The sequence below is a fragment of the Parasteatoda tepidariorum genome, chromosome 6 (genome assembly GCF_982258835.1).
Source record: "Parasteatoda tepidariorum strain Cologne lab strain chromosome 6, Ptep-v5.0, whole genome shotgun sequence".
NCBI lineage: Eukaryota > Metazoa > Arthropoda > Arachnida > Araneae > Theridiidae > Parasteatoda > Parasteatoda tepidariorum.
In genome coordinates this window covers 17809890-17869104 of record NC_141760.1, presented here as the reverse complement: position 1 = coordinate 17869104, position 59215 = coordinate 17809890, and the positions used below count along the sequence as shown (strand labels likewise).

Sequence of the window (59215 nt, the reverse complement as noted above, 5' to 3'; positions counted from 1 at the left end):
GAAGGATTCGAACACAAAGTGCCAGTGGAGGAGGATATTGGGTCTCTGGGAAAATCCATGGACCTGGTGATGGGCGAGAGAGACGTGAACGAGCTCATCGAGGAGTACTCTCAGGAACTGACGACAGAGGAATTACAAGAGTTACCGTCGCAGCAGCATTCGGGGGTTCTGCAAGAAATTGGTTTTGAGGAAGAGCCAGAGGTGGAGGAGGTTATCTCTACAAGTGAGATAAAAGTGTTCTTGGGAATGTGGGCAAGAATTTCACAGTTCGTGCAAGGAAACATCCCGAAAAAGTTGCATCTGGTCGTGCATCGGAACTATTTCATGACACTCGCCTAACTCATTTCTGCAGCATTCTGAGAAGGAGGAAGAAACAAACCTCCTTGGACAGTTTTTTTTTAATCCAGCTAAAGAAGCAAAGACCGGTGAAGAGAAAAGCAGTGACTAAAATTAAGCATACAGTAGCATTTAAGATGTGTGCAACTTGCATTTAAGTGATCAAAATACAAATATGTATGCACGCTTTATAAAACCAGTTTTTTTTTTTGCTTTACATTTTCTTTTATTATGTTTTTATACAATATTTGTCATTTATAAATACATTTTTCTTATTCAAAAACACGTAACAAAAACAATTGGGGTAGCATTTTTGGGGCTGGAACGGATTAATGGCATTTCAATTAATTTCAATGGGGAAAATTGCTTTGATATACGAGCAAATTGACATACGAGCAAGGTTACGGAACGAATTAAACTCGTATCTCGAGGTATCACTGTAATTGGAAAAAAACGGGTGCATAAGGAATCGGAGAGGCTTGAAGTTAGGAAAAATTTTTCCAACTGATTGTGCTTAGGAAATTTCTGATGTTATTGGTACTTAGAAAATTTAAGTTGTTTGTACTTTGAATAACTTTCAAATTGCTTTGAGTTTAAAAACTTATCAATTTTTTTGTACTTAGAAATACTCTAAAGTAGTGTGAACATAAATTTTTCTTCTTTTTTTTTTAGTTTGAAAACACGGATATATGATAGTTAAATATATTTTCAACTTGCTTGGAAGTTAAGGAATTTTCAAACTTAGAAAAATGCTGATGTGTTGTTGGTAGAAAATTTCAGCAGTTGTTTGTACATTGAATTATTTTCAAATTATTTTGACTTTGAAAAATCTTCAAAATTTTTGGACGTAGAAGTATTTTTTTTAGTTTGAAAACACGGATATATGATAGTTAAATATATTTTCAACTTGCTTGGAAGTTCAGGAATTTTCAAACTTAGAAAGATGCTGATGTGTTGTTGGCAGAAAATTTCAGCAGTTGTTTGTACATTGAATTATTTTCAAATTATTTCGACTTTGAAAAATCTTCAAAATTTTTGGACGTAGAAGTATTTTGAAGTTTAGTAAACTTGAAAATTTTTGAAGTTGTAGAAAAAGATATTTAAGGAGTAGCAGATGTTTGTACCTTGAACATTTTCAACTTGTTTCGAATTTAAAAAATTTTCCAATTATTTGTACTTCGAAAAATTCTGAATCTGTAAGTTTTAGAAAAATTATGAAATTGTGTAATTTCAAATTGTTTTGGTTAGAATAACTTTCAAATATTTTGTGTTTGGAAATATTCTGAAGTTATTTAAACACAAATTTCTTTAGACGGAAAAACTTGAACATAAGCAATCGCAGAAGTTCAATGTACAAAGTGAAAACTTTTCAAACTGTTTTTACTTAGAAAATTTCGCGAGTTGTTTTTGCATTGAATAACTTTCAAAGAGTTTTGACATTAAGAAAATTTTTACATTTTTCCAAAACTAATTTTTAAAAATTCAAATTATCCGAAATTCCTAGTTTTTCAAGGTTAGAAATCTCTTGAAGTCTTGTAAATTTGAAAATTCTCGAAGTTGGAAACAAAGGTGTTTAAAGAGTTGCAGAAGTTTGATGTTAGAAAAATTTTCAATTTGCTTCGACTTTGAAAAACTTTCACATTATTCTAACTTTGAGAAATTCTGTAATTATTTGAACCTAGAAAAATATTTTAATTAGAAAAAAATTAATATATAAAAATTAGCAGATTTTTTTTCTTTTTCAGATTGTTTTTACTTCTTAAAAATTGTCAAAGTATTCGTACTTTGAAAAGTTCTGAATCTCCTGGTTTCAAAAATATTCTGAAATTGTTTGTGCATATAAAATATTTTTAGTTGGAAAAAACGTGTATATAAAAAGAGAAGCAGATGGTTTGTAGTGGAGAAATTATCAAACTGGTTTAGACTTCGAAAAATTTTCAAATTTTTTGTACTTTGAAAAATTCCGAAAATTCTTAGAACTAGAAAAATTCAGAAGTCGTTGGTGTTTTTAAAAATTAAGAAGTTCTTGAGAAGCAAAGGTGTAAAAATAAAGAATTATCACAGACCCTGTAAGTTACAAAAGCTTTCAAACTGTTTGCACTTTGAAAAATTCCGATGTTGTTGGTTCTTAGAAAATTTCAAGTTGTTTATTGGTTTGCCTGAGAAATTTTTTTTTAAAGTTTTCATTCTTTGAAAAATTCTTAATCTGATGGTTTTAGAAATATTCTGAAGTTATTTGAAATAGAAAATTTTACTGCAATATAACAAATAGCAGAAGTTTGTTCTTTGAAAAATTTTCAAACTGTTAGTACTTAGAAAGAATTCTGACGTTGTTTGAACTTCAAAATATTTAAAACTGTTCGTACTCGGAAATAATCTGCAAATGTTTAAACATGGAAATTTTTTGAAGTAAAAAAAAAAAAACATGGCTATTTAATGAGTAGCAGAAGTTTGGTTTTAGAAATCTGTTTTTCACCTTAAAAAAGTTTGACTTAGAAAAATTCTGAGGTTGTTGGTACTTAAAAAAGTTTTCAAATTATTTTGACTAAGAAATTTTACGTTAAGAAATGATTATGAAGTTGTTTGAACTTGGAAGTTTTTGAAGTCAGCAAAAAAGGTATATAAGTTGCCTCAGAAGTTTGGAGTTAAAAATTGTTCAATATATTTGGACTTGTTTTGTACTTAGAATTATTCTAAAATACTTTGAACATTGTAAATTATTTTAATTGTTGAAAAACGGACATATAAAAAGTCGCAGTCGCTTTCAAATTGTTTTGTGTTCGAAAATTTTAATATTATTTGTACTCTCAAAAATTTTTTAATATGTCTGTTTTCGAAATATTCTGAAATTGTTTGAACATAAAAAAAACTCTTTTTTAGTTGAAATAAGGGAATTTAGTTGAATATGAGGAGTTGCAAAAGTTTGAAGTCAGAAAAATTTTCAACTTGTCTGGAGAGGGAAAAATTTTCAAATTGTCTAATTTAAAGTTGAGTGAAATTAGGAAGAAAAAAAACTGGTATATATGTTGTAGCAGGTGCTTGATCATGGAAAAGTTTTCGAACTGTTTCTTCTAAGAAAATTTTCAAATTTTTCGTACTTTGAGGAATTCAGAATCTGTTGGTTTTTGAAAAAATCTAAAAATGTTTAGAATTAGAAAATTGTTGGCACTTAGAAAAATTCTGATATTCTTAAGAAACTGGTCTATAAGGAGTCACAGAAGTTGGAAGTTAGAAAAATTTTCAAGCTGTTGGCAATTAGAAAAATTCTGTTGTTAGTAATTGGAAAATTTCTGAAGTTGTTGGTACTTAGAATAATTTTTTTTTTATTTCAATTAATTATTTCTTTTTTTTTGGTACTTAAAAATATTTTGAAGATGTGTGAACTTGAGAGTTTTTAAAGTTGGAAAAAAAAGGTATTTATCGAGTAGCAGAAGTTTAACATTGGAAAAATTTACAACTTGTTTCGACTTTGAATAATTTTCAAATTCTTTGTACAAAGAATAATTTTTAATCTATAGGTTTTAGAAAAGTTCTGAAGTTGTTTGAATATAGAAAATTTTTTAAAGTTGGAAAAAACTATTATCTAACACACAGCAGAAGTTTGCTCTTGGAATAATTTTAAAATGTTTTGTATTTACAAAAACTCGGATAAGTTTATTACTTAGAAAAATTCTGAAGTTGTTTTAACTTTGAATAATTTTCAAATTCTTTTGACTTTGAACAATTTTCAAACTGTTTGTACTTAGAAATATTCTGCAAATGTTTAAACATAGAAATTAATTGAAGATGGAGAAAACAGCTATATAACGAGTAGCAGAATTTTTCTCATAGAAACTTTTTTAATTTGTTTCGACTTTGAAATTTGTTAAATTATTTAGACTAGAATTTTGGAATTTTGACGATGTTGATACTTAAAAATTTTTCAAATTCTCATGAATTAAAAAATTTTATAATTTTCTTTACCTTAAGCGATTATGAAGTTGTTTGAACATGAAAATTTTTGAAGTTAGAAAAAAAAAAGGTCTATAAGGTGTCACAGAAGTTTGGATTTCAAAAATTTTCAACTTATTTGAACTTGCTTCATACTTAGAATTATTTTGAAATTCTTCGCATATTAAGAATTATTTTTGATGGGGGAAAATGGATATATAAAAAGTCACAGAAATATTTTTCAAATTGTTTCGACTTCGAAAAATTTTCAAAGTGTTAGTATTTTTTTCAAAAAAAAAAAAAAATCTGATGTTGTTGGTACTTAGAAAATTTCTGTACTTTGAATAATTTCAAACTGTTTCGACGTAAAAAAAGTTTTTAGTTTTCAAAAATTAAGAGCTTTTGGAAACTGTTTGAACGTAACAAAGCTTTTGAAGCTGGAAAAAATGGATATATAACGAGTCATAGATGTTTGGTCTAGGAGAAATTTTAAAATTGTTTCAATTTTTGAAAAAATTTCAAGTTGAATGCTTTTTTTAAAAAAATATTAAGCTGCAGGTACTTTGAAAAATTCTAAATTTGTTTAGGCTTAAGTAATTTCTCAAGTTGTTTGTATCTAGAAAATGTTCTAATTTGCTTTGGTTAAATTTTTGAAACTTAAAGTGATTTTTAAGTTGCTTGTATTCAGAGCATTATTGAAGTTCTTTTAAAATAACAGCCATATAAGGATTCACTAAAGTCTGGAATTTTCCATTTTTTAAGACTGAAAAATATTAAAATTGTTTGTTCTTAGAAAAACTATGTTGTAGGTACTTTTAAAAATTTTCAAGCTCTTAGCACTTAAAAATTCTGAAGTTGTTTGTACTTTGAATAAGTTTAAAATTGCTTTTATTTTCGAAAATTTTTCTGTCCACTTAACTTCAGAATTTTTAAGTGCTTAGAGCTTAAAAATTTTTAAAAGTACCTACAACATAGTTTTTCTAAGAACAAACAATTTTAATATTTTTCAGTCTTAAAAAATGGAAAATTCCAGACTTTAGTGAATCCTTATATAGCTGTTATTTTAAAAGAACTTCAATAATGCTCTGAATACAAGCAACTTAAAAATCACTTTAAGTTTCAAAAATTTAACCAAAGCAAATTAGAACATTTTCTAGATACAAACAACTTGAGAAATTACTTAAGCCTAAACAAATTTAGAATTTTTCAAAGTACCTGCAGCTTCATATTTTTTTAAAAAAAGCATTCAACTTGAAATTTTCAAAAATTGAAACAATTTTAAAATTTCTACTAGACCAAACATCTATGACTCGTTATATATCCATTTTTTCCAGCTTCAAAAGCTTTGTTACGTTCAAACAGTTTCCAAAAGTTCTTAATTTTTGAAAACTAAAAACTTTTTTTACGTCGAAACAGTTTGAAATTATTCAAAGTACAGAAATTTTCTAAGTACCAACAACATCAGATTTTTTTTTTTTTTTTGAAAAAAATACTAACACTTTGAAAATTTTTCGAAGTCGAAACAATTTGAAAAATATTTCTGTGACTTTTTATATATCCATTTTCCCCCATCAAAAATAATTCTTAATATGCGAAGAATTTCAAAATAATTCTAAGTATGAAGCAAGTTCAAATAAGTTGAAAATTTTTGAAATCCAAACTTCTGTGACACCTTATAGACCTTTTTTTTTCTAACTTCAAAAATTTTCATGTTCAAACAACTTCATAATCGCTTAAGGTAAAGAAAATTATAAAATTTTTTAATTCATGAGAATTTGAAAAATTTTTAAGTATCAACATCGTCAAAATTCCAAAATTCTAGTCTAAATAATTTAACAAATTTCAAAGTCGAAACAAATTAAAAAAGTTTCTATGAGAAAAATTCTGCTACTTGTTATATAGCTGTTTTCTCCATCTTCAATTAATTTCTATGTTTAAACATTTGCAGAATATTTCTAAGTACAAACAGTTTGAAAATTGTTCAAAGTCAAAAGAATTTGAAAATTATTCAAAGTTAAAACAACTTCAGAATTTTTCTAAGTAATAAACTTATCCGAGTTTTTGTAAATACAAAACATTTTAAAATTATTCCAAGAGCAAACTTCTGCTGTGTGTTAGATAATAGTTTTTTCCAACTTTAAAAAATTTTCTATGTTCAAACAACTTCAGAACTTTTCTAAAACCTATAGATTAAAAAATATTCTTTGTACAAAGAATTTGAAAATTATTCAAAGTCGAAACAAGTTGTAAATTTTTCCAATGTTAAACTTCTGCTACTCGATAAATACCTTTTTTTTCCAACTTTAAAAACTCTCAAGTTCACACATCTTCAAAATATTTTTAAGTACCAAAAAAAAAGAAATAATTAATTGAAATAAAAAAAAATTATTCTAAGTACCAACAACTTCAGAAATTTTCCAATTACTAACAACAGAATTTTTCTAATTGCCAACAGCTTGAAAATTTTTCTAACTTCCAACTTCTGTGACTCCTTATAGACCAGTTTCTTAAGAATATCAGAATTTTTCTAAGTTCCAACAATTTTCTAATTCTAAACATTTTTAGATTTTTTCAAAAACCAACAGATTCTGAATTCCTCCAAGTACGAAAAATTTGAAAATTTTCTTAGAAGAAACAGTTCGAAAACTTTTCCATGATCAAGCACCTGCTACAACATATATACCAGTTTTTTTTCTTCCTAATTTCACTCAACTTTAAATTAGACAATTTGAAAATTTTTCCCTCTCCAGACAAGTTGAAAATTTTTCTGACTTCAAACTTTTGCAACTCCTCATATTCAACTAAATTCCCTTATTTCAACTAAAAAAGAGTTTTTTTTATGTTCAAACAATTTCAGAATATTTCGAAAACAGACATATTAAAAAATTTTTGAGAGTACAAATAATATTAAAATTTTCGAACTCAAAACAATTTGAAAGCAACATTCTGCGACTTTTTATATGTCCGTTTTTCAACAATTAAAATAATTTACAATGTTCAAAGTATTTTAGAATAATTCTAAGTACAAAACAAGTCCAAATATATTGAACAATTTTTAACTCCAAACTTCTGAGGCAACTTATATACCTTTTTTGCTGACTTCAAAAACTTCCAAGTTCAAACAACTTCATAATCATTTCTTTACGTAAAATTTCTTAGTCAAAATAATTTGAAAACTTTTTTAAGTACCAACAACCTCAGAATTTTTCTAAGTCAAACTTTTTTAAGGTGAAAAACAGATTTCTAAAACCAAACTTCTGCTACTCATTAAATAGCCATGTTTTTTTTTTTTTACTTCAAAAAATTTCCATGTTTAAACATTTGCAGATTATTTCCGAGTACGAACAGTTTTAAATATTTTGAAGTTCAAACAACGTCAGAATTCTTTCTAAGTACTAACAGTTTGAAAATTTTTCAAAGAACAAACTTCTGCTATTTGTTATATTGCAGTAAAATTTTCTATTTCAAATAACTTCAGAATATTTCTAAAACCATCAGATTAAGAATTTTTCAAAGAATGAAAACTTTAAAAAAAAATTTCTCAGGCAAACCAATAAACAACTTGAAATTTTCTAAGAACCAACAACATCGGAATTTTTCAAAGTGCAAACAGTTTGAAAGCTTTTGTAACTTACAGGGTCTGTGATAATTCTTTATTTTTACACCTTTGCTTCTCAAGAACTTCTTAATTTTTAAAAACACCAACGACTTCTGAATTTTTCTAGTTCTAAGAATTTTCGGAATTTTTCAAAGTACAAAAAATTTGAAAATTTTTCGAAGTCTAAACCAGTTTGATAATTTCTCCACTACAAACCATCTGCTTCTCTTTTTATATACACGTTTTTTCCAACTAAAAATATTTTATATGCACAAACAATTTCAGAATATTTTTGAAACCAGGAGATTCAGAACTTTTCAAAGTACGAATACTTTGACAATTTTTAAGAAGTAAAAACAATCTGAAAAAGAAAAAAAATCTGCTAATTTTTATATATTAATTTTTTTCTAATTAAAATATTTTTCTAGGTTCAAATAATTACAGAATTTCTCAAAGTTAGAATAATGTGAAAGTTTTTCAAAGTCGAAGCAAATTGAAAATTTTTCTAACATCAAACTTCTGCAACTCTTTAAACACCTTTGTTTCCAACTTCGAGAATTTTCAAATTTACAAGACTTCAAAAGATTTCTAACCTTGAAAAACTAGGAATTTCGGATAATTTGAATTTTTAAAAATTAGTTTTGGAAAAATGTAAAAATTTTCTTAATGTCAAAACTCTTTGAAAGTTATTCAATGCAAAAACAACTCGCGAAATTTTCTAAGTAAAAACAGTTTGAAAAGTTTTCACTTTGTACATTGAACTTCTGCGATTGCTTATGTTCAAGTTTTTCCGTCTAAAGAAATTTGTGTTTAAATAACTTCAGAATATTTCCAAACACAAAATATTTGAAAGTTATTCTAACCAAAACAATTTGAAATTACACAATTTCATAATTTTTCTAAAACTTACAGATTCAGAATTTTTCGAAGTACAAATAATTGGAAAATTTTTTAAATTCGAAACAAGTTGAAAATGTTCAAGGTACAAACATCTGCTACTCCTTAAATATCTTTTTCTACAACTTCAAAAATTTTCAAGTTTACTAAACTTCAAAATACTTCTACGTCCAAAAATTTTGAAGATTTTTCAAAGTCGAAATAATTTGAAAATAATTCAATGTACAAACAACTGCTGAAATTTTCTGCCAACAACACATTAGCATCTTTCTAAGTTTGAAAATTCCTGAACTTCCAAGCAAGTTGAAAATATATTTAACTATCATATATCCGTGTTTTCAAACTAAAAAAAAATACTTCTACGTCCAAAAATTTTGAAGATTTTTCAGCATATCATAGACGATCTCAATTGCTACGAATTGTGGGTAATCTGAACAGCAACGGTACATCAGTGAAGTTCTACAGCCCCAAGCTGTTCCCTTCCTTCAAGCCTTGCCAGGTGCTGCATTTCAACAGGACAATGCCCGCCCTCATATTGCTAGGACTGTTCAATCCTTCCTTGCATCGCGACAGGTACAACTTCTTCCTTGGCCGGCGTATTCCCCGGATATGTCGCCGATTGAACATGTGTGAGATTTCTTAGGTCGGTGTCTCGCTCGTAATCCTCGTCCTGTTGCTTCTACAGACGAACTTTCGGTACGCATACAAACAGTATGGAATTCTCTTTCTCAGACAGACATTCAAAGTTTGCTTGACTCCATGCCACGTCGCGTAGCAGCACTTATTGCGGAGCGTGGTGGTTTGACAAAATACTGATTTCGATCTCTTGTTATTGTTTGTTTGCTTTGAAAGTTTAATCATTTATTTGTACCACTACCACTCAACTGTGTATTAAATTTCATTCAATTATGACGATTCCTTCATGGTGTTGCAATTTTCACAAACAGGAGTTTAGTTACACCGAACGCTCCGTTCTTGAAGTTAAATATCAACGGGGCCTCCCTGGCCGAGCGGTATCGCCGGTCCAAACGCTCTGTTAAGCGTGGAGGTAGCGGGTTCGAATCCCGCCGTAACCCTGGATGTATTCTTTGTGATGTCTTTCTCTGAATTGTTCTATCTGTATTTTCTACTTGACAATGACTTATAAGCCTATATTGAGCACACAAGTCAGCAAATGTATGTAATTTCAATAAAATAAAATAAATTAAATTTCAAGCTTTGCGCCACCGTGACGTCACAGGCGAAAGTCGGAGGTTTGACGCGGCGAGAGTTTCTTCAAAGGAGTAAACTAGACCTTTTATTCTCTTCAGCCCTGATGACCATTAAAATCTCTGAGTAAAATAAAAGGTGAAGGTAACTAACAAATAATGAATTTAATTCTGTCTGAGAAACGGATGTATTAGGAGGTAGATAAACCGAATCGACTGTCAGAGATATATTACTGTGAATTTGGACAACAGTAACCTGTAATGAAGTTTGCAATGAAAGGTGAGTAGATGGAAAAGTGTTTGAAGTTAAAATTGCATCACCGCCCATAGGATTATTTTCATCATCAAAGTCATGTCGGGAGCAAGAGTAATTTCGTTATTTAAAAGCAGCAGATGACTTTAGATGGGTTTCCTGCAAAGCAACACATGCAGGTTGATATTTCGGAATAATATCTTTTAAGTTAGATAGCTTATTTCGTAACCCACGATAGTTCCATGAAATAAAACAGATGGACATTATGAAGTAGATGATTGCATAGGAACGTCATCAGTAGTTCGACAGTTCAGTATGTATTCTTTATCGGAAGGATGCAAAGTCAACTCCTAGCCAATATCCACCGTCTTCAAAACCTTGCCATCTTGCCTTTTCATATTGATCGGTTTTAGGTGCTTTGGTGGGAGGAGCCAAAGTAGTTCTGTTTGATGTAGATGGAGCATTGAAGTTAAAACTAGGTTTTAGACTGCTAGTCTGAATCTGATGATGACCTACAAAGGGGAAAAGTGGAAAATCGGTTTGAGTACCATAAGACGTTTTAGTAGCAGCAGAATAGGACACACCCGGATGAGGAATACGAGGGGTGATTGATTATTCGATGGGCTTCACTGAAAGTCAAGTTTTGCAAAACTTTGCATCTCCTTGTCTTGGCACCATTTCGGACAACTCCTGGAGTATGCAGCATGAGCTCCCTTACAATTATTGCAAAGGGCTGGCAACTCACAGGAAGTATCACTATGGTCAATGGTGATCACAAATTGGTGTGCTTCGACAAGATGCGTTGGAGTGACTAAACCTTTGGTATTGAAAGCACCTCAATGGGTTTGGCACGTAAGGTCGAAAAGGGCAGTTATGCCAGACAAGCTTTACAGATGTTGGTAATTTTGAAGTGTCAAATGTAAGAATCAGATGATATAGGGATGAGTTTACCATCCCTCCGAATCTTGATCCTTCTGGCAGCAGTAACGCGTTGGTCTTTTAATTCTTCCACTATTGATTCCTCGGTATCATCGATAAACTCAGACACAGATATAACACCACGGGAGGTGTTTAGTGATTTATGGGGGGGGGTTACAGTTACAGAAAATGAACGTACAGTCGCGCATGAGGACAAAATAGTAGCCTAATGTTTGGATGTAATTTGAACCAAGAGATCACCAGAGCGTAATTTTCTAACGGGGCCTACTTCTCCTAAACCCGAAATGAGAGCTTTGTTGATTAAAAAAGGGGACACTTTATAGTAAACGAAGTATTCGGAATAGTAGGATTAGCCAAACTTATCAGGAAGTATTGAGCATAGTCACATGGTGCGAGAGATGTTCTGCTTTTTTTTTACTTTCGTGTGCGAAACTAAACGCCATTCCATTTTCAGTCATAGAAAATTTTAACCATTTTTGCTACCTGCGGCGCCACCCACCACGGAGTCCTACTAAGGGGATTTAAATAACAATAATTCGTCACTTAACACCGATGCTCACCAACAGCTATACGTTCGCGAGTCACCCCTGAAGTAGCCTCCACCGTTAACGAGGTGCCCAGTAAGTGACCCCGGACTTGACCCTATCCAACAGATGACGTTCGCTACTGGCCAATTGATGCATATAGGCCAATATGCACCTCCCGTTTACCTGAAGCACCGGTCATGGCAGTGTATTAGGATATCAGGATGCACCTCAACTGCTAGGATCCCCTTTTCCAGGGACACGGGTCGTCACGCACGGCGAACACGTGGGTGGTCTCTTCCCATCTAGGTCCAATACAACAGGGTGGTAATCGAACACAGACTAAAAGCCCTTACCAGTAAATTCGACAACGACCACAAGGGGGAAGAGAATCGAGAAAATAAGAGAAAAGGGAGAAGAAATTGAAGGGAGGACTGATCACTAGGGTACCCGGAGCGTGACTCCCTGTGTTTACATAAAGGTATAGCACGTGTGTGCTTTAAACAAAGAGTCACATGCTATATTTTAAATTGCATTATTAAAAAATTTATTAATCTAGTTAATTACAGAAAATGAAGAATAAAAGCTTACGTTTAGGGAAAATTTAACGAATAACAAAAACATATAATAAAAGCCTACATTGTAAAGAATTAAGACAATCCAGATACACAAGTGGGCGACCTTTGTGCTAAAATACAAACTAAGGTAAACAGCGTTTAAGAGCATAAAAAATATTTATAAATGCAGACAGCTGTTTCGGATGCTCAAAGGGAAACCTTCATCAGTGCAACAGAAAGACTAGACTAGACTAGATATATAGTTGTTCAAAGTGCCTGCCCGCAAAGCGGGCATCTGACTTTTTCATCGCATTATGTGTGCCCTTGGGCGACTAACCCCCGTATTCACCATTGACTCTGACCTAACGCGTAACTCCCAGTTCCAAAACACCCGGTTTGGAAACTTTGACCGAGAATTCAAAAGCGATTCCACCATTATTTTTTGACCGTTGGTTTCTTAACTGCGGGTTACTTGACCGGCAGTTACAGACGGTAGATTTCATCCCGGCGGTGGATTTATAGCCGTATTAACAGCATTTGTTTTCAATTTTCGTTACTATTTTTTAAAAAAAAATTATTTTAAAAGAAGAAGAAAAAAATATTTCATCGAGTAATTAAATTTGAATCTCTTTTTTACTGGTCAAATAAAAAATATGTTTAGTTTCGTTTTCCTAACTGACTTGTGATGAGCAAAAGGATCCGAGCTTTATTATTATGAATTTAGATATTTTATTATTATGGATATCATAAAGCCGCAAGCAACCATAGAAATGTAACTGAAATTCAATTAAAAATACTTTTATTTCACACAATTATTTAATACTTTTATTTTACACTATGATCAAGGAGATTATGCTAACATCATTATCATTCTTATTTGCGTATTTTTAATCTTTTTTGTCTTCTTCCCCTTCATAACAAATTATCGATAACTTAAACTATTGAGAAGAGTTTTTTTTTTTTTAAATTTTAAATGAAATTCTTGATACTAAACTTCTTATGACTACTATTGTGCTGCCATCTGCTGATGATAAGAGAGAATCGACGTCGGTGATATGGTGAATAAGGTAAAGTACACATGAGGGCGTTAGACGCCGCGTTGAGCGCGCGTTGGCAAATTGTGAAACCGTACACATGAGGGCGTTGGACGCCGAGTCGAGTGCACGTTGGCTGACAGCGCAAGACACGGCATCCGGCAGTTGGATTAGCGTACTCAGTGCGAACACATGGAGTTAGAGGAGTTTACCTGTTTTTGGTTATTGTACCGTAGATACAAGGCTCGGCAAAGAAGACAAAGACGATGGTGGGTTCATCCCCTAATAGATGACCGGTTAACCATGGGTTCATTTGTGACGCTATACCCAAAAATAAGGGAATACCCCAACAAGTTTTTCAACTACTTCCGTATGAGTATGAGTTTCAACTGTTCTTCTGGCAGTGTGTGATGCAAACTATTGCTTTCTTTATGTTAATGTAGGGTCTTATGGCAAAAGTAATGACTCCACAATTTTCCAAGAATCATTGTTTTACAAACACTTATCTGAAGAAACGTTAAACGTCCCAGCACCTAAACCAATAACAGCATTAGATAACACTAGTTTATCTTACGTACTTCTTGGGGATGATGCTTTTGGTCTATCTAAAAACATCATGTGTCCTTACGTAGGAAAGCAGCTTCCCCATGTTAAAAAAATCTTTAACTATAGACTTTCAAGGGCTCGCCGCTACATAGAATGCACTTTTGGAATAAAGGCTAACAAGTGGCGAGTATTCCATGGAGCTCTGAATGTTAACATCGATTTTGCTGAGTCAATTGTATTGGCGTGCTGCGTTCTACACAATTACGTTAGACGCAAAGATGGCTTCAGGGAGGAAGAAACTTATTATCAAGCACCATTTGAAAGTGTTGATGGCACATGGCAAGTTCCTCGGGCATGTAACTACGCAAGAACTGTGAGGGACAAGTTTACGCAGTACTTCGTTACGGACGTGAAACTCCCTTGGCAAGACCGCACGGTGTAAGCGTTTATGTGAAATATACACTGCTGATAACATTAGTGTATAAGATGTTGTGAACACAAAACACTGACTTATTTCATAAGTGCACTCTAGTGCATTTGTACTACAAATATGTGGTACTTGTATAAAGACATACTGCCTTAATTTTATTAATTTAACGTATTACAATTTGAATAAATGTATCATTAATTAATACTAATTATGCTTTGTGTATTTACCTAAAAGTGTCTTCTCTTCCTTTGTCATGTTTTCTTCTGCAAACACATCCACAATCTCCTGCCAAGCAGACTTTTTCAAGACTCTATTTTTATAATCTGGACACTCCATGTCCCAGATGCATCTTCTTTTTTCGACTTCATCAATAAACAATTCTGTGTCAAACGTTTCCGCATCCATTGTACATACACAAACAGATCAAAACAATGGTAAGATCACTCACAAATCACACAATTCACGTCAAAACCGAGCAAAAGCGCGCGCTCGACTGAGCACATGTGTACGTTCTAATGCCCAGTATAGTAACTCGAAGCGCGCTGCAAACGTAGCGGTTGACGTGAAAACTACAAGCGTCGCGTTTTGGCGACGTTGATTCAAAGCGCGCGTTTGCATGTGTACGATCCCATTTGTTTCTATGTATTTGGCTAACGCGCGTTTGACAAACGAGCGCTCAACGCGGCGTCTAACGCCCTCATGTGTACAAGGCCTAAGATGACTATTTTTTCAAAGAAAAATGTCATAATCGAAACAAATATTCCGAAACTTTAAAATTTAAAAAAAAAATTATGCAATTAAAAATTTTATTATTTAGATAATTGTACATGGAAATATATCAGTTGTATAAATGCCCCATAGGTCATAAAGTAGTCAGGCTATATATTAAAAAATATAACTAAAGACAGGCATTTTAATTTCATGTAGTTTTAAGCAATAAATCTCTTCGAAATGATCCTAATTTTTCGAAATATTCAGCAGATTATTTTATGCTTATAAAATTCTAAATTTCCTGATTTGCGAAGTTATTGTGTAGTTAAAATGCTACCTCTGATCAAAATTTGCATTGACTAAGTAATATTTATTTCAGCATAATTTCTAATATATATTTAAAATAATGTATATGTTTTTAAATTTAATTAATAGCTTTATTTTAAGGATTAAAAAAATGTTAAATTTTTTTCGTTATCTTCATATCTAAATATTGCACATTATTTTGGAAGTTCAACTCTAAACTATTTTTATTTTTGGGCAAGATCTATCATCTCGATAGATATTATCGATATCTAAAAACATTTAATGAATTATATTCTTTTTTAAATTTTATATTTCTTTCAAGTATCGATTGTTTTCTTTCTTTTAAAAAAATAAGTAAAAGTTAGTTAAATTATTTACAATCTTCTTACTTCCACTATTCATTTGAATTATTGTGGCCGCAATCTTTATTATCCACGACTTTTTTTTTCGAGTGAAAAATTATTTTAGTGCTGTAACAACCGCTAATAATAATTTGAGAAATATATATAGTATCTTCTGTAAAAGATATTAATTCAAGAAATTTAATTTTCATTTTATTAATAAGCATTTATTTGATATAAATTAATTATAGTTACATCTAGTAAAAAAAATGATCTTATTAAACATAAAAAAAGCAACCGAACATCAAAATAAAATGTTATTTAATTTTCATTTTTTTAATATTATGGTATGCTATATTTTTTTGAAGGCGCGGCAAAGATATAAATTAATTATAGTTGCATCAAGTGAAAAAATTGACCTCATTGAACATAAGCAACCGAACATCAAAAGTGTTATTTTTGAAAACGTAAATAAATAAAAAATTTCCTTCTTCATATCCGCGTTTGCTCAAACCGGGGAAATCTGCAGGTTAAAAATACAAAAAAAGAATCGAAATTCAAAACAGTTAAAATTATCAAACGAAAAAGAGCAGAAATATAAAAAATACCGACGAAGAAAACAAAGTAAATGAACAGACACTCGTTTACTGAGCATGCATGGCTACTCTAACCGGGAATATCTTCAGGTTAAAGTTACTTAACTCTGGGTTAGGGTAACTCGCAGTTACGTACACGGTGAAATGAAATTTTGGACTCTGACCTAGAGTTGCTCTCATAAAACCTGTTTTGAACTCTGACTGAGGGTTAGGGTCAATGGTGAATACGGGCGTAAGACTTTTGGCTTTAGTGAGGAGAGAATGGAGTACGGGGGAAGTCCCCTGAGTCAAGGTAGAATTAAAGATGATGAGAGTTATAATGCACAAAGTTATGTACAGATCTGATAGATTAATAATATATATACAATATAATAATTAGTGAATTAGATATTAAAAAATAGTATAATTACATTAAATTTACATATATTTACATTTAGTATACCTCGGTTAAAACGATGACCGAAAACAGGGTAAATATTGAGAAAGGTGACGTCACAAGCGGGGTTAGAGCAACAGCCAATAGGAGGGAAGGGTGAAAAGATGACGACGAATGGGAAGCAAGGAACAAAATCAAAATTATGATTAGGTGACTTAAACGTTGCTTACCTTAGTTTGTAAGACAATCCAGGTTTGAGAAAAGCGTCCTCCCTCCATGCGAGTCAGTTTGGAAGGGAGAACGAGGGGGTTTTCCTCCCTTCAGTTCGTTTTGGAGTGGACTGGATGGTTGCCGAGGCACACCACAGAAGTAAACCCCCTGAGAGTTTTAGGTAAAGTAAAACAAAGTGAGTTCAAACAAACCTAGGGTAAGCCTTTAAGTAAGAAGAAATATTCAAAATCAACTGATGAAAGGATAACTTAGGATTATGCAATGAGGAAATTCTATTATGTACAATAATTTGTCTGCTTTTAGCTTTTTGATATTTTCATTCCTCCCTTCCCCCAGCAGTTTAAACTTCGTGGCTTACTCCAGGTTTGCCTCAACTCTCTTTTTCTTCAGTCTTTCGAAGCTCTGTCGTCAAGGAAAATAAAAGAGCCATAGTTTAAGAGCCGTACACTTGAAGCAATGCAATGATTTTAAATAATATATATATTATCTTTCCGTGAAGAATTATCTAGGCTTCAGAATAGACAAATACATTAAATATTTTACAAGTTATTAAACTTTTTTAAAAATTGCTAGTTTGGCGACATTTTTCCACCTTGAAGAAAATTATCAAAATCACTGCATTTTTCTCAGTTCAAGTTTTCATGAACCCAGAATACAACATTGGAAATAGTTTTTAAATATCAAAAAATTAGACCCCAAACGCTTTTCATTTCTACAAAACTGTGGCTTTTCTCTCCATACTGGCGTTTTGCACCATTTTCATAATAAGCATAGATAGTGCTAGCTTTAAAAAGGATAAACTTTTCCTAACAGTCAAAAGTAACCAATATTGACACTTTTCGATGACAAAAAATACTAAAATGTTATAAAAATTTAATCTTGTGGATGATTCAAAGAAAAAAGTATTTTTCTCAATAGTACCTATTTACTGAAATATTAGCTAAACACAAATCAATTAGTAAAGAATAAAACAAAATTAAAGCTTTTCTCCTGGTTTAAAAAAACTTCTTTTGAGAATGATAAGAAAGCAAAAAAGAGTACTTAATCAACTGAATGCTTGATACATGCTTTTAGTATTAAAATAAAAAAGTAAAAGAGCACTTGAAAAAATTTTATGTAGGAGAAAAAATCCTTTTTACAAGCTCATAATGCATTTTAGCAATTATCTCAAAACAATTTTCTGTATTCTATAATCATTAATGAGTCAATGCTCAATTATCAGCTCAAAGATTTAATAGACACTTTTAAGGCTAAATGGACTATCGGAGAGGTTAGCTAAAACGATTTAAGAGAAACATATCTGTGAATTTTGGAAATATCAGCAAATGAAAATAGAGCAATATTTTCACAAACACTAATAAACATATATATACGTATTGCTAAAAAACTGTGGTGGTTGTGGGGGGGGGGGACAGTTTAAACAGGAATACACAACATGCTCCAGAATTTTTAGCATTTTTAAAACGTGAATTAATGACATAAACCATATGATTTACTCATAAATGGATTAGTATAACAGCAGATTCTAATTTATTTTTTTTAAATTTTTTTAAATCCTTTGGTTTTGCACAAAGAGCTGCTCAATAGAATCAAATAGGACAAGTTTACTTGATGTGACAACACCTAATAATTTTCATCAAATAAAAGTTAACAAAAAATTTAATGTACAAAATATTTATTTATTCCACAATATTTTTGAAGTAATAAAACCTTTTAAAAATTAAGATACAAATAAGATAATTTCAAAATTTTAATTACTGAAAATAGGCAATTTGCTAATGTTTAATTGCATATTTTACTTTTATGGAAAATGAATAAATTTGCTGATATTTAATTGCATAATACAGTATGCGTAGATAGATTTTTCAACAAAAAATAAGCATCTTTTAAGTGCTCAAAAATTTTTTTAATCACTTTTTAAAAAAAATCATAATTAGGACATATGCAGTACCTAATAAAAAAAATTTCAGATTGCTTAAAGTTCAATTATGTAATTAAAATCAACAAAATGCAAAGACATATCCATTACATTATCATGAAAAAATAACTAGTTTCTTATAAATATTGCAGAGAAAACTATAAAGATCATGTTTTGTTTTATTTTTTTTGTAATGTATGACGATAATCGAAGCAGCGAGGAAAAAATTGAACACTCTTTACAAAACCCGAAGAAAAGTGCACCTTTAAGGGCTTTTAAAAAACTTAAATAAAAAAAAGCACTTTTTAAGAATGCCACGCACCAATCTAATATTTTGGTTAAAAAATACAACTCATAACATAAATTGAATGATATAAGCCTAAATACAAAACGTGGTCATACAACTACATATAAAGAGTCATAAAACTGAAAAATATATTTTATTTACAAAACACAAACTTCATTGATTAAGATGTTTGAAAAAATTGACAACTTGTTCCTTTCCCACATCATTTAGTTTCGGGAAAGCTTTAAGCTTCTGGCCAGAAACCTATAAGATAAAATACTTAATAAATTCATTTGCTTTAAATGTAAATAATCATAAAGTTTTCTTTTAACTCATAATACTGCTGGTCTGAGGATTTTTAAATCTGGACACAGCTCAAAATGTGTGCTTACGAAAACAAACTCAACTTGAAATATGTGTTTACGAAAATGAACATAGCTATATAAGAAAATGGAATAAGCATTTAATTCAATTTTTCAACTCCTTTTAAGAGCATTGTTAGGAATAAAAACTGTACCCAAATAAGTTCATAATACTGTAGCGTCCATTTGTATAACTCACTTGGTACATTTTATTAAATTAGTCTTCTTTTAAAAGACTTTCTTTAAAAGTCAGCAGTTTTTTTTACATGGTTGCCAAAGGTGTTATGAATTTATAATATAGTGATAATAAATTTACATAGGTATTTATTTTAAATTCAATCTATCTTTCAGTGTTTTAAATATGAAAACATAACCTGAAAAGCTACACCTGTAATATACCTTGCTCTTTCGAGCCAGAAGCCCGGGACTTTGCCTCATATTGATTATGCTTCTTAGTGTTTAAATAAATAAGGAAAAGTAAACGCGCAATACAAAAATGAATTTCAATCTAAATTCATCATTGTTTTGTTGATGAATTTAAATTGAAAACTGAAAATTGCTGCTAGTAAACCCAAAGAAGGATTCAAGATGTGTCCAGTTTTGAAAACTCACCGGCTAACTATTGTATTATTCCCTAATACTAAACTATTTAACTATCTATACTTTGTAAAAAACATTAATTTAGCTTTAATTATTAACCCTGGACTACTTTTTGATATTATTCAACAGTTAAATGGTTTATTTCTTCTGTGCAGCTCTTATTACTTTCATGCATAGAAATTGCATATTTCAAGTTTTTCCAAAATTCTTTATATTTTTATTAATGATTCTAGGCTTTTTGGAATATTTTTTTGGGTGAGATGGGTCAACTCAATTTTTGTCTTTGTCCAAAAAATGTCAAATAACATACAAGTAAGCAGAATATATAGTGTCTTTCTGTATAGATTGTGCTATGCATTAAAGAAACAAAACAAAGTGAATAAGACACATATATTCCATTGTTAACACATTATTTGCGCTTTATTCGTGTTGTTTGGCTTCATTCATATGCTATCTTCATTTTTATAAGCCTGAAATTCTATCCTTATATTAAAATTTTAAATAGTTTTCCGTGCAAATTTTTCTTTAAAAATAAACAAATCTTATCTGAAATGTAATCCTCATCAGCATAAGAAGATGATAGCAATGTTCCTACCTTACATTGTAAACCATCAGATGCATAGGGTGCAGAGAGTTATATTTCCAGGATAACAAAAATAGTATAAAGACTTTAATAGCATTATCTCAGTCAAAAAAATAAACATGTTAAAACATATTACAAACATCAAATTTAGCTACACTCTCCAGAAAAACATACATTTCTGGATATTTACAGTATGATATAAGTACAATAAATAAATTATAAGTAGAATTAATCTAAAGCAGTACTAAATGAGTAATCACAGCACCATTTTTAAAAATTTTGTGCACAACAGCACTAAACTATTAGCAAAGCCTCTTGGTAATTTTTTTCAGATCTCTATCAACACAGCAGTTGATCGATTTTTCTTACTTTTCACTTCGTTCATTACTTTAGTTTAGAAAAACCTAGAACGCACCACATGAAGATGATTGCACATTCTGTTTTATCTAACTCAACCCAACTAACCACTCAATTTTTTTGAGGGATATTTACATTATATTTATTTCAATATGCAAAGATTTATTTCGGTGGAGTTGCATTGCTTAGTTAACCGCATTGTTAAATTTCCTCTTTTATATCGACTTGACATCTAAAGTCTAATTTCCTTTTTTTTTTCTTTTTTTGGAGAATTGAGGCATAACTGATCTAGACTTTAAAGTAGCATGGATGTATCCATCTCTAACTTTACGCTCACAAATTTTATTCGAATCATCTCTAGCAACAATTTTACCTTGGGCCCAGCTGAGCTTAAAATTGGCTCAATATGGGACCTATATGAACATCCACTGAGGGACCAATATTGGAATGTGTAGATTTTTTAATACTGGTCCTAGATAGGGCAAATATCAACCTACATACGGCCAAGCTTACATTGGCTGAATAATGAATATAAAACATCAGGTAAATCTGACAACTCTATATAGAGCCGATACTGGTTGTAAAATATCGGGTGAATCGGACAACTCTATATAGGACCAATATCGGAAATTAATGGGCCTTTGCATCCTTATTGAGCCAAGGTTCGTGAATATTGGTCCAATAAGGGCTAAAGTTATTTTGCTGGAAGTTTGACGCTCCTTTTGACAGCCTGGGAGTGGTAGGGAGATTTAGTTGTCTGATGCTAGAGTTAGAACTAATACATGGTTTAATATCTTCACATAAGTCGTGCAGCATTATGGGACCACACAAGAATTCCAATTAGGTAATGATTTCAAAGTCTTCTGATGGTTGAAAAATAATAGTACAAAATTTCTAAAAAAAAATTTCGGCGGGTTTTGCTTTTAAGATCCTTCTTATATACAGCCTAAGAACTTAATTGACACCAGTTAGCTCTCCGGAATGGCACAAAAGTAATTAAAAATTGATGGCAGATATTGTTGGTTAACAGAAATTTAGCAAAGACCAAATTTTGTACTACCAAAGATAAACTTTCAAGCTTCAGATTACTTTGAAATCATTAATTGGAATTCTAGAGTGGCATATCCTCCACTAATGGTATTAGACTTAAATGAAGATGATATTAAATCACTTATCAATTCTGGCTGCATCGCAATTAGATAAATACCAAAGATTCCCAGTCATTCCTAGGGTATGAAAAAGCATATCAAAGAGACAAAGGCTTAAAATAAAATAAGTGACTATGAAGCTAGAGATAGATATATAATATGGAAATGTAACATAATGTAATATTCAAAATAATAGGCAATCGTTAAAATTTGTCTCTCATCTTCATATTTTTAAGAGCTTGGTAACTATTTTGGTGCAAGAACAGACAGATAAACGTTTGTCGGTTCCAAGCCAATGAAAAAGTACCAAAATTTTTTTTTAAAAAAAACAAAAACCTTTTAGACGAAAGAAAACAATTTAGACAAATTGAAATGGGGAAAATAACGTAATTTTATATTAAGCGTAATAGACAGTTGCTAAAAATGTCCTTTATCTTTACATTTTTAACATCTTGGGGACAAGTTTGGTGAAAGAACAGATATAAATGTTTGTTGGGTTTCAAGCCAATAAAGAATTACAAAATTTAAAAAAAAAAAATATTTTAGACAACAGAAAACAATTTAGATAAATTGAAACGCTGAAATATACCACAATTTTATATTAAACATAATAGGCAAATGTTAATATGTGTCGTTCATCATCATCTTTTTTAAAGCTTATTGGTTAAGAACAAAGTCAAATGTTTGCTTGGTTCCAAGTCAGTGAAGGAGTACAAAAAACAAACAAATTATTTGAAAAATTTAGAAAAATATTAACATTTTAATCATTTTTAAAAAAGCACTCACCATCATCCAATGTTCTTTCAATCTGTTTTTTTAGGATTGCTCACAGACACATAATGGTAGATGACTACCAGAAGAAAGAGAGTAACTCCAAGCACATTGGCAAAAATGGCAAGTTGGATGTCGGTAATCATTCTGTAAAATTTTATGTTTATAAAAATACGAAAGAAAAATTTTAATAGATAAAGTTAATGACAAATGTTCTAATTTTAATATACACAAAATAGAGATTTTTTAATTTAAGTGTAAATATAAAACAACTATAGATTTTGCCACTATTTAGCAGCCAAGCACATAATATCATTAAATATCTAAGTTCAATTGGCAAGTTCACTTTCACTGTGAATTGAGTTTTAAACCAGTTAAAGTTTTATGAACCACTGTACCAATTTTTAACGCTAAATTTTCAGTAACTTCGGTACTTTCAGTACTTTTTTTTATATTCAGTACTTTTTTTATATTCAATAATTTTTCAAACTCAAAAGACTTTTACAATTTCAACATTAAATAAGTAACTTTATCTAGCTCTTTTTCATTTTTTTGTGGCTTTGTTTATATAAAATCAAAATTTTAAAAAAAAGTGAGTGACACTTCCAAATCAGTAACTGTTGGTTGCTTAGATTTTAAAAATATATATAGTAACTTTCCAAGTAATAGTTATAAATTTCATTCTGTGTTGTTTAGATTTTTTAGTATATTGAGTGCCACGGTCCAGAAATTGCTGAGATTGGCATATATTTTGGCACAGGTACTGACTGATAAGTCTTCTTTCAGGGTCCCTCAAATTTATAAAAATTAAAGACACTAACTGCACTAAAACGTGTAAAATTGACTTAGACATTATTTTTTATTGACGTAGAAGAAAAAATAATGCAAGTTTTAATGTAGCAATGTTTCTATTATAGTGTTTAACAGAGAGATTTCGGAATCGTGATCTGTGGCAGAATAATCACCAAATCTTGGCAACTTCCAGGCAGCGGCCCACGAAAAACTAAAAAAAAAAATCACAGAAAGGGAGTCACCCCCGAGCAAACATACATATTTTTTTAAAAAATTGCAAGTTTAAAATCTATTTGGTACTTTGGCAATTGTAGTTGATGAGACAGATCACCATACGGAAATATCCCCTTTTCAATGTTAAACTTAATGATTCTAAAATCTCCCCTAGTTACACTTGGGATTTTGTTGTATTAAAAATATAGCAAAATCAACAAAACTATGTTATTTTAATACATTTCAAAATGACAACCAACATTAAATGACAAGATTTAAATTGTCATTTGCTTAGATAGTGCTCTTAGGAAAAAATTAAAGTTCTTTAATATAACATTTAAAGATAAATATTTTGCTGAAGATGGAAATTTCTCCTTTTAAATAAACTAGTATGAATTTGTGAATTGTATTCATTTCCCTCTAACCTTAAATTATTGGACTTTTATTTGCATCAATAAACCAAAGTTTTAAATAAAAGCAAATACAATATACGTAATAAAAAATCCATACAAACAATAATAACATAAACAAAACTATTTAGAATAATATACAAAAGTGTTAAGATCCAACATAATTTAAAATAATAACTAGTTAATATTATTTAAATATTAACTAGTAAACAATTTATTTCATAAACAAGTTGCTATGAATTTGTAAGTTGTACACTTTAACGTTAAATTATTATAAACTTTCAAAAAAAGTGCACCAATAAATAAGAATGCAGCATAAAAGCAAATACGTCAAACTGAATATATAATCTATTTAAACAGATAAAACAGAAACAATTCTAAATTGTATACAATAGTGTAAAGATCCACCATAATTTATAATAATAACTAGTTGAGATTAAGAATTTTAAAAATGGATCAAAAGAGAAAGGTTTTGAAAAAACATAAATTTAAAAAATTATTTTACTTTGAAAAATGTTGCGTTTAAACTTTATCAGTACTATTTAAATCACCAAAGCCGGTGAATATTCTAGTGTCAACAGAAAAACGAAAAAGTTCCAGGACACGTCATTTAACTACTATTATTTACAGTTTCAAAAGTTGAATACGACCGCGATTCTAAACGCGTTAGAAATTCGTTGCGTTCATAATTATTTCAATAAGCAACATTGTTGAAGCTCAAAAAGTTTATTAAGTCTGTTCGGTATTTAAAGTCGCATATTTCGAACGTGCACTGTAGCCACAGGAAGAAGTTAAAAATTTTCCTTTTTCAATATTTAATAAGTTTATTTTTAAAAAACTTATTTGTGAAACTAAAAAATATAGTAAATCGATAAATTTCATTAGCATTAATGTGCCTGAATAATTATAATTTTTAAAAGGAAGGAAATAATGTGAATAAGTGACCTCTATCAGAAAAATATATAACTATTCTATTATATGAGGATCAGTGAGAGTGTTAGAAAAAATATTTGGCGCGCGATCTTATCTTTAAAAATCATTTTTTCCATGGTTTACCACCTTAAAATTTTAATTTACTCTTAAACAAATAAATAAATAATTTTAATGCCCCTTATTTGATTATATAGATAGCAGCACTAAAGCGACTATATTCTAATCCTTTGCCACCAGAACTGTATTTTGTTTACCAAGTTCTAACCAATGAGTAAGATTCCAATTAACCAGTTCATTTTAAAAACATTTCTCAAGGAAAGCAATAAGTAATCATTACAAATGAAGTTCGAAATATATTTATGATAAAGGCACTTTATTTTTGTTGTTATTCAAAATTGTGTAAGACTCTAATTGTACAAAATAATAATTTTAATACCTCTTGTTTCATTGTATAGATGGCAGCACTAATGGCATCATTTTTTAACGTTACCAGTTTGAGAACTAACCCAAGTAAAGCAATGAATAACTCTTGCATTATCATTTTTTCCTGCATCTTGCAAAAAAAACCTTATCAATAATATTATTACATAGTGTAGTGCATTTAAACAGCCATTCGAAACAAAATAACCTCAGAGATGTTTCCCAGAGCGTCTTCAATAGCAGTGCAATTGTGTAACTCTAATGCGACTCAAATAAAGTACCTAGCTGCCTACCTCATAATAAAATAAACTGATTTTTTTTATCGTTTTACCAATTATTATTTTATTTATTAAATAGCATCGTTAAAAAAATTACGTTATAAAAAATATTTTTACTACAATAAAAAGGCCTTAAACATAAAGTAAAATACAATTTGTTTCCCGATAATATCTCCCAAAGTGTAAGGGAAAAAATTCGCGCTCGGTATTTTTCAAAACAATAAAATAATACATTTTCAGGCATGATATAGATCTGTTTTATAGGCTATCATATTTTCATTACATTTTTTTTTTTTTGCTTTTTCATTAATTACATAAAGCACGTTTTTAAACAAATGTTATTTTTCGTTAATTTAAAAGTCACTCAAAATAAAAAGCGCTACAATATTAAACTAAAAATCTGAAAACGCTTCGTTTCTGATTTACCAAAAAAATAAAAACAAATTATTATTCTTTACCGTCATTAGAATCATTACAGTTTTTTTTTTCCTTGATAAACCTACTTCTTTATCGGATAGATATTATTTATAATCTCTCTATAATCTGTCATGAATATATGTATTAAAAAAACACTAAATAAACGTCGTTAATGGTTTTATTATTATTAAAGTTATTCTATGTTCGATAGAACTACGTACTTATAAGACATTGGGATTAGAATTTTTTTTATATAATCTTTTAAAGAATATAATCGAAAGATTTTACATACATAATCTGAGGGGTCTTACGGATGAAGAATCAAATATTTATATCAAAAACTTCTTAAAGGATCCATTTTAGTGAGAAAAAAAATTTAAAAAAAAAGCCAGCTGCCTGAATGAAATTGACCTGACATCGCACACCTGCCATTTCTCCACCTGTCCCTTTTTCTTCTCCATACATTACATGGACCAACAAATGCGGTAACTCAAAATAGAATATCTTTTGAAAATTAAACTACTCTAAGTATAGTTAAAATTAAGTTCATTTTAATAATTAAGTGGCAATAATAAACCATCGAAAATTGCACTTTTATGATTAAAAAATGAGATTGGCAATTCGCACTTCTCGCGCAACCTATGCAATATTAAAAAGCGTGACGAATTTCAAGCATATTTATAGAGGTAAAATTTAATTTCACACATAGTTAGTAAAGAGCCGTGGTGGCTCAGGGGATAGAGCACTCGTACCACAAAGAAGCGATCAAGTTTCGAATCACAGCGACGGCAATTCGATACGAATTCTACACCCGGCTCGTACCAACTGCAGTGCTGACATAAAATATCCTCAGTGGTCGACTGATCATGGGATCTCCTTACTTTCAGACTAACTGTGTGAGGTTTTCATTTCTGAAGCCACGTCCTAATTATATTTTCCACGGTGTCTCAGGGAATAGAACATTCGTCTTCAAATGAGGTGTCCCAGGTTCGAATTCCAGCGGTGGTACGATTTCTGCCCCTGGGTAGCACCGTACACAGTGCTGAAATTAAATATCCTCAATGGCAGACGGATCATGGGTTAGAGTCCTCTTGCCGTCAGGGTAAACATGTGAGGTTTTCTTGATTTTACTTTCCGAGTAACGCAAATGCGCGTTAGCTCCAACAAAAAGTCCTCCACGAAAGCAAATTTCTCCCTATACTTGATCCAGGAGTTCCCTCGTCTTCTGTGTTGGGTTCAAATTGCAAGGATACGGTATTGAACATCGGTTGTCGTAAACTCGAAATTGGATCGAATGTTGTTAATTGGATTGATTTAACGACAGTGACAAAATGAAATAAAATTGTTTATAAAAGTAACAGCAGAAAAAACTGTGCTCCTTCGATTTTTCCTTTTTTCCGGTTTTTTCGGTTCGGTGCTCCTTCGGAACACCGAATTATAACATTCTATTTTATTTTAATGAAAACTTGACATGCAACTGCACTGACGAAGAATCTGAGTGTGACAACATTAAGTTGTAAGTTAAGTTGCACTTTAAAATACAAACTAAGAAAACTAATCTTGTATTCTAATAAAAAATTTTAAGCTCAGAATGCTAATTTTTAAATTATACAGAAAAATATTAGTTATTTCTTTATTTTTGTATAATTTAACTTCGTTATTTACAGTTACACTATTTTTCAAATTATTCATGAAATTTTTAATGGTTTTCTAATCATTCTACACTGTACTAAACAATAGTGAAATTAACGTTCCAAACTCCTTCCTTTTTTTAAGAATTTCAATATTAAAAATACGAGTTTTTCTGAGAAAATATTATTTACGAATAACAGAATGTAAACATACTTTAATCATTTACAATTTTAACTTTTTTAAATGAATAAGAATTCCATATTTTATTTTCATGTTTGAAAAATATAGTCTGCAGTGCAATTGAAAAAACAGCGGAAGGTTTCGAGAAATGTGGCATGACGACTATTTCCGTTCTATTGTCAAGGTTAAAGTAGAATTTAAAAAAAAAAAGGAAATTAATCGATCAAAGTTTATTTTTAAAAACAAATTTTTTTTTGGTCATAGGATTAGCTTATTTGCAAATGTCAAATATATAAAAATCTTAATTTAAATTATTATTAATTTTTATGTTTTTTTTTTGTTGCTAATGTTGATTTTCTATTTTGAAAAAAAAAATGAAGGTTTCTGGGAAAAATTTTAGATAGCAAAAGTGTATAGCTTCCCATGCCGGGAATCGAACCCGGGCCGAACCCGGGCCGCGTGGGTGAAAGCCACGAATCCTAACCACTAGACCACATGGGACTGAAAAGGCAGTTTTGATAATTTTTTCAATTCATTACTTTTATTTTCTTTTTCATTTATTTTTCTTGATTTTTCTTCTTCTTTCTATTCCGTTTGTATAGCATAAATAAAAGTAGCAATTAAGGCTTAATCACCAGTTTTCCTTTAATTCGTCATTAGTTTTGCAGATTTTGAAAACAAATCATATTTTGAAATCGTTTATATTTTTTAATCAAGTTTCTGGAAAGAAATTTTTTTTTTTTCAAACTATACAATTGGAATTATATTCGAAATAAAAAGTAATCGAAATCTTGTCATTTATTAATTGGGTATAATATGAAAAAAACACAACTACTTCGATTTAGTAGGAACAACATATGACGCAATGCTAAACGAATGGAATTTAGTTGTTGTTTATTTAGTTATTGTTATTAGTAGTTGTTGTTATTTGTTTTAGTTGTTGTTGTTTATTTAGTTGTATTTAGTTTCAATAACTTTTCTTTATAATGCAATAAAATCTGGCGAGCAGCTATTTAAACGATCGAACACTTCGTTAGTTTATTTGTACCTTGAAAGGCTCGCAGAAAATGCCGTTCATGGGTTAAATTTAGTAGGAACAACACAACCTGTGACGTAGGCTATATTATACCCAATTCCAAACTGTAATAGTTTTAGATCTTTAATGAATGATTTTAAATTTAATTAGCATTTGTGTTGAATTTTAAAATTTTTAATTTTTGGTAATTTTATTAGAAAACAATTAGGCATCGGTATCTAAAATTTAGTAGGTACACATTTACTGTCGACTGAGAAACGAATGTAGAATTTTATCACCATTTTCTTTGCCTAAGCTAAGACAAAAAATCATGTTTAATTTCTCATCAGGTATGTTGCAAAAACATAAAAATAAAACTTTACTCTTTTTAGATTTTGCGCGAGAACCATTCAAGCAAGTTACGCCCTAACATTTCGTTTTTGTTCACTTCCTCAGAAGACTGAACACAGCTATAGAGACAGAGGAAAAATTCTAAATATGCTTTTAATATTTTTTATTTAATTTTCACAAATAAACTGATTATGTATATTTACTCTTTTGGCATTATCTTTCGATACATGTAAAATACATGACCGCTATCGAATCAGAACTGTTTGTTTCTATATTTTAGATAAGTATCTTAATTTTTATGCAATTAACGTTAAAAAAAATATTTTTTGCGTTATCCAAATCGCTTTTTAACAATTTAAACTGCAATAAGATAAGATTTTAAAGAATCTAAAATCTAAGAAACGTGTTGTTTTAAATTACTTAATCAAAACCACAAATCGCATCATTTTATTGCTTTAAAGTTTGGAGAAAAAATTCGTAGAACTTCTAAAAATTATCAAGAGCTATATCTCCTAATTTAATAAAGTGATCCCTTTATTTTCTTACTTTTTTGAATTGTAATAGAATAAATAATAATATGCTAGTATAATAATGTAATAATATTACATGATCGAAAGTTTGTTAAGGGCAAAAAAACACAAAATAAATATTTTACCTAATATCCAAGATGGCGGGATTAAAGGTCTCTTAAGAACGATAATTCAAGTTTGTTAACTATCAACTATCAGTTTATTTTCAGACCAGTATTCTTCATTGAACGTAAGAACGAAACAGAATTAAAATTCTTATACATCAGGATAAAAAGTGCACTGGGGAAGCACCGGAAAAAAAAGTACCAAAAGAACAATTCAGCAAAAAATTAACTCATTTACTATTACGTAAAAGCAACGGTCCATTCGATTCGGCCTTTGAACTCTAACTTAATTTAATTAAATAGTTATTCTAACTAATAAGAAAAATGCATCAAATTCTCGAAAACGCCATTCGCAGCAAAAATAAATAAATAAAATAATCCACATTTTAATTCAATCAAAACCTACAAGAGAAACAAAATATCGTTAAATGAAGTCATTTTCCAGCCCAAAACACCAGCCTTTAATCTGCAGTTACCATCAGTGAAATGCTGCACTGAATTTTAAATGAAGACTTTCAACTGAATATACAATAATTGCGTGCTGTATGTATGTAAAAGGATCCACCTGAATATGTGGACACTTTTCCTTTTTAACCCTGATATGGTAAAAAAAATAATAAAAAAGTGTGTCAGTGGATGGTTGGGAAGAGGGGTAAAGCGAACTTCCGGTGGTTCCTCGTTTTCCCACGAGCCTTTGGCTCCTTGTGGAGCACCTCACAGGAAACTGATCACGCGTCTCCTAGAGCCATGGGGTCATGTCTTTCATAACATTTTTTTTTTCTTCTTTCCACTGCCTTGTCGCTTATCTGTACTTCACGTATAATTTTATCAAGCCTTTTGGCTATTTTCCCCACCCCCTTTTTTCTTTCAAGTGTTTAAATGGAAGGAACAGTGCTTGTGTTTTGATGAGCTCTTAAAATCTTTTTTATTTGCATTGTTTGTTTTTTTATGGTGCATTATTAACTTTGTCGAAAGCTGATTAATGACGCTTATTTTCTACAGCTTCCGTTCGTTATGAAGTGGAGAGTGTTATGAATTTTTTCTTCTTCATGATTTTATTAAAATTATTTATTTATGAATTTAAGGAAATTATTTATGAATTTAAGGAAATTATTTATAAATTTAATTAAATTATTTATGAATTAATTTAAATTATTTATTTATGCTATTTGTTTTGTTAAATTATTTATGAATTTGAAATATTTACTTATTTAAATTATATATTAATGTAATTTATTTATTCACTATCGTTTTTTTTTATTTATTGATATCAATTATTTGTTAATTAATTTGGGTATATTATATAATTATTTTAAGAAAATGTTAAGTTTATAGGAATATTTTGAAGTTAGCGTATTTTTGTAGTAGTGTTGTAGCTGTTCTATCTTATTTACACCATTTAATTTATTTAAATTATTGTTTGTTCATTTTAATTATTTATTTATGTAGTTTAATAATTTATTTTTGTTAATTTATTTTTTATTAATTTATTCTTATTTATTTATTAACTTTTTTTATTTACTGAGGTCAATTATCTGTTAATTAATTTGGGTATTTTATATAATTATTTTAAGAAAATTTTAAATTTATAGGAATGTTTTGAAGTTAGCGTATTTTTGTATTAATGTTGTAGTTACATTCAGCTGTTCTATCTTATTTACATCGTTTAATTTATTTAAATTATTGTTTGTTCATTTTAATTATTTATTTATGTAATTTATTTTTATTAATTTATTTTTTATTAATTTATTATTTATTAATTTATTATTTATTAATTTATTATTTATTAATTTATTATTTATTAATTTATTTTTTATTAATTTATTTTTTATTTATTTATTAACGTTTTTTTATTTACTGATGTCAATTATCTATTAATTAATTTGGGTATTTTATATAATTATTTTAAGAAAATGTTAAGTTTATGGGAATGTTTTGAAGTTAGCTTATTTTTGTATTAATGTTGTAGTTACATTCAGCTGTTCTATCTTATTTACATCGTTTAATTTATTTAAATTATTGTTTGTTCATTTTAATTATTTATTTATGTAATTTATTTTTATTAATTTATTTTTTATTAATTTATTATTTATTTATTTATTAACGTTTTTTTATTTACTGATGTCAATTATCTATTAATTAATTTGGGTATTTTATATAATTATTTTAAGAAAATGTTAAGTTTATGGGAATGTTTTGAAGTTAGCTTATTTTTGTATTAGTGTTGTAGCTGTTCTATCTTATTGACACCATGCGAACAGGAACGAGATAAAAATAAAAGTTAGTGAAAGTAATAAAGTCATGTAAATTCGTGTTACGAACTTTTCGATATAATTTTTTTTAATTAATAAAAAAAAAGCTTTTTTTCATCTTTTGTTTCACGTATAAGTTTAAAAAAAATCATTATGTAGAAATTCAGATTTCATAATATAAATGCTGTACAAGGCAATATATTATTTTTCTCTCCGTCCGTGAGTCCCATGTGGTCTAGTGGTTAGGATTCGTGGCTTTCACCCACGCGGCCCGGGTTCGATTCCCGGCATGGGAAGAAAGGTTCTATGGTGTAATGGTTAGCACTCTGGACTCTGAATCCAGCGATCCGAGTTCAAATCTCGGTAGAACCTATTATTTTAATTTTTTATACATCCAAATAATCTAAAATTATTTATTCCCAAACTTTAAACAATTTTAATTTATATAAAATTTAAATAATTATTATACAAAATTTAAATCATGTCTTCATTATATGAAAGTTTTTATTCCTCTATTTTTAAAATTTGTTGCGCTTGTGATAATATAGCAAGATGGCTAAGTGAAAAACTGCGATCTTTGTTCTATCGATAAATTAACTTTTAAACCGTTTATATAATAATGTCATGTTATTTTATTTTATTCCTCTATTTTTAATAATGTCATGTTATTTCATTTTATTCCTCTATTTTTAAAATTTGTTGTGATAATATAGCAAGATGGCTAAGTGAAAAACTGCGATCTTTGTTCTATCGATAAATTAACTTTTAAACCGTTTATATAATGTCATGTTATTTTATTTTATTCCTCTATTTTTAATAATGTCATGTTATTTCATTTTATTCCTCTATTTTTAAAATTTGTTGCGCTTGTGATAATATAGCAAGATGGCTGAGTGAAAAACTGCGATCTTTGTTCTATCGATAAATTAACTTTTAAACCGTTTATATAATAATGTCATGTTATTAAAAAAAAAAGAAAAATAGCAATACGATTTTTTAGAGATAGGTTACGTTAGAATAACATTGTACACAGTTCCTTCTTCTTTTTTTTTTTTTTTTTTTTTTTTTTGTGCTACATTTATTTGGCGAGATTTATTACTGATATTTTATTATCGATACATCAAGGAATGGGATTTTTCTTAAAATCACAATTGTTTGAATTTTTAGCTAAGCATCTCACCTTACAACAATTATATTTATAAAACATATTACAGTTGGCCTATTTTTTCGAAAATTTTTCATTATTTTTTTTCTAATACAAACGTTTATTAATAAAAGGGCAGTTAAAAGCAAACTTAAATCGCAATCCAAATCAACCCTTTCTATTTTTATTGCAAAGTGTTTCACTTTTTCTTTCCTATCGATTCAATATATCGCGATTAATGAAGATTCTTACGATTTTTTTCCTTTAGCAACGAAAGAGTCCATCACGAATTCTGTTCGTGCAACATGATGGTCCGCCCAACAGATAGCCTCTTATTTCTTTTTATTTTCTTGGCGTCATTTTTATTTATGTGTGTATTTTTTCCCTTCACCACTTACCAGCTGTAGAGCCTTCCATACACACTAGAAAGAGAAGATATACAACTGAAATCACTTGGCCTTTTTGGCGTAAACAAACGAAAGAGTTCAGGGGGCCCCGATCTGGGGACTCTTGCATTATGAGGACCAGGGAAGTTGAATGTTTTGAAAGCAAAAGAAGGGAATGATGCCAAGGATTCTCTGCTTTGCAACCGACAGCTGTTGACCTGTCGGAAATTAAATGCCAAATCAAACTACAAGCGGCCCTTAGGTGCAAAAGATTCTGTATAGCCTTGCTCTTTTTTATTTATTAAATTTATTTATTAAAAAGAATAATGAAAGACTAATTTTTTTTTTTTTTAAAAGGAAGAAAAGTTTTATCTCTGTGAAGTAATTATTTGGTGGTGTTTCAAAAACTTCTAAAGTAAATTCAATCGAGTAAAATAAAAATAAAAATTATTTTTTCATTTGAAGAATAATAATTGTAGCTTTCCTCTTTTTGGTTTATTAAGTTTATTGTTTAAGAAAAAAATAAGAAAGAGTGATTTTTGTTTTAAAAAGAAAATTTTTCTCTGTAAAAAATTACGAAATCGTTTGAAGAATGCTTAAAAAATTTAGAAAGTTAACCCAATCGAGTAAAATCAAAGAGTTTTTAATTTTTGAATGGTAATAAATAATAATTGTAGCTTTCCTTTTTTGGTTTATTAAGTTTACTGATTAAAAAAAGTAAGAAAGAATGATTTTTGTTTAAAAAAGCAAGTTTTTTCTCGGTAAAAAATGACGTAATTGCTTGGAGAATGTTTAAGAAACTTCATAAATAAACACAATCGAGTAAAATCCAAGATTTTTTCATTTTTGAATATAATAATTGAAGCTTTGCTCCTTTTGCACATTACATTTATTTATTTAAAAATATAAATATTTTTTAAAAAAAAATACCTGAATAGCTTTTGATTTTAAAATTTATTGCATTTCATGGATAATTGTATTGTGATTTAAATTTTCATCAAAAATTTTCAGAAAAACATCGACTTATATGAATAGGGAACTTATGAATTCAAAAAATTTATTTTGTGCATTTGTGTACAAATTTAGTGCACAAAATATTTAGTAAAATATTTTATGTAAGCGTGCGTTTTTCTCCCATTTAAGTGTCAACGTATTAATATATAGTTGAGAGATTTTCCCTTTTAATCTAAGAAATGGATGAACAAATTTAAATAAAACTATGCAATGATCTTAAATTTTAGTTAATTTTTTTAATTTTAAAGGGTAATTATCCCTTTTTTTTTCTTCCTCACTGACTTAAAAAATATTTTATTTTTTGAGAAATCTTTTTTAAGAACAGCCACAACCACTTTTTTACAGAATAAATTATTTAAAATGTTTGAATAAGAAAAATCCAAAATTATGATGCATTTTTGTTAAAAATGAATAAAAAATAATTTATAGGAATATTATTCTATTTCTATTGTCCCGCGTATTCTAGTGTTCGTGACTTTCAGTCACATAGGTTAAGGATCTATTCCCCAAAAGAATTTTTTTTCCTCGTAAGTTTTTCTAATGCAGAACAATTAATTTAAATTACAATTAGTTTAGTTTAATTACTTAATTGAATGTAATTTAGTTTAATTTCAAAATATTCATGCGCATCTAAGCAAACTTGTTAGTCAGCATAATTTTTCATCATTTTTTTAATAATTTGCATTTTATCGATATAATAATTTAATATATCTAAATAGCAATTTCCTTCAGTTATTCCTTTGTGTATAAAACGAAGCCTGTAGCTATAATTTATCCCTACAGTTTTGCTCGTTAAATTAAAATTAGGATACTATTTTTTACTTTTATTTACAATATTTCGAAAAATAAATATTCACAGTGTTTCTAAAATTTGTTGTTTAAAGTATTTTAAAAATTTAAGTTTCTTAAAAGTTATCTCAAACAGTGTTGTTATAAAAACATTTCTGTTCAAAAATGCAAAAACCAATGTTTTTTATCGATCCGAATCACTTTATACAAATCACTGATCTGAATCACTCGATTCGAATCACTTATCTGAATAATTTTTTTTATTGAATGGTCATTTGAATCACTGTTCTGAATCACTTGAGTCGAATAATGATTTGAAAAACTTGATTCAAATCGTTGATCTGAATCACATAATTTGTATAGTAATTTAAATCACTTGATTTAAATAATAAGTCGAGTCACTGATCCGAATCACATAACTAGAGTCAGTAATCTGAATCACTTAATTCAAATCTGTGATACGAATCACTTGATTCGAATAGTGATTTGAATTACTGGATACGATTCACTGACCCGAATTTTTCTATTCGAATTACTGATCCGAATCTGTTGATTTGAACCATTGATCCGATTAATTTGATTCTAATAGTTACTTTAATTACTTTATTTATTTCATTCTAATGGTTACTAAAATTATGATCGAATCATTCATTAGAATCACTTAGTTCGAATTACTGATCAATTACATTATCAATTACTGATTCGAATCACTTCAATGATACTGAAACGAATCAAGCTGTATTAATAGGAACAGCTCTTTATTTATTTATTTATTTTTTAAATAAAAAAGACACATTTATTCAACAAACACACATAAAGTATCAAAAAATTAAAAAACAAAAACTACCTCCTCAAAAATCAACAACTCTCTGATGATCTCGCGCTTTTTTTTTTTTTTTTTTTTTTTTTAATTGATCTCGTTATAGGTTTCGTTTCTTTTATTCATGCTTTTGTTAGCCAGATACTTTTTTAATATTTTTAGACTTTATAATACCAATCACTTCAATTCGAATCACTGCAAATAAGTTTTTATCCTCAATCAGGGCTTAAAATCACAACGTTCACAAAATTACGCGAAGATTTTTCACAATTTCGCAAGAAGTTTGGAACAAACACTAAGAATTATTTTATTGCGACATATAAACAAAATCGAACATTTTAATTCTTATGACGAATTCCTAATTAACGTTATATTTTTTTAAAGCATTTCTAAATCATTCATCTTCTTAGAACGATCTGACTAATAAATGTGGCTAACCAGCATAGTTAAAAAAGAACTAAAAAGTTTTTGTTTTTTTCGGATGCGGCGTCACGAACGACATCCTAACGACATTTTGATAGATGCCTCTCTGACCAAGTGCGATCGTTTTTAATGATCCACCTTTGACCTCAAAACAGGCCTCCACAAGGGTGTTTAATGTCTGGAATAAAAACTTGGAGATCAAATACGTTGTCTTTGGCCTCGAACGACCCGAACCCACGTAGTGAATTTATTCTATTCATATAATCTTGCTAATCGCGCATTAACGCAAGTGCGTTGACCGTGATATGGAAGACGCACGTGGAAAACGTGTTGTTACATGTTCCCCCCAACAAGTTAAAGCTGATTTTGGTGTCCCACACGCGTTCTATACAATTTCTTCTTTTTTCTTTCTTTCTTTTTTTTAAATTTCTTTTGTTTATTTATAAATCGTCATGTGTGATTCTTTTTGGTCAATGCTAGGATTCCGTTCACGAGTTCGAACAAAGATGTCTTGTGTTCGAATTCAATGAAAAATGATTACAGCTGGAACTATTCTCTTGAGAAATAAATATCGTTTGGTCGAGATGGAACACTTGCTTCATTTTTGACAATAATAAGAGCAAGACATGTGATTTTCATCTCGACAAGAATATCATTTTCTGTTAATTTTTATTTTACTATCTGATATTATTTTCTTTTTATAATGGGACAAATTTATCAAGTATAAAAAATTTTGATGAAATTTATTTTTAAAAAAAATTTAATTTTTAAAAACTTTAAGTTTAAAGTTGTTTTTATGTTTGTAGGTATAAAATGTAGAAACAGACGTAAAAGTCGCGTTTTTAAAATTCGATTTCTCCTGAACTATTCGACCGATTTCGGTAAAATTTTGTACTTCACCATTTTAAATTGCATTCTTCAAAATTAAAAAAATTTTATACATTACAAATCAAAAGTTTTTTCAATTATTTTGAAATTAAATAACAAATATTTGCTAAAAGTTATGTTTCGCATCTTTGGACAAACGAATTTTATAATTGTGAGAAAATTGTTTCAATTCAATTAAAAAGTTCTTTATGATGAAATTCCCGTAGAGTAAAAAAAAAACATTAAGGGCTCCAAACCGCTCTCCTAACGGAACTATTGGGACCATATTACCCAGATTGCGGCTCCCCCCGATTTTTTGGGAGTCAGAAATCCGAATCCGTTGAAAAAAAAAGGTGTGTTTATTCAGAGAAAGTACGGTGTGTCTGATTTCGTATCTTAAAATATTGTCTGCACTAATTAATTAACATATTTGAGGTCACCCCCTCGAACCATTTAGATTTAGACCTAGAACGTGAAGATCCGATCATTAAATCAAAAGTTATTCATTGTGGTCTTTTTATTTTTTTGCTCACTGTACATTTTTAATTAATTTTAATCATATTTTGTCAAAAAAAAGTTTTTTTAAGTAAATTATGCGATTAAATATTTCCTTATTCCTAATAACAAGCTTAAACGGTATGAAATAAAGGATGTATGTTTTTACCGTTTCAAATATCAGCTATGGTCAATAATTCTTTCAAACCATGTGAAATTATCGATGAAATATTATTTTAAGATGAACAAGTATTGGAACGAATTTCATGACAGAAAACTTGATTTCTGCTTAGAAATATTTATGCCTAAAATGAAAGTTAATTCATTAATGCTATAAAAAATTCTCTCTCAAAATAATTTAATTAATTAAACTCAAGTATTATTTTTTATCGAGTTTTAATTATTGCATAAAGAAATGATAAATTTTTATTTTTTATGGTATTTTTAGAGTGTATTTCTTCATGAAACAAAATCCCCTAGACTCAAATAATAAGATATTTATCTGCCATAAAACTGTCCAAATGGTTTCTCTAACGTCGAACATTTTTTTATAATCTTCATTGATAAAAAGTGATAAAATTATACCAAACGTCGTTCCATGTACTGGACGATGAGTCATTGAAAATCAATACTTTTATTAAAATTTCTAAGTCTATTACTTATGGACTACGGATTTAATAATTATTTTTCGTACTCAATTCAACTTTATTGATGATTGACCCTGTAAAACTAAGCACAGATGCCGCTAGGGGTTAAATTCATCGTAAGACTTCCGGGTTGCTACTTCCGATTGATTTTCACGCCTCAGCTTAAAAAATCATGCTATCTAATATTTTATTTTATATTTTATAACCGTCGTTGAACAGCCGACCCAATTTTGTGGCTTACGACTTCTAATGTTCAACTCGGTAGCCTTGTCATTTTGAACCCAATCCAGAAGACAAGAAAACTCTCGGATCAAGTATTGGGGAGAAATTTACTTTCGTGGAGGACTTTTTGATGGAACTAGCCCGCATTTGCGTTACATAAAGAGGAAGACCACGAGAACCTCCGACGGTTAGCCTTACGACAAAGGGACTCTAACCCATGATCCGTCTACCAATCAGAATATTTCACGTCAGAACTGTGGTCGGCGCGAGCTGGGTGCAGAATTCGAATCGACCAGCCATTGCTGGGATTCGAACCCGATTCACCTCATTGGGAGGCTAACATTCTAATGATCTGATTTTTACGAACTAAGTACCAAGCAGTACTAACTATATAAAAATAAAAAGTAACAGTAGTATTTCACGTCACCACTGTGGTCTGTGCAAGCCAGATGCGGATTCGTATATACCAGCCATCGCCGGGATTCGAACCCGGTGCCCCTCATTGGAAGGCTAATTCTCTATCCCCTGAGTCATCACGGCTCACGCCAACCAATATATATCAAAACATAATTAAATTGTAAGGTTTGCCATGTTTTGAGTGTTATCCCTTATTTGGCTATAGTTGTGCAAAATATCACTGCTTGTAATTTTTTGGGTTGCATCATAAGCATGTTTGCGGAGTTCTTCGAATACATTTATTCACATTTAAATTGAAAGAACACGTTATTTTGTACACGCCATCCAATATTATTGTATTTGTAGTGTGTACAAAATAACGTGTTCTTTCAATTTAAATTTCAACGAAACAAACAACAAATGTATTCGGAAAACTCAGCAAGCATGTTTATGATGCAACCCAAAAAATTACAAGCAGTGATATTTTGCGCAACTATAGTCAAATAAGGGATAACACTCAAAACATGGCAAACCTGACACTTTATTTATGTTTTAATATTATTTTTCTTAAATTTGATTTAGGCTTACAATCAGATAAAATTTGTAAATTACATGGAACTCTTATGAATGTTAAAATTATGCGTAAATTTCAACACAAATTACAATAATAAAGCTTCCCTGAATATTAAGCCTGTTCACGCATCGCCTCGTAAGCATACCATAAGCGGAGGGATACACCGGAAGTTTTCTAAATTTCTTCCGGTTTTCGGAAGCTTGTTATTGTTTACATTCAAGTTTTTCTCTGACATAAAATAGTATTGGATAAAAAGTTTGGTGATGTCATAATATTACCCACACAATTTGCCCTTTGAAATCATATTTTCTTCAGTCATTTATAAATCTGTTTACCACCAAGATGTGCACAATAACTTTAAAAAGTAAATAATGTCTTATGATACCTAATCTAGAATTATAGCCGGAAATTGTAAATATCGTTTCTTGACTGGAGCAAACATACATGCATGGTAGTAACCAGGACTTCTCTTATCTCGTTGATATGAAAATTAATTGCAAATATTTCTTATTGGATAGAACAAACAGACTCGATTGTACTCAAGACTTCAATTAATCACATACTATTTACCCGGAAATAAATTGCAAATATCTTTTTTCAGATAGAGCAAATATAGGTCTCTAGACCCGAGGCTCACAAGCTGTGCTCCGCAAAACTTTCCCAATTTTCCGCAAAACATTTCCCAGTTTTCTGCAAAACATTTTCCAGTGCTCTGCAAAACATTTACTTCTATTCCTCAAAGAATCTTCAACGCTCAGCAAGAACATTGGACAATTTTAAAACTTGAAAAAAAAATTAAACCTATTTTGAAATTTAAAATGTTTTTTACGAAAAAATATTCAAATATTATGATTTAGGGGTGAATTAAAAAATCAAGCCTTTATTGTTAATCATCGCTCGCTTAAATTTTTTACTTTTTAAAAAGCAATTCAGCATTCTTGTAATTCAGCATCAGTAATTTATGTCAGTTTTTTGACCGTTATTCGACAAAAAAAAATCCACTTCAAAAGTCAACACTAACAACAACCCATAGTGGAGATCAAAACAACGTTTTCATTCTCTTTAAATTTGCGTTTAACTAAACTATGTAAAAATTTGAAACAAATGATATAGTGCCATAAGTAATTAATTAACAAAAGAGGTTTTACAATATTTGCCTTGAATTTATTTACTTATTTATTTTCAGATATGTTTTTGCTGTCTGCGTTGGGAAATTAGTTTTTAAAAAAATAACTAAATAAATAAACGCTAAAATCTAATGCCATCTTAACTTAAATAAAGAAACGACGTTGCTTTATTTTTGCTATTTTGTGGTTCAATTAACTGAGTGAAATATGAGGTAATATAAATAGCACCGCTTTAAATTTCCAATTTCGAAGTTGACCCCTTATCAAATAAATTTAAAAACTTCAGCTATAGGTCTACACTATAAAAATTTCAACAGTAATATATAATAGCCATAAAACCTGGCATCTCTTATGGAATAGAATAAAAATACAAGTATGATATTACATATGACGTAATTTAAACTCTTTTCTCTCTTTATATTAATCGGTAGCAAATATCTCTCTTTTTGGATAGAACGAACCTAGGAGTACATATATTAGTACTCTCAAATAGTAGTACGTCCCGGAACATGCTTGTTCGCTTGTGCTTAAGACTTAAATTATTCGAGTACTATTGACACAGAAATCAGTTGTAAACATCTTTTCTTAGATAAAGCAAACATACCATCTTACACGTATGATATAACTCTTAAGACTAAAAAGGTTTCAACAGCAATACAGGGTTATTTATAATTCCCTCCGGGGTTTCGAAGCGATATAGTAAAAAAACTAAGACGAATATGGCAAAAAAGAACATATGAAATTATTCCGAAAGTATTCAAGTTTTAATTTAAGCAGTTGCCGGTAGATGGCAGTAACATGTACCACTGAAGCCAGTTGTAGTAAAGAAAAATGGCGGTATCCCGGAGGTAATTATGAATAACCCTGTATATAACAGCCATAAAACCTAGCATCGCTTATTGACTAGATCAAAAATACAGGTGGATAGTGTGGCGTAATTTAACTATGAATGAATAGCAAATATTTTTTTATTATAAAAAACACACATTTATTTCACGGTAGTACTGAAGCTTGTATATCGAAGACTCTGTTGTAATATGAAACGATGCCATTTATGATTATTATGTTATTTTATAAATACTGTGAGTTTGCAACTGTTATATCAAGCTTAGCCTATCTAAAGCCAGCTCTGTCTACGCTTGTATTGAAAATGGCGCAAAGGCGTCAATATGGCGAAATACCACAGTTTTGTGAAAATAAAAAGAGTTAGTGGTTTAATTTTTGTAATATTTAAAAGCTTACACCAATGCTGCATTACCTGGGCTTATAAAAATTTTCAAAATCTGAGAATACGACATCGCATTGCTTCAAGTGTAAGGCACTTAAACTATGGCTTTTTTACTTTCCTTAGAGACAGAGCATCGAAAAACAGCGTTAAGACTTTGAATTAATCGAGTGCTATTGACTCAAAAATAAGTTGCAAATCTTTAAAAAAGCAACCATAGATACAGGATTATTCTCAAGACTATAATTAATATGGAATGCAAGTTACATGTTGCTGTCGCATCGAATAAAATTATAAATCAGTATGTCTTGGTCATTTTAATTTGTTGCATTCCTTTTTAATGTCCCGAGCCCATTGTTTATTTTTTTTCAGTCAATAAACACTCTCCGCATCAATTACACATTGCTGACGTTTAATATAGCCCTCGCCGAAAACGAGGCTCAATAAATCGACGCCTAATTAACAGATAAAGGTCCCAACTTCATCATTTATAACCATTCCCAGAAACGTTAAAATTACTCTAGATCTCTGGGTCAGCGATCATGGAGGCCGGAAAAGTGTTTAAAGAGAGGAAGATATAAAACTATTTCCACAACTCGTATTTCTTTCTTGGGTTCGTGAATCAAGTTGGAAAAAGTTGCGGTTGTGGTTTTGTTTGGTTCTCTGAGTGGACCGTTTCTTAATTTAGACACAAGCCACAGCAACTCCATTATTGCTTCTTTTCTTTAAAAAAATAAATAAATAAATAAATTAGAAGTTCCGCTGTAGGAATTGTAATTAACGCGTGACCCTGACGACTTCTTAAAAATGATGTATGTGTAGATTGTATATAATTCTTTTTTACTCCGAAGTGAATTTTTTTCAGAAAAAAGCCGTTATTTGTGGTAATGATTTAGAAATGTATTTTATAACTTGAGTTAATTTTACTACAGTATATTCTCGATAATTCAAAGTTGAAGGGTGGCTAAAAAAAATTCGGTGTAGCCGAGTTTTCCTTATAACAAGTTCAGAGCTAAATATGTTCGAAAAAGTAGAACGATTTATTCGAAAATAGCACTCTAAAAAATAAAGCCATGAAACATAAGAATAATTGTGTATGTAATGTTAGTTTACTTTAAGTAGTTACTTAATTATATTAACTATGTTATTATGTTAACTTAATTATGTTAAGTAGTTACTTAATTATGTTAACTATGTTATTATGTTAACTTAATTATGTTAACTGTTATTTAATTATGTTAAGTAGTAACTTAATTATGCATTAAATAGAAAAATTAAGTTTATAATAAACGTACATTGTGATTTTTTTTCCGAAAAAATTCCTTTTCTATTTCGAAAAATATTCGACATAACGAGGTTTTGGAAAATATTCGACGTAACGAGATTTATAGGAATTCAGATTAACATTACATGGATATGTAATGCCCAGGGAAAGAATATTTTTTTAACATAACAAGGTTTCCGAGATATACGAAGTTCGAGATATCGAGAGTACACTGTACTTAGATAAGAGAGCGGAGTATCGTTTGTAATATATTGCATTTCAGGGGGAGCCATTAAAATGATTCTAGTTCATAGTACAATGTAAGTTTAGTTTTAAATTGTGTTGTAAGTTTCGTTGTCTTCTGATTTCAATAAAACAATGAAGAAAAAAAATCTTTATTATATATTTTTCTAATAAATTTTTATAATTAGCATGAAAGGAAATAAAACAGGCTTTGTAGAGTTTAGATTTCTTGAAAATATTTTGTAAGCAAAAATTATGAAACATCGTTGTTATTTATCGATCATAACGTAGATATTTTTGTAAAGGTTAATAAAACATAATAGAATTAATTTTCCCAAGATTTTGTAAATGATAGTTACTGTACATAATTAACAGTAGTGAAAGAACTTATCTGACTGTAAATCATTAAATTAATAATAAAAAAAAATATCTCATTTTGTAGAGAATTCTTCCCATGCCGGGAATCGAACCCGGGCCGCGTGGGTGAAAGCCACGAATCCTAACCACTAGACCACATGGGACTACTGCACTTTGTCAGCAGTTGCATGGTAGCCATGAGTAGTGGAATAATAAATAACCCACTCGCAAGACTAATTTATAATACATGTTTTTTATTTCAAAATTTTAAAAAACTAATATAAACGTGAATGTATTAAAATCAATTACTTAAACATTAAATGAATTCGTCGATTATCGTTGTTTTTATCATTACGTAGGTATTTTTCTAAATGTCAATAAAACATAACATAATTAATTTTCTCAAAATCATTTAGTTGGTAGTTACTGTACATAATTAACAGTAGTGAAAGAACTTATCTGACTGTAAATTATTAAATTAATAATAAAAAAAAATATCTCATTTTGTAGAGAATTCTTCCCATGCCGGGAATCGAACCCGGGCCGCGTGGGTGAAAGCCACGAATCCTATGGGACTACTGCACTTTGTCAGCAGTTGCATGGTAGCCATGACTAGTGGAATAATAAATAACCCACTCGCAAGACTAATTTATAATACATGTTTTTTATTTCAAAATTTTAAAAAACTAATATAAACGTGAATGTATTAAAATCAATTACTTAAACATTAAATGAATTCGTCGATTATCGTTGTTTTTATCATTACGTAGGTATTTTTCTAAATGTCAATAAAACATAACATAATTAATTTTCTCAAAATCATTTAGTTGGTAGTTACTGTACATAATTAACAGTAGTGAAAGAACTTATCTGACTGTAAATCATTAAATTAATAATAAAAAAAAATATCTCATTTTGTAGAGATTTCTTCCCATGCCGGGAATCGAACCCGGGCCGCGTGGGTGAAAGCCACGAATCCTAACCACTAGACCACATGGGACTACTGCACTTTGTCAGCAGTTGCATGGTAGCCATGACTAGTGGAATAATAAATAACCCACTCGCAGGACTAATTTATAATACATGTTTTTTATTTCAAAATTTTAAAAAACTAATATAAACGTGAATGTATTAAAATCAATTACTTAAACATTAAATGAATTCGTCGATTATCGTTGTTTTTATCATTACGTAGGTATTTTTCTAAATGTCAATAAAACATAACATAATTAATTTTCTCAAAATCATTTAGTTGGTAGTAACTGTACATAATTAACAGTAGTGAAAGAACTTATCTGACTGTAAATCATTAAATTAATAATAAAAAAAATATCTCATTTTGTAGAGAATTCTTCCCATGCCGGGAATCGAACCCGGGCCGCGTGGGTGAAAGCCACGAATCCTATGGGACTACTGCACTTTGTCAGCAGTTGCATGGTAGCCATGACTAGTGGAATAATAAATAACCCACTCGCAAGACTAATTTATAATACATGTTTTTTATTTCAAAATTCTAAAAAACTAATATAAACGTGAATGTATTAAAATCAATTACTTAAACATTAAATGAATTCGTCGATTATCGTTGTTTTTATCATTACGTAGGTATTTTTCTAAATGTCAATAAAACATAACATAATTAATTTTCTCAAAATCATTTAGTTGGTAGTTACTGTACATAATTAACAGTAGTGAAAGAACTTATCTGACTGTGAATCATTAAATTAATAATAAAAAAAATATCTCATTTTGTAGAGAATTCTTCCCATGCCGGGAATCGAACCCGGGCCGCGTGGGTGAAAGCCACGAATCCTAACCACTAGACCACATGGCACTACTGCACTGTGTCAGCAGTTCCATGGTAGCCATGACTAGTGGAATAATAAATAACCCACTCGCAAGACTAATTTATAATACATGTTTTTTATTTCAAAATTCTAAAAAACTAATATAAACGTGAATGTATTAAAATCAATTACTTAAACATTAAATGAATTCGTCGATTATCGTTGTTTTTATCATTACGTAGGTATTTTTCTAAATGTCAATAAAACATAACATAATTAATTTTCTCAAAATCATTTAGTTGGTAGTTACTGTACATAATTAACAGTAGTGAAAGAACTTATCTGACTGTAAATCATTAAATTAATAATAAAAAAAAATATCTCATTTTGTAGAGATTTCTTCCCATGCCGGGAATCGAACCCGGGCCGCGTGGGTGAAAGCCACGAATCCTAACCACTAGACCACATGGGACTACTGCACTTTGTCAGCAGTTGCATGGTAGCCATGACTAGTGGAATAATAAATAACCCACTCGCAGGACTAATTTATAATACATGTTTTTTATTTCAAAATTTTAAAAAACTAATATAAACGTGAATGTATTAAAATCAATTACTTAAACATTAAATGAATTCGTCGATTATCGTTGTTTTTATCATTACGTAGGTATTTTTCTAAATGTCAATAAAACATAACATAATTAATTTTCTCAAAATCATTTAGTTGGTAGTAACTGTACATAATTAACAGTAGTGAAAGAACTTATCTGACTGTAAATCATTAAATTAATAATAAAAAAAATATCTCATTTTGTAGAGAATTCTTCCCATGCCGGGAATCGAACCCGGGCCGCGTGGGTGAAAGCCACGAATCCTATGGGACTACTGCACTTTGTCAGCAGTTGCATGGTAGCCATGACTAGTGGAATAATAAATAACCCACTCGCAAGACTAATTTATAATACATGTTTTTTATTTCAAAATTCTAAAAAACTAATATAAACGTGAATGTATTAAAATCAATTACTTAAACATTAAATGAATTCGTCGATTATCGTTGTTTTTATCATTACGTAGGTATTTTTCTAAATGTCAATAAAACATAACATAATTAATTTTCTCAAAATCATTTAGTTGGTAGTTACTGTACATAATTAACAGTAGTGAAAGAACTTATCTGACTGTAAATCATTAAATTAATAATAAAAAAAATATCTCATTTTGTAGAGAATTCTTCCCATGCCGGGAATCGAACCCGGGCCGCGTGGGTGAAAGCCACGAATCCTAACCACTAGACCACATGGCACTACTGCACTGGGTCAGCAGTTCCATGGTAGCCATGACTAGTGGAATAATAAATAACCCACTCGCAAGACTAATTTATAATACATGTTTTTTATTTCAAAATTTTAAAAAACTAATATAAACGTGAATGTATTAAAATCAATTACTTAAACATTAAATGAATTCGTCGATTATCGTTGTTTTTATCATTACGTAGGTATTTTTCTAAATGTCAATAAAACATAACATAATTAATTTTCTCAAAATCATTTAGTTGGTAGTTACTGTACATAATTAACAGTAGTGAAAGAACTTATCTGACTGTAAATCATTAAATTAATAATAAAAAAAATATCTCATTTTGTAGAGAATTCTTCCCATGCCGGGAATCGAACCCGGGCCGCGTGGGTGAAAGCCACGAATCCTAACCACTAGACCACATGGGACTACTGCACTTTGTCAGCAGTTGCATGGTAGCCATGACTAGTGGAATAATAAATAACCCACTCGCAAGACTAATTTATAATACATGTTTTTTATTTCAAAATTTTAAAAAACTAATATAAACGTGAATGTATTAAAATCAATTACTTAAACATTAAATGAATTCGTCGATTATCGTTGTTTTTATCATTACGTAGGTATTTTTCTAAATGTCAATAAAACATAACATAATTAATTTTCTCAAAATCATTTAGTTGGTAGTTACTGTACATAATTAACAGTAGTGAAAGAACTTATCTGACTGTAAATCATTAAATTAATAATAAAAAAAATTTCTCATTTTGTAGAGAATTCTTCCCATGCCGGGAATCGAACCCGGGCCGCGTGGGTGAAAGCCACGAATCCTAACCACTAGACCACATGGGACTACTATACTTCGTCAGCAGTTGCATGGTAGCCAGCCATGGCTAGTGGAATAATAAATATCCCATTCACAAGATTAATTTATAATTAACATACCTTTAATTTCAGAATATTAAATATCTATTATAAACGTGAATGTATTAAAATCAATTACTTCAAAGGAATTATGGAAACTATATACATCAAATGAATTATAGTTTTTGAAAAGAAAACACTCATAGAAAAAGTGTTATGAAGAATGTGAAAAGTTTATCATTTCTGAGCAGATTGTCTTTTTTTTTTTTTTTCAATACTGTCTTTCAGATATCTACCCCCTCAAATGTTAAAGTTTAATCATTATGAGTACAGATCCTGAATTAAGAAAGGGGAGTTCCATGATCCACCCACAATGAGCTCCGTTGGTCAAAGGTTATCATCAACCCTGTAATTGGGATTTTTCTCACAGTTTGACTGGATACATAACTATTGTCACCTCATGTAGGTATTCCCAAAAACAGGATATGACCAAAAACACTTTTTATCTTAAATCTCTTCTTTAAGGCTGCTCTGTGGGTTTGCAACTGTTACTAAGTCACGTTTAGCTATTTAAAGCCAGTGCTGAATATTTAAAAATTTACTGAAAATACGGCAATTTTCTTCTAGGTGGAAAAATGTATCCAAATTGGCAATATTTTAAAAAATTTAATAGCTTTTAAAATATATAAGTTATTTATCTGTTTTAAAGCCCAGATACGGCAAGATTCTATATATATAGTTTAAAATCATCGCATTGTTTCAAGCTCAAAGCACTTAAACTATGGCTTTTTTATTTTACAGTCCAAAACATTTTTTTAGAACATGGAACATTGTTGTAGACAATCGATTTCTCGTTCACAGTGTTGATGCGCCTAAAAATGTATAATTTTCTTGAGGTTTGAGAAGTAAATCACAGATGCCAATCAACACGATGACACAAATTTCTCTCCGTAAAAACTTGAAGAATCCATATGACGAGCTTTGAGATTAAACCTTATGTTTTTTAAACGATCGTGAACTTTCGAATTCGACAATTTAATGTCACAACTATCTCACCAGTTGTTTTTCTTCAGTTTGCATCAATTAAGGTTTTTTCGAAAGCTCCGTCGTAATATGAAATCATGCTTTTTTGTGAATAATATGCTATTTTTATAACTGCTGTGAGTTTGCAACTGTTACTCATGACTAAGGTCAAGTTTAGCCTATCTTTCTACGCTTATTTTGAAAATGGCGCAAAATGTCATGATGGAGAAAAGTCACAGTTTTGTGAAAATAAAATGCGTTTGTGATCTAATTTTTTAATATTTAAAAACTTACTCCAATGCTGCATTACCTGGGCTCATAAAAATTTAGAAAAAACTGAGAATAAGGCAGTGCTTTTGATAATTTTCATCTCGGTGAAAAAATGTCGCCAAATTGACGTTTTTTTTTTTTTTTTTTTTTTTTTTTTTTTTTTTTTTTTTTTTTTTTAAATTCACTAACTTTTAAAATAGTTAAATTAGTTGTTCTAAAAATAATCTGTTCTAAAGTCCAGATAATTCTTCACGACAAGGTTATGCATATGGTTTAAAATCATCTCATTGCTTCAAGTGTAAGGCAATTCAAATATGTTTTTTTTTTTTTTTTCTTAGCAACAGAGCTTCGAAAAACAGCGCTAATGCCTTTATTGCGTTTTCATTAGCTTAAACTGGCGTGATGCATCATCGTGTATCTTAATCGAAATTTCGCCAAATCGAAATTTTTCAAACTATTTTTAGAGTACTGGCGTACAATAATATATCTTCTCCATACACATCGGATAATATTTTTTCTTGTTTAAACAACATTTTTTACCTTTTCGAGAGCATAAAGTAAATTATGCCAAAAATTCAGCTTTTTACATTCCATACTTGAAAGAGCAATCGAACTTCTTCACTAGCAAGTTTGGCTATATCTGATCAAAATATACAACGATTATGCTGCTTAAGCATGAAATTGGCTACGAAAATATATAACTAAGTTTTCTGATGGAAAAAATTAAAATTACTTTCCGAATTACCCAATATATCCTTGCATTCACAGCAAATTTAAATAAGATGTATATTTTCTCCAAAATTTAGATGCTGTAAAACTCCTCATGCTTTTTTTTTTATTTATTTATTTTTTATTTTATCTAAGCTAACAGGAAAAATTTATCCTGATTCAATTCCTTTCCGTCCTACTTCTAACTTTACAAACTAAATTTCAAAAGATACAATATGAAGTTAATCCACTTTATTTGAACCAGGAGTCACGCGTAGAGGCTTTCATATAAGTTCAATATTTGGTCAGGGTATTTATAAAAAAAAAAGGAAAAAAAGTTCGTTATTATCAAGTTGCTCTTTAAACCATAAGAGGGGATCGATCTGCTCTGTGAGGTATTATACCGTTAGATGAGTCATCACTACTTCTATTCCCTGCAATATGCCCATGGAAAGGGATTTTACTTCTTCTCCTCTACAGATCTCATCTCGAACGCTTCAAACCTCTTTCTCACTAGTTATCTTGGCTCGCGTTTATTTTGACTCATTACTAAAATATGTTACTATTAATTTTATATCTGTTAGAAGCATAAACTTTATTTTTTTTATATAATTTGATCTGTATTCAAATTGCTTATCTTACAAAACTAAGCTTGAAGAATAATCTATAAAATCTTCAAAAGAAAATGTTATTAATTAATTGACGGAAATTAATTAATGTAATTAATTGATTTACAGAAAATATGGTGGCTTTTCCAACAATTTGCCACTAAAGTATGATATTTTTTATGTAAATGTTATCATTAGTTGTAACATGCTTTCATTAATGAAGTTTATGTTCTGGAATCAGGTACATCAAATTAACTTAAAGAGATATCTCAAAAATCATGGTAGCACAGGGAAAAAAATTTCATTGAAAAAGAGATAACCTTTTAAACCGCAAAGCAAAACTGACATATAAAGTAGTGACGTAAGTTCGCTTTAAAAATTATATGGATTTAACGAACGTTTTAATTCGGGCTAGTAAGCTGTTTCATGTTATTAAATGTTTATTTCATTGTAATTAAATATATCTTAAAAATTTATTAATATAACATGGATTATGAAAATAAATTTTTATTATTTTATTTTTTGCAGTTTTCTATATAATAGTAATATTATATATAATGTATAATGTATCAATTAACAACAGTCTCTTGTGCTAAGTTAAAATCTACAATTACAAGGAAGTTTTTCGTTTTAATCCAGTTTTTATAAAATTACTAATCGAAAAAATAACATTTGAAAAGCTTCTTAAAGAACCTAATCATTTGATTAAAAGTAGCTAAGTTCTTTTTTATAAACTTCTATTTAGTCATTATATATTAGTAAATTTCTAAACAATATTTAATTGTACTCGAACAGGAATTATATTTTAATTCGTGCATAATTTAATTTTACAATAGTAATACAATAAGTAAATATTACAATAATTATGCAATAGTAACTGATTCAGCATTACAGTAACAGAAAAATATCATGGCTATTTAATCAACATTTTTCGACATAATAATTTTTTTAGCATTATTAATCTTAATAATTATCGTTATTAATCTTTAGTTCAGAATTCGTTTTCTATATTTAAGCTATGTTTCAAAAGCAAGTTAAAAAAAAAGTTAAATTTCATACTTCTTTACTTAAGAGCTTCAAGTTATTATAATGATAAGCCACATTTTCAAGATATCCGGAAGAGCGTTTTTTAGTTAAAAATACCACGATGTCTCTAGTGTGTGGTTTATCACAATACCTATATATATTACCTAAGAAAATTATAAACCACGCACTAGCTATAATATTGGCTTATCGTTATATTGTCCAATCTAAAACGTGGCTTATCATTATATTGCCATAACGCATCGCTCGACCACTTGAATCCTCTTTAGTGCAGTGTATTAAAATTTGACCGGTTGATCTCACTGTGTGTTTGATAAAAAATGCCACTAAAGAAACTAAAAGGAATTTTGCAACTAAAAAAAACAAATTTATTTAGTTTTTAACCCCTTCTCTGTCGGCGTCGCATGCCGTGCGACGTAGAGAAAAATTGCATCGTTAAAATTAAATTCGTCGCTAATTACACGTCTGTTTAAATCCCGCCATTATTTTTGCATTACTAAATATTGCTAAGAGATGGCACAACTAGTCCTACTTTCTTAACAATTTTCTCAGTGAGATTTCCCGCCTTGAATTGAAATCAAAATCATTTTGTATTTTCGCTTCCATTAGTGCTACCATTGCATGTCAAAATAATTAGAATAATTTTGTGATAAAATTGATTTTTACTCTCTGATGTCCAAGATTGATTGTAAAGCCGTTTTAACGGGAAGGTTTGAAAATTATTTAAAAAAAATTTTTTTTACCTAATTTTAATATTTATTTTATGCAGCCGTAAGCAATAGAATTAATAAATATGTTATAATAGTTGGTTGGGTGCATTGTAGGGAAAACCGGAGATCAGAGGACGGGACATCACATAATTCAACACCAATAGGTCAAGCAAAAAACTGCTGGCTAACAAAAACATTTTGCATTTTCGAATATAGGATAGAACATATATATTAACTTTCAGCATTAAAAAAAACATGCTTTTTTGGGTCGGAAATTCGTAAAAAAACTCGACCGAGAAGGAGTTAGTTTTTTTTTTTTTTTTTGAAATATGAGTTGTATGAAATATATTTATTTATAACTGCCAACACGTAATTATGATACAGTTAAATAGTTATTTGTTACCTTACTCATAAATTACAAGAAGTTAAGTTTTTTTTTTTCTTTTTTTTTTTGAAATATGAGTTGTATAAAATATATTTATTTATAACTGCCAACACGTAATTGTGATACAGTTAAATAGTTATTTGTTACCTTACTCATAAATTACAAGAATTTATTTTTTTAATTAACAAGCCTTGGTCTTTATTTGCAAGCGTGTAAGATATTGTTGGATCTTGCGTAGCTGGAACTATAACATAATTTATCAGCATGCTGATAAATTATTCCCATACCTTTAGAATTTTTGAGAAAACTTCTCATTTTAAAGTAAATTAATGTACTTTTCCATTTCACAAATATTAAGTCACCGGGCTCATGTAAATTCAACTGTTTTTATTATTATTATCACTATGCATATTTTTTTCAAGTCACGATTATTTTTTTTTAGAAAATAAAGAAATACATAGATAAATAAAATATCTGAATTCACTTGCGCCGGCGAAATGGAAAAGTACGAATTTGTATAACTCCTTGAAAACTAGTTTAATCCATTTTATGAGAAAGAACAGTTTTCTATTTTCTTACTCTGCTGAAGAAACAGAATTTGAATTAACTATATGTTATCTTTTCTCAGTTTGTGTTTTTAAAAGTCAAATCAACAACCTATGATAAGGCTTTGCGTCAAAACACTTATGCAATATCCGAATCGGTAGCTAGTGAGGTTTATACCTGTTGAAAACATTCTGACGACCTTTCTCACGAAAGTGGGCGGTTCTTCAAAACATCCTGCAATTTTATTTTATTTTAGTATTTTTTTGGCAATTATTCCCTTATCCCTCCCCCCTCCCCCCTCCCCTTGTTTACATCGTCTGCGTTTTGAGGGGTCTTCGAAATTTGACTCGAGGTCGCGTTAAGATGTCTTATTTTTTTAACGATGACGAAAAATATATTCCTTCTTCACCTGTTGTTGTACTGCTTGGGTTTCCATAATCTCCTTTTAGGAATTTCAGACGATACTTAAAAGAAAAAGAACTTCTATAAAATGAAAGGATCCATTTATCGTTTTCTTTTTACTGCAACTCGCAGAAACATAGTGAACATGACTGAAAATCTTGTTCTAGGGGTCCATTTTTAGGGATTTATTTCTATGGGAGTCTATAAAAGTTGTTTTTTTTTTCCTCCCTTGTAAATTTTTTTTAAAAGCGATTCCGGTTTTCTTGGCTTGCTATTTGTATTCTCGAACCCAAAACTTAGCCTCCACACCATCCGACGTATTATTCTGTAGTGTGGTTATTTATTGATGCAATCCTAGGAAGTTCTTGAGATAATTGCAAATTATTCATTCATTTAAAATCATTCTATTTTTATCAGTTTTTTAGATTCTATAAATTGCATTTATACAATTCAATTTAACTAGTAAAATCTTTGGAATTTAATGTTGTCTATTAATAAGCGTCTACCAAAAAAATCGACTTATTTTATGAAAACACATAAATAGTTTAATCAGACAAAAACCGTAAATTGGTTTAAATCATAGATTTAGTTGTATATATAAAAAAAATCTATTTTATTTAAAAAACTACATATTTTTTTTACAAAATACGGTTTGGCTTTATGAATTATGTTAAATGTTCATTACCAAATTTAAACCATTTTTTTAAGGGACATGCGTAATATAATAAGACAAAATTAAATAATTTTTCATGAATTGATTTTAATCCATACTTTTTTCTTTTTTTAAAAAATCCTTTGATTTATGCTTTATTAAATAGGGCGAGACTCTTTAAATTATATTTCAACGTTACATAAACCGTTTTTCAAAGTTGCTTTATTAATTTAATCCATGCTAAAACGAATTATTACAAATTATTTTTGTAACTTCACTTAAATAAGTGATTCTTTTCAGTTTTTGATTTACATCTCAGCACCATATTCAATTATTTTGGCATTTTAATAGATGGTGAGATGATTAAGGACTTTTTATTTTATATTTTAAAACCGTTTTTAAGCAGCCGAGCCAATTCTGAGTTTACGACTACAAATGTTCAACTCCGTAGCCTTGTAATTTTGAATCCAATCCAGTAGACAAGGGAGCTCCTGGATCAAGTATTGGGAGAAATTTGCCTTCATGAAGGACATCTTGATGGAAATAACTCGTATTTACGCTACATATAGAAAACCACGAAAACCTCCCATGGTTAGCCTGATGGCACGGTTACTCTATCCCAGTGGTCGGCAAAGTGCGGCTCCAGAGCCGCATGTGGCTCTTTGGCTCCTGAAGTGCGGCTCTGGCACAAATATCCACGGAAGGGGCAATAACATTTTCATTTTAAAAAAAAACTTGGTAAGAAAAAAATCACATCTTATTTTGATAAATTAAAATTCTTCTATAAATCGAGAACATGTATAATTTTTTGTTTAAGTTAAAAGATCGATAGGTAATTAAAATTTAATATTGTTGTAAAAATAAGTAACGGACCTCGAGTTTAATTTTATTAGTTTTCGTAAACGTAAATACAAATCATGTACCAACTACCGACTGAAATTTTTCGTATGTTTTCGGTGTACTCCGGTGGGATTCAAAGGTACCACAAGCATGCGCGCGCATATTTTTTCTAAAGTTAAAGTAGTGGGGGTACATATTGGCATCACAGACAAGCAATTGCACTGTGAACAGTTTTGTCTTATCTACCGTGTCTGCCGTTGTCCTGTGTTATTAAACAGGTTTTGATTTTGAAAGGGACGCATTGTTTCACTTTCCAAGCCTGCTGCAGCATCGCCAAGAAAATAATTCCTCTATTGATAAACCCCATTTTAAAACAATAATTTTAAATATGAGGGAAGCATTTCTCAGCAGGTTTCAGGAATTTAAAAACAGCAGAGTAACTTTAGCATTTGTCAAAAATCCTCTTAATGCTGCGATAACCTAGTTGAAATTTTCTCCTTTTGAAATTAACATTGGTAGCTCTGAAATACAATTGCTGGATTTAAAAAACAAGGAGATATGGCCCTCTAAATTCGAACGTCTTTGCGTTGAATTGGAAATATTGGAGAAGAAAAAATTTGATCTTAGTTCACAACACATGTGGTCTGCTTTGAATGACCTGGAGAAGGAAGACATGATCATTTTCAACGCTTGGAATAGTATTCCTGACTCTTATACGATCAGGAAAAAGCTCGCGTTTGCTGTTCTTTCCCTTTTTGATTCTACATAGGTATATATGCGAACAATCTTTTTCAAGCATGAACATTATCAAGAGTGAACATAGAAGTCGTCTTATTGATGAGAACTTGGAATCATGCCTAAAATAAAAACAAGAACATGCAAACCTGACTTACTCAAACTTTCCAAGGAGATGCAAGCGCATTGCTCGCATTAATAAATGTTTATTAAGTATGAAATTTAGTTTTATCTAGTGTAATGAAAGTTTACTAAACAAGCAAATTTGGCTCCCAATATTTTTTAAAATTGTTGTAATGTTCATATTTGGCTCTTTGTCTAATAAGTTTGCCGACCACTGCTCTATCCCATGATTCGTCTACCACTGAGGCTATTTTACGTTAGCTCTGTGGTCTGTGCGAACCGATTGCGAAATTCGTATCGACCAGCCATCACTGGGATTCGAGCCGGAGTACCTCATCAGGAGGTGAGAGCTATATCCCCAGACCCACCGTGGCCCCTCTAGGATATACTACTTTTCAATGGAAAAAGTTGTTAGTGTTAGTAAATCTTTCCTTTTCAGTTTCTTGGGATTATTTGTTTCAAAACGTGGGACCATCGGTAATTAAATATGTATGGTGAAAATCAGTTACACGATCAGGTTCTTACAATATCACCCCTAGCATGATACTAATTCAGAACAATGTTTGAAAGCATATTGACCTTTCCGCGAATTTTCAACATTTTATAAAGTAATATTTAAACGGTCGGGGGCAAAGGTAGGTAAAACATAAGAGACTCGATAAGTTCCGTAAATTTTCTACATTTCATAAAGTAATATTAAAGCGGTCGGAGGTGAAGGTAAGAAATAAGAGACTCGATAAGTTCCGTAAATTTTCAACATTTCATAAAGTAATATTAAAGTGGTCGAAGGTGAAGGTAAAACATAAGAGACTCGGTCAGTTCCGTAAATTTTCAACATTTTATAAAGTAAGATTTAAACGGTCGGAGGTAAAGGTAAAACATAAGAGACTCGGTAAATTCCGTAAATTTTCAACATTTTATAAAGTAATATTAAAACAGTCGGAGGTGAAGGTAAAACATAAGAGACTCGGTCAGTTCCGTAAATTTTCAGCATTTTGCAAACTAATATTTAAACGGTCGGAGGTAAAGGTAAAACTTAAGAGACTCGATAAGTTCCGTAAATTTTCAACATTTCATAAAGTAATATTAAAGTGGTCGAAGGTGAAGGTAAAACATAAGAGACTCGGTCAGTTCCGTAAATTTTCAACATTTTGCAAACTAATATTTAAACGGTCGGAGGTAAAGGTAAAACATAAGAGACTCGGTAAATTCCGTAAATTTTCAACATTTTATAAAGTAATATTAAAACAGTCGGAGGTGAAGGTAAAACATAAGAGACTCGGTCAGTTCCGTAAATTTTCAGCATTTTGCAAACTAATATTTAAACGGTCGGAGGTAAAGGTAAAACTTAAGAGACTCGATAAGTTCCGTAAATTTTCAACATTTCATAAAGTAATATTTAAACGGTTGGAGGTGAAGGTAAAATATAAGAGACTCGGTCAGTTCCGTAAATTTTCAACATTTTATATAGTAATATTAAAACGGTCGGAGATAAAGGTAAAACACAACAGACTCGGTAAGAAAATTGGTAAAAGTTTCTGCATTTTATAACGCTTAATGTTAAAAAAAAATATGCTAATAGTGTCCTCCTGCTTTTAAAACAAAGATAAAAAATAGTATAAATTTAAAATGACTTGATACAATTATAAGGATTTCAAATTCGATTAAGAACATCTTTAATTTTAATTAACACTGATTTGAACACCAATGTCGCGATAAAGACTAATTAATATAACGTTTCTATAGACATTTTTTGAAAGAAAAAAATTTATTTTCAATTAAATTCAATTCGCAAAAGCCTAAAGATACTAAAAAAAATCTCTAATCATTCTAAATTTTATTCTGATAGATGTGGTTCTCTATGGAATTGATTTATGATATTCAGTGTTCAAGTGATGGGCATTGTACGTGAAAGATGTCCATTAGGAATTTCATGAGCACAGGGATGGACTGTATTTGATGGGAGATTGCCACCCTGAGGGTAAAGGGAGGACATTGAATACATGAATGAGAGCAGTTCGAAGGGGAAAGGCAGCAGGTGACGCTTTAGAAGATCATCCAGTTCCTGTTTGCTTTATATAGCGCTCTGTCGCCGCCATAAATCCAAGAACATTGTAAATATGGGAGACACCAGCCATGGCTTGTTATTTTGTGCGTTTAGAATGGTGCTTCAAAAGCATATCTCTAGAATGGAATGCGTTTAAGTTTGGGATCAATTCAAAAGTGTACATTAAACAGCGTGTATCGAATCGTTTTATCCAATCAAAAGAAGTATAGCGTACCTGAATCTGATCACGTGATAAAAAATACGCTTCTATCACACGGCAATCTCCTTTACAATTTGATTACGTCCTTAAAGCAAAAATAATAATAAATAATTAAGAGCTACAATAATAACTACTGATCCTTGGCCATCCGGGGATAGAGCGCTCGCCAATGAAGTTCGAATCCCAGCGATGCCTGGTCGATATGAATTCTGCACCCGACTTTCACCGACCACCGTGCTGGTTTAAAATATCCCCAGTGGTAGACAGATCATGGATTAGAGTCCTCTTACTGTCTGGCTTCGAGGTTTCCCACTCCATGTAACGCTAATGCGGGTTAGCTCTATCAAAAAGTCCGCCATGATGGCATATTTCCCCCAATATTTGATTCAAAAGAACCCTTGTCTTCTGGGTTGAATTCAAAATTACAAGGCTACAGCGCAATTGAACATTGAATGTTGTTAACTTAGAATTGGGTCGGCTATTCAAAGATGGTTATAAAATATTAACTAGAGAGTAGTGGTGGCTCGGGAGGTAGATTGCTCACTTCCCGATGACGTAACGCAGGTTCGAATCCCAGAGATGGCTGCTTGA

The 59215-nt window shown here is 30.1% G+C and overlaps 1 protein-coding gene and 10 non-coding genes across 11 annotated transcripts; 2 read left to right on the top strand and 9 right to left on the bottom strand.

The window, feature by feature from the left end:
• Positions 1–19154: 19154 nt before the first annotated feature.
• Positions 19155–24945, bottom strand: LOC147807655 (dolichyl-diphosphooligosaccharide--protein glycosyltransferase subunit 4). The gene is made up of 3 exons (XM_087165482.1): positions 24759–24945; positions 22854–22985; positions 19155–19281 (listed from the first exon to the last, which is right to left on the bottom strand). The coding sequence occupies exon 2, from the start codon at positions 22982–22984 to the stop codon at positions 22871–22873; it is 114 nt and encodes a 37-aa protein (XP_087021608.1). The 5' UTR covers position 22985; positions 24759–24945; the 3' UTR covers positions 19155–19281; positions 22854–22870.
• A 3586-nt stretch (positions 24946–28531) lies between these two features.
• On the bottom strand, positions 28532–28614 carry TRNAE-UUC (transfer RNA glutamic acid (anticodon UUC)). The gene has a single exon. It is a non-coding gene; the product is annotated as a tRNA-Glu (tRNA).
• A 3975-nt stretch (positions 28615–32589) lies between these two features.
• On the top strand, positions 32590–32661 carry TRNAE-UUC (transfer RNA glutamic acid (anticodon UUC)). Its single transcript has one exon. It is a non-coding gene; the product is annotated as a tRNA-Glu (tRNA).
• A 4-nt stretch (positions 32662–32665) lies between these two features.
• TRNAQ-CUG (transfer RNA glutamine (anticodon CUG)) lies at positions 32666–32737 on the top strand. The gene has a single exon. It is a non-coding gene; the product is annotated as a tRNA-Gln (tRNA).
• Positions 32738–44450: 11713 nt separating this feature from the next.
• TRNAE-UUC (transfer RNA glutamic acid (anticodon UUC)) lies at positions 44451–44522 on the bottom strand. Its single transcript has one exon. It is a non-coding gene; the product is annotated as a tRNA-Glu (tRNA).
• Positions 44523–45286: 764 nt separating this feature from the next.
• On the bottom strand, positions 45287–45358 carry TRNAE-UUC (transfer RNA glutamic acid (anticodon UUC)). Its single transcript has one exon. It is a non-coding gene; the product is annotated as a tRNA-Glu (tRNA).
• A 762-nt stretch (positions 45359–46120) lies between these two features.
• Positions 46121–46192, bottom strand: TRNAE-UUC (transfer RNA glutamic acid (anticodon UUC)). Its single transcript has one exon. It is a non-coding gene; the product is annotated as a tRNA-Glu (tRNA).
• Positions 46193–46545: 353 nt separating this feature from the next.
• On the bottom strand, positions 46546–46617 carry TRNAE-UUC (transfer RNA glutamic acid (anticodon UUC)). The gene has a single exon. It is a non-coding gene; the product is annotated as a tRNA-Glu (tRNA).
• A 762-nt stretch (positions 46618–47379) lies between these two features.
• Positions 47380–47451, bottom strand: TRNAE-UUC (transfer RNA glutamic acid (anticodon UUC)). The gene has a single exon. It is a non-coding gene; the product is annotated as a tRNA-Glu (tRNA).
• Positions 47452–47803: 352 nt separating this feature from the next.
• TRNAE-UUC (transfer RNA glutamic acid (anticodon UUC)) lies at positions 47804–47875 on the bottom strand. The gene has a single exon. It is a non-coding gene; the product is annotated as a tRNA-Glu (tRNA).
• Positions 47876–48227: 352 nt separating this feature from the next.
• On the bottom strand, positions 48228–48299 carry TRNAE-UUC (transfer RNA glutamic acid (anticodon UUC)). The gene has a single exon. It is a non-coding gene; the product is annotated as a tRNA-Glu (tRNA).
• Between the last annotated feature and the right edge of the window lie 10916 nt (positions 48300–59215).

Excerpts from the sequence above, each read along its gene's own strand:
- LOC147807655 (XM_087165482.1), bottom strand. The coding sequence starts at position 22,984 with ATGATTACCGACATCCAACTTGCCATTTTTGCCAATGTGCTTGGAGTT.